At 44.5% G+C, this 72,089-nt stretch overlaps 1 protein-coding gene and 2 long non-coding RNA genes across 5 annotated transcripts in view; 1 reads left to right on the forward strand and 2 right to left on the reverse strand.

Annotated features, from left to right (window-relative positions):
• Window positions 1–13,230: 13,230 nt before the first annotated feature.
• LOC102549693 (uncharacterized) lies at window positions 13,231–45,804 on the reverse strand. Of its 2 annotated transcripts, none has more exons than XR_001836842.3 (5): window positions 45,632–45,804; window positions 14,886–14,991; window positions 14,507–14,667; window positions 14,086–14,202; window positions 13,231–13,461 (listed from the first exon to the last, which is right to left on the reverse strand). It is a non-coding gene; the product is annotated as an uncharacterized LOC102549693 (long non-coding RNA). The 2 variants fall into 2 exon arrangements; XR_005501163.2 differs by having other exon boundaries at window positions 14,525–14,667; window positions 45,632–45,775.
• Window positions 30,737–31,481, reverse strand: LOC134485940 (uncharacterized). The gene is made up of 2 exons (XR_010064369.1): window positions 31,335–31,481; window positions 30,737–30,822 (listed from the first exon to the last, which is right to left on the reverse strand). It is a non-coding gene; the product is annotated as an uncharacterized LOC134485940 (long non-coding RNA).
• Window positions 45,805–51,991: 6,187 nt separating the features above from the next.
• The window catches only part of Ngf (nerve growth factor), a 53,392-nt gene continuing 33,294 nt past the window's right edge, over window positions 51,992–72,089 (forward strand). The window contains exon 1 of one of the 2 annotated variants that reach the window (NM_001277055.1): window positions 51,992–52,024. The gene's annotated coding sequence lies outside the window, so the exon portion shown is untranslated. The remainder of the gene's footprint in view (window positions 52,025–72,089) is intronic. The other variant, XM_063281907.1, reaches the window with a different exon arrangement.

The following is a 72,089-nucleotide window of genomic DNA, read 5'->3' on the forward strand; positions in this document are numbered from 1 at the left end:
GAAATGAACTAAAAGCACTTATTTCTCCATGGGCTTGCCAACACTGCTTGTGTCAGACCTGAAATGTTGCCAATCTGATATTGTGGTTTAAATTTCTTTTCACTTATCATTCCTAGGATAGAGCATCTTTTCTTACACTTAAGAGTTATTTGCATTTTTTCAGGTCAAGAGTTTGTATCAGTTTTCTATAGAGTTATTAATTTTTTCTTTTATGTCACTACACATCCTTACTATGCTAAAAGTTTGCACCAAATATTTTTCTAGTTTGTCCTATTCGGTACTTTACCTATCACTGTAATTTTGACCCATATTGTCCCCCAAAGTCACATGTATGTAGGAATTCAGCCTGTGACAGCAATATGGTGGTGACACGATCTTTAGGAGATGGGGCCTAGTGGAAAGTGGTTGGTTTCTTAGGGTTTGTACCCTAAAGGGGATACAGAAACCCTAGTCTCTCCCCACTCCCCACTTCACTTCATAGACACCATGAGTGAACAGCTTCACCTGACACATGTTCCTACCATTATGTACTGCACTGTAACAAACTCTAATCAATGAGAACAGCCTATAAACTGAAACCGCAGTCCAAACCAATCCATTCTTCTTTTGAAGTTGTTCATCTTAGTTGTTTTTTCATGGCAACAGAATGTAAATTACTTCACATTATGTATTTTTATGCAGAATTTAAAATATCATACACATTAGTGAGGGTTCTCTAGAGAAACAGACCCAGTAGAATAAATACTTGTTACAAAGAGGAGTCATTAAAGTGGCTGGGTAGTGAAACAATGGCCATCCGAATGCTGGGGAGACTGAGGACTGTAGCTGCTTGGTCCCTGAGACTGGACGACTCAGAAGTCCCGCTCCTGTAGCGATGGTCTGGATCGACCCTGGAGAGCTTTAGTCTGTGATTCTTTAGGTCTTTGTGTGTTGTTGCATTTATTCTACTGTGCATTGTCAGGCACACACTCGAGTTCATAGCTTTCATGTGACAGTGCAATGATCTTAGCACCACATCTTAAAATGCTATTTCCTCACTGATTTGAGATGCTGCATTTATTACATAACAAACACCCACCTTTTATTAGATATTTTTGGGGGATTTTTCTCTGGTTCTATTGATCTATGCTTTAGTTTTGCTTCCTGTTGCTGTGGTAAAAATTCCCTGATAAAAGCGACTGAAGGGAGACAGGGTTTATTTGGTGCACAATTCCAGGTTGCGATACACCATTGAAGGGCGTCAGAGTGGTAGGAATTGGAAACAGCTCAACTTCTACACAGTTCAGAATGCCCTGATTAGGGGATAGTGTCACCCACAGTGGCTGAGTCTTCCTATGTTAACACAATCAAGATAATCCCCACACAGTCAGACCCAGAGGCCAACCTAATCTAGATAATATCTCACGAGAATCCCTTTCCAGATTATCTATACTGTCCAGTTGACAACTAAAACTGACAATCACTGTCTATCTATCCATGTACTAACATTGAAATATCAACAGAATTTTTAAGCTTTCCAAATATATAATCATGTCTCCTGAAAAAAAAGAAAAAGTGTTTCTAGTCTATATGCTTCTAATTATCTTCTCTTGTATAATTACTTGATTAATTTTTCCAATTCAACATGAAAGATAACTTAACAATTCAATATGAAACATAACAATTCAACATGAAATATACATTCCAATTCAACATGAAATAGCACAAAAACGCTTCCACTCTATACTTTATTAATTTCTTTATTTTTGTGTTATTGTGTGTGAGGTAACAATTTAGTGTGCAATTCCAAGTTACAGTCATTTGCTTCAGGGAAGCAAAGGCAGGAACTCAGTCATAGCACATCCATGGTCAAAAGCAAAGAGAGACTAAATTCAGGCTTACTCACAAATCTGTGAAAAATAAACTTCTGGCAGCAAGTAACCTCACGAGCACCTTGTGGTTTCAGATAGATAAGCCAGAAGGAGAGAGAGCAAACCAAAGCAGAGAGACGGCCAGCTGGCCTAGCCATAGGCCAGCAAACACTGAAGCCATTTGTGGGTTTCCTATTCAGTAGCTATCACTAACTTGGGAAACAAAAAAAGATCAAGGAAATAAACACTTTTAGTTACATCAATTTATATACGGTCAAATCACTTGAATAAATCAGGTTTTACACAAAACAAAGATGATATCACTTTTCTGATCAAACATTAAGTGACGCACATTGATAATGGAACAAGAAAACATTGTAATAAAATCTAAAGATACCAAAGTTTTTCACAACAGACAATCAGGAGAATAAACAGGCCTCCAGGACATTCTATGAAAACCCACTTATGCAACTATAGAGGCCCAGTTCCCCACAGTATGGTGTTTATAAGCTGAATAACTAGGATATCTAATATGATCTGGTCTGAGTCACAATGTTTGCTAATTAGGGAAAATATTGATGTAGACCAAGAACTTCAGGGCTCTCCCATATTAGAGGATGGGAAAATAAAGGCTGACAAAAGAGAGTGCATTTGACTTCCTCACCCTTTGCTCTATCCAGAGCCTCAGTAGATTAGCAAAGGCCTCTCCACCTCAATGACCTGTGATCTTTCCTCATTCTGAAAAATTGAAATGTTTGTTTCTTCTAGAAAATCTGCACAGGAACACCCAGAAACAATGCTTAACCTACTATCTGGGTATCCTGCAGTAAAGGCAAGCATTGGAAGTCAGCCTTTCTTCAATTGTACTGTACCTTCTGTATCTACTTAACCTGTCATTCGATATAAGATGCACTAACTTTATATTAACAAAAACAAAACAAAACAAACAAAAACTGCCTAAGATGCAGGATCTGTGACAGAAACAAAATAAAACCAGCAACAATAACAACAGTGCAGCAAAGACCATGAAGAAAGCATCTTTTTCTATTCAGATACAAACCTTGAAGTGAGCTAGATCCAGTAAAAACACGACATTGAATATCTATACCATGACAAATGCGCTCCTTTTCTGTCTGGGGAAAATTCCAAGCTTGCAGCACTCTGGTGGAGACCGTGCACAGGGACACACCGACTCTGCTCTGTTGCAGAGTTCAGGGAAAGCCAAGTTGGCCAGAACTAAAAAGCAAAACTTGACATCAAGAAAAGGCCCTGGAGATTTGCATAAAAACTGAATAATGGTCTGTGGCAAGGAGGGAGAATGACAGGAAAAAGCAAGAATGATGTCAGAGACAGAAGGCCACTGTGAGCTGTGAGACAGCAGCTCCTGCAAAGCCAGGAACCTACCAAGTCCCCTCTGTACAAAATGAAGAGAGCTTTATGGACAATGCATGGGACAGAAAATGCATATTGTACAAAGGTCACAAACTGAAATCAGGACTTAAAATATACAATAAAGGTAACCCCTAAGCTATTATAGAATGTCAGTAAATTTGAGATTTTAATACAGCTATTTGACCATAAAAGTCAGCACCCATTGTAATGCTGTCATACAAGTAAACAAACAGTAATTCATAACTGGGATAAGAGCCAGACAACAGTAATATAACCAGGGGAAAATATAGCATTGATTACGCAGGAAAGAAATTGAAATAGCTATTACATGTCCTTTGCAATGGACCAAAGAAATAAAGATTTATCATTTCAAAGATAATAGAGGATTTAAAGCAAAATTAATAATTTATTGCTTAGACAGCATTAAAGTGAAAGTACTACAGTAATATAAAAGAAAGATGTGGAGAGGGATAATATGATTGTAAGAGTTATATAAGTGCTTCAGGGGCTCTAAAGCAATCACTATAATATTGAAACACAAAGACATTTGTATTAGTTACTTTTCTGCCACTGCGATAGAATACCCTGACAAAACAGTAACTCTTTAAAAGGAAGTTTAGATCTTTTCCCAATCTGTTGGTTGCTATTTTGTCCAATTAATAGTATCCTTTGTCTTACAGAAGTTTTTCAATTTTATGAGATCCCATTTGTCGATTGTTGATCTTAGAGCATAAGCCATTGGTGTTCAGGAAGTTTTCCCCTGTGCTGATGTGTTTGAGGCTCTTCCCCACTTTCTCTTCTGTTATGTTTGAGTGTATCTGGTTTTATATGGAGGTCCTTGATCCACTTGGACTTGAGCTTTGTCCAAGGAGATAAGAATGGATCGATTTGCATTCTTTTATGTGCAGACCTCCAGTTGAAACAGCACCATTTGTTGAAAATGCTATCTTTCTTCCATTGGATGGTTTTAGCTCCTTTGTCAAAAATCAAGTGACCATAGGTGTGTGGGTTCATTCCTGGGTCTTCAATTCTATTCCACTGATCTATCTGCCTGTCTCTGTACCAGTACCATGCAGTTTTTATCACTATCGCTCTGTAATACTGCTTGAGGTCAAGGGTGGTGATTCTCCCAGAAGTTCTTTTATTGTTGAAAATAGTTTTTGCTATCCTGGGTTTTGGATTATTCCAAATGAACTTGCAAATTGCTCTTTCTAACTCTATGAAGAACTGGAATTTTGATGGGGATTGCATTAAGCAAGATGGCCATTTTTACTCTATTAATTCTGCCAATCCATGAGCATGGGAGATCTTTTCATCTTCTGAGATCTTCTTCAATTTCATCAGAGACTTAAAGTTCTTGTCATACAGATCATTCACTTGCTTGGTTAGAGTCACACCAAGATATTTTTATATTATTTGTGACAATTGTGAAGAGTGTCATTTCTCTAATTTCTTTCTCATCCTGTTTATCCTTTGAGTAAAGATCTTTACCAATCCTACATCTGATAGAAGGGTAATATCCAATAAATACAAAGAACTCAAGAAGTTAGACTCCAGAGAAACAATAACCTTTAAAAATGGAATACAAAGGTAAACAAAGAATTCTGAACTGAGGAATATTGAATGGCTGAGAAGCACCTAAAGAAATGTTCAACATCCTTAGTCATCAGCGAAATGCAAATCCAAACAACCCTGAAATTCTACCTCACACCAGTCAGAATGGCTAATATCAAAAACTCAGGTGACAGCAGATGCTGGCAAGGATGTCAAGAAAAAGGAACACTCCTCCATTGCTGGTTGAATTGCATGCTGGTACAACCACTGTGGAAATCAGCCTGGTGGTTCCTCAGAAAATTGGATATAGTACTACCTGAGGACCCAGATATACTATTCCTGGGCATACACCCAAAAGACGCTCCAACATATAACAAGGACACATGCTCTACTATGTTCATAGCAGCCTTATTTATAATAGCCAGAAGCTGGAAAGAACCTAAATGTCCTTTAATAGAGGAAACAAAAAATGTGGTACATCTACACAGTGGAGTACTACTCAGCTGTCAAAAACAATGACTTCATGAAATTCTTAGGCAAATGGATGGAACTAGAAAATATCATCCTGAGTGAGGTCACCCAGTCACAAAAGAACACACAAGATATGCACTAACTGATAAGTTGATATTAGCCCAAAAGCTCAGAATACCCAAGATACAATTCAGAGACCACATGAAGCTCAAGAAGAAGGATGACCAAAATGTAGCTACTTCAGCCCTTCTTAGAAGGAGGAACAAAATTCTTACAGGAGGTAGAGAGTGAGAGGTACTTGGGAGCAAGAGACGAGGGGGAGGGGAAAGGGGAGCAGGATCAGGTATGGGAGATGGGGGTGATATACATAGGGTCAGGAATTTGAACCGAGGTGTGTAGCAATGGGGAATGGGGAACTGGGGGTAACCACCAGAAAGTCCCAGATTCCAAGAAAGCAAAAGACTCCCAGGACCCAATAGGGATGACATTAGCTGAAGGACACAACAAAGGGGAGAGGGAACCTGTAGAGACCTTATCCAGAGTTTAGGTAATGCCCCCAGTTGGGGGATGGGACCACTCACTCATCTGCTAAATTTTAACTCAGAGTTGCTCCTGTCTAAAGGAAATATGGGGACAAAGTATGGAGCGGAGACTGAAGGAAAGGTCATGCAGAGACTGCCCCACCTGGGGATTTATCCCATATACAGACACCAAACCCACACACTCTTGTGAATGCCAAGAAGTGCTTGCTGACAGGAGCCTGATAAAGCTGTCTCCTGAGAGGCTCTGCCAGAGCATGACAAATACAGATGTGGATACTCACAGCCAAACCACTGGACTGAGCACGGGGACCCCAATGGAGGAGTTAGAGAAAGGACTGAAGGAGCTAAAGTGGTTTTCAATCTCATAGGAAGAGCAACAATATCTACCAACCAGACCCCCCAGAGCTTCCAGGGACTAAACCACCAACTAAAGAGTACACATGGAGGGACCCATGGTCGCAGCTGCATATGTAGCAGAGGATGGCCTTGTCTGGCATAAATGGGAGGAGAAGCCCTTGGTCCTGTGAAGGTTTGATGCCCCCGTGTAGGGGAAAGCCAGGGCGGTGAGGTGGGAGTGGGTGAATGGGTGGAGGAACACACTCATAGAGGTGAAGGGGAAGGGAAATAAGATGGGGGTTTTGTGGAGGGAAAACTGGGAAGGGGATTATCATTTGAAATGTTAACGAATAAAATGATTAGTAATAATTTAAAAAGTGATAACTTAAAACAGCAAAAGCTGGTCAAACTGAAAGTAGAAACAGACACCCACAGCCATAGCGGGAGGTTTCAGTATTCCTCCCTCAGTAACTGAAATAGCAAGGATCCAATGAGGCTATCTTAAACGACCCAAGCAAAGCTATCAGTCAATCACCTTAATCAGCGTTTCCAGAACACGGCTCCCGACTGGTACAGAATAAACATTTTCAAGTACACATAGCCATCCACTCGGGTCAGGTCCTGAGAGCTAAAACAGGCTTCAGTAAATGCAAGGAGACTGGAGTGACAAAAGCATATTCTTCCACTGCAACTCAATGAGACAGGAAATAAAAAGACAGAAGGATGGCTGGGAAATCCCCAACTATTGGGAAACTAAGCTATATAAGTAGAAATCAACCATGGGTCAAAAGAGAAATCACAAGGGAAGTTAGAAAATATTTTGAACTGAATGCAAATGGATACACAGCATACCAAAACTTGTGGGAATCTGCAGAAACAATGCTTATTTATTTTGGTGGCTCTGGCGATTGAACCTAGGGCCTCACACGGATGGGGCAAGCACCCACTCTGTCACTGAGTCGTGTCTAAAGCCCAAGAACGGAGTTTAGAGAAAAAGCTACAATCTTGCACAATGATACAAAGAGAAGAAGGATTTTAAATCAGTTGTCTAAACTTTTGTATTTTAAAAATTTGAAAAATAAATACAAAAGTAAGCTAGGAACATAATTATAGAGATATGTGTGGAAACCAGTAAAATTTAAAGTGGACATGAAATATAGAAGAACCCAAAAGGTAATTATTTAAATACATCAATATAATTGACAAGCCTCCTTTTGGGTTAACCCATTTATTCTGGTTGTTTGAACTTCCCCAGTGTTAGCATTAAATGCTTCACACATCACAAGCCCTCCCAGCAAAGCTGACCTTGGGGTCAAGAAAGCAGAGCCCTGCCCCTCACCTGCTGCAGCCCATGGGAGAGCAGGCCTGCACCTCTCCTGGGCAGCACAATAGAGCTGGCTCTGAATCTAAGGCTGTGGTGAGCCTGTCGAAGGGCATGGACACAAGACAGCCAACCTAGCTTCTTGTCTGCTGGGCAGTGGCATGGATAAAGAGAGACAGGACACCCTCTTCCTCTTCCTTCTCCCTCACTATCTATGGCAGGCAGGAGAGCTTGCTCTGGAGTTATGAGAATGGGAGAACTGGCCATGTCCCTTACTGGTTGCAGCACTGGGGAGAGGGGGCCCTGCATCTCACCTGGGCAGTAGTGTAGAGATGGCCCTGGTTGTGGAGTTGGTGATGAGCTGGCCCCAGGGGCCTGAGAGTGGGAAAGCTGGTGGGCCAGCTAGCTCAGATACCTCTCAGGCCCAGATCCAGGGCTCTGAGTTGGCCCATCCCAACATTTACCGCATGAACTGCTGGAGTTCATGAAGCGGCCAGTCCTACAGATCCAAAACCACAGGATCTCCATAACACATGGCAACAACAGGATATCCAAGAGGAGTCCCAGTGAGGTTCCAATATTGAGTAGAGTAGCAGAAGCCAGAGGCTTTGTACCAGACCAACAAATCATTGCAATGAACATTTGCAAGTAAAGAAGTGTGGACAAATAGAAATACTGTAGGACACACTATGGCCTCCACAATGAGGCTTTTTTTTAAAAATTGGGATGGAGGCTGCAAGGGAGGAGTGCAGGAATGAGGGGAGGGAGAGATGAATGAAATTGTGGTGCATGATGTAAAATTCTCTCTCTCTCTCTCTCTCTCTCTCTCTCTCTCTCACACACACACACACACACACACACACACACTAAAAAAAATAAAAGCACCCTCCCAGCACCAAGTTCCTGAACAAGTCAGTCACACTTTAAAATTTTATTTTTTTTATGTTTGTGTGCATAAAGCACATGCACACACTTCTGTGTATGTACCTCGCGTGCGCGCGCGCGTGTGTGTGTGTGTGTGTGTGAAAGAGACAGAGACAGAGAGACAGAGACAGAGACAGAGACAGAGGAGTGCAGGTGCCTGCAGAGACCAGAAGAGGGTGTTGGGTCCCCTGGAGCAGGAGTTGCAGGTGCATGTGAGCTGCCCGACATGGATGCTGGGCACTGAACTAATTCTCTGGAAGGACAGTAAGTGCTCTTAGCTGCTAAGCCATCTCTGAGGCTCTACTCCATTCCAGGAAAGCATGCTGCAGCAAACTTGACAGAGTACAGGGAGAGAAGGCAAAGATCTCGGATACCTAGAATGAAGAAACAATAGCTACTAATGAAAGGAAGAGAATATTACGTGCAACTTTACACAAGTGTGACAACTTACATGAGACACTCAAATTTACTCAAAGATCTCCCCACCCTGAGTAGTCAGAACTCCACCAATATTCAGTTCTGTAGATGTGATTATGGAAAAGAGAAAAAGAGGAAATATTTCTTCATTTACCTCATAAGGTCAGCACTGTCTTGATACCAAGCGGAAATAATGATATGAGAAAAGAATAAAACTTTAAAACTCTGAATATAGGTGAAGTTTTTCTTTCACTTTATTATTATTACTATTATTATTATTATTATTATTATTATCATCATCATCATTATTATTTTGGCAAATCCAATCTACACAATGGATGAGAAACCGTAGCCCAGGAAGTTTTTGTCCCGGGAGAGCCAGTCTGATTTACTGTTCAGGACTCCTTAACATCCTGCACACCATGAAAAGCAGAGAAGCCATGAGTAGATCCCTACCCAAGGGCCATCTGATGAAGCTCGTCATCATTTTTTATTTATGGTGAATTTCTACCAGAGTAGGATAAAACATTTCCTCTGCTTCATAAATGACACACTGGGAACATGTGGAATCAACATTCGGCAATGAAAACAGTGCCCTAGCATGTTCTCTTCTGACTCTGATAAAGGATACGATGTCTGTTTTCACCCCCCACGCCCAGCACTTCTGCTGGACAGTGTACCTGAGGCCCTCGCCTCTGCAATAAGGAAAGGGAAATTCACACACGTAAGAACAGAGACTCATAAACTGTGTATTTGAAGGTAACGCAAATCTGTGGAGAATGTTTTAAACAAGCTTCAGGAAAAACAGCAGACCACCCCCCCCCAAAAAAAACTTCAGGAACAATATAGGATAAAATGTATAAAAATATCAGTATAAAAGTCAGCTCAACATTTCTATTGATATTTACAACTAGAAAGTACAGATCAAGGATAGCATGAAACCCACAAAATGCTTAGAGAGAAAGCTGGGAGAATAGAATTCACACAGCAAACATCACAAAGCATCATTAAAAAGGGTGAAAATGTTTACATGAATGGCACAAAATAACTTATAGTAAATTATATATAAGGGGATTTCATAATATTAAAAAATCTAATTCTTCTTGTACTTTTGCTTGGACTACTATAACAAAATACCATAGTCTGTTTGGATTAAATAATAGAAAGTTATTTTCTCACAGTCCTGGAAGTTAAAAGTCTGAGGATTGAGGTATTGGCAGGTTTCCCGGCTACTCTTCTTGCTACAACAAAGGAAGTGCTAGGAGCAACTTTGGGGCTGGGAGCTGTCTTCACTGGTGGGTTCAGGAGGGATCATGGCAGCAAAGGGGAGACAGAGTGGCTATGCAGAATGGGAGCATGTGCCTCTGGCCCGGGAAGCAGAGGGTAGACTCTGACCGTCATATAAACAGTGTCATACCAGCCAGCTAACCTTTGAGAAATAAACCTCTCGCTATACTAAAAATCCAGCCTTAAATAGAGTACTTAACACAAAAGCTAAAATTTTACTTTATTTTTAATTCTTTTTGTCTAGAAGAAGCTGCAAGGAAAAAAAAATCTTTTGACCTTAGGATTAAGGAGTTTTCTTAGGTAAAATTAGGACTCTAGAGACTACAGAAAAATGCCAAGTTGGGAATCATCAAAATGGGGGCTTTGCTCTTCAAAGGCATTGTTCAGATAACTAAAAGTAAAAATTCTTGTAAAAAACGTGTATCTAACAAACAACATATCTAAAGTACATAAAGAATTTTTACAATGCAATTAAAGTCAAATTGCATAGTATACAAATATACAAATGTCAAATAAAACCCATTAACGGAAGTTTCCAACTTCTTTAGTCATGGGGGAAGTTCAAATCAAAACCAAAGCTTGCTCATTACAAAGCCTGAAAGTAGTTTTCCTTCTTTAAAAAACCCCAGGGGTTGGGGATTTAGCTCAGTGGTAGAGCGCTTGCCTAGGAAGCACAAGGCCCTGGGTTCGGTCCCCAGCTCCAGGAAAAAAAGAAAAAAAAAAAAAAAACCCAAAGACTGAGTTTTAGCACAGTGTAGAGCAGGTAGAGCCTCTCATTTGGATAACACCAGGAAGTCTCTTGCAAATTTAAATACAATTGGCCACGCAACCCAGCATTCCCACATCTGGGCTTACTTTGTTTTTGTTTTTGTTTTTGTTTTTGTTTTTGTTTTTGTTTTTGTTTTTGTTTTTAAAGAAATTGAAGTATGTTCACACAAATATTTAGAAGGAATTATTAATACTAGCTTTATCCATACCCACTAAATAATTAACCAATCTAAATGCTGCCTAACTGGCAAATGAATACGCGATTTGTAGAAGGGAATCACATGACATAGCGATATTAAGAAACAGCTATTGACACACCCGATGGCACAGATGAATCGCAAAGGCATTGTCCTATGGAACCTAGCAAGGACTGAGTACATTTTAGTCTCGTGTGAATTGCAGATTCACACTGGACACCTATGTCAGGTCAGTGGCTGAGGAGGGTTATGGGTGAGGAAAGACTGTGACATGGAGTGAGGGAACCTTCACGGAGATAGCACTGCTCTTTAAATCTGACTGTGCACAACTAGAGAGTCCTAAAAAAGACTGAAGTGATGGAGGTTCTATAGATTAGAGGTGAAAAGCACATGGTGATGGAAATGTGGCAGCAGCAGCATCGTAGTCATTGTCCTCATCGTCATCATCGTCAACAACAACAACAACAACAACAACAACAACAACAACAACAACAACAACATTGTCATCACCAGTCACAGCCGCAGCCACAGCAGTCTTGTATCAGACTGTGTACTGGACAATGTGATACATGCAGACTTCTGGGTCATTTTCTTTTTCCTCCCTCCCTCCTTCCTTCTTTCCTTCTTTCCTTCCTCCCTCCCTCCTCCCTTCCTTCCTTCCTTCCTTCCTTCCTTCCTTCCTTCCTTCCTTCTTTCCTTCCTTCCTTCCTCAAACAAAGATTTCTCTGGTCTTAACTTCAAGCCTTGTCCTCATGCTTGCTGCAGGACCATAGATTAATATATTTTTAATTTATGTTTTAGAATTATATATATTATCAATGTATTTTGATCATACTCGCTGCTACTCCTTCCCTAATTCCTTACAGATCCTCTTACCTCGACTGCTTTCCAATTTCATGTTCTTTTTTAACCCAGAGTCCAGCTAATGTGGCCAGAATGTACACCGTTGGAGCATGGTAAACTTCCAGGGGCCGCATCCTTGAAGAAAACAGACTTCCTTCCCCAGTAGTCATCAGTTGCTGATGGTTTTTTGACATCCCATCCCCAACACCATCCATGCTGGACCTATGACTGGCATCAATGCTGGACCTTTGAGGGCATCTATGCTGGCCCTACGACTGGCGTCCATTTTGGCCCTATGACTGGTGTCCATGTTGGCCCTATGACTGGTGTCCATGTTGGCCCTATGACTGGTGTCCATGTTGGATCTATGACTGGTGTCCATGCTGGACCTTTGACAGGCTTCAAATCCATCCCTCTATTCTTAGTCATCACTTCTACCTGAAGCTTCTAGCCCTTTGTTGCAGAGGATGGTTTTAGGTCACATCAGCAACAGCAAACTGGTGACCAGATGACAAGCTGCTGTGAGCCCTCCAGTAGAAGAGCCTTCACCTATGGAATACACACAGATTGCCCAGACCTCAGACACAGCCTCTTCTCCTGACCCCAGGCCTTGGGTCACATCCTTTCTTCCTGATTTATACTGAGAAGAAGCCATGGTACCACCCCAGGACTTTCTGCTCCTTTGAGTCCTGGTTTCCCCTTGCAACTTTCTGCTCCCTTGAAATAGTGACTTTTAAGAAGACTTGAAGCAAATATTTAATTTCAACATGATCCTCTAGGAATCAGGAAGAAATCTAACCAGTCTTCTTAATTCAATAATCAATTGTCAGAAAATGTGCCTCTGACTAACATAGCTGATTTACATATGGCAAGTCAAGAAGGAGTTAGCAAATATTTTCTGGGTTTGTAAAATGATTTTTAAGATACCCTCCTGAGCTGGTGTTTAGTCCCCTTTCCCATAACTAGGCTAAAAGATCTTTGCAGTATTTTCTCTTAAGTAAATAGGTTTTAGAACTGTGCCCCCAGAGTGTCCCCAGTTCTTTTCAGCTGTCTGTGAATGACCCCAGCAGCTGGAATGAAAGCTAGCACATCACGCCTCAATGTCCCACCTCCTTCCTGCCTTTTGTTTTCTTCAGTCACGGCCTCGATATTGTTTAAATAGTGCACTGTATGTTTAATTTCCTTCTTCTCTCCACAAAGACCCAACAGGTTTTTGGGGTTCTTGGTGTTGTTATTTTTAATCACTTTATGGCCACAGTGACCATAAAGACCTGAAGCTAAAACTGAACTCATGTCTTTATCTATACATGCAAATATATATTTAGACATTTCAGTGGATGGCCATTTATTTCATCAGCTGACTACGTGGGCAGAAATGTATTTGTGTACACGTCATCCACACCGTGGCTTTGCCCCGATGAGAGAGGTTGCTCATTGTATGCAGAGTGTACACAGATGCTTCAGTAGACAGTGTGTACCTTCCAAGGTACGTGGAGTGAGTCTGTTTCTTTCATTTTGCAAACTGCTCTGGTGGTGATGTCTCTCTTCATCTCAGATCCCTGTCCAGGAGCCAAAGACACAGAGTCAGAGGGACATTTAGACATCATTTGACTTGAATATCCAGAGTTGGGAAGCTCCCAATGTTCTGCAGCCTCAGGTGACAACTTTCAGTAATGAGACATTGACCTCTTCAAAGGGCTAAGAGGGCATTTCATTGTCATTCATTTCTACTGAAAATTCCCTTATATCGAACCAAAGATTTCTATTATGTAACTTCCATCTATTTGCCCTGCACTTTGGGCCCACATAGGAGAGACATAGGCTAGCCTTGGGAAGGCAATTCTGGTATCTTCTGAAATTTTTCCAATTTCCTTCAGCTCTTCCTCACTGTCCTAATATTTGTATCTAAGCTGCATCAACCTTTCACATAGCTGTGATCACTGAGCTGGGACACCGTCTGTGTGGCCCAGCTAGCGCAGTAACACGGAAGAGACCTCCCATCCTTTTTCTTCTCTCTGTCTCTAATATGGGCTAACTGGTGATTTGTCAGTTTCGGCAAACAGGCTACACACACACACACACACACACACACACACACACACACACACACACACACACACACATCAAGCCCATTCAAATATTGAGTTAAAAATGTAGAACTTTGCATTTAAATTCTGCCTTACTTCTTTCTTCATTGGCCCAAAATTGGTGTTTTACGGATGATAGACAAGAGTCTTAACACTCTCTTCAAGCTTGAATTTTAAGTACAAAGCTGAAAATTGAAGTTTTCATGTCGCCATCTAAGTCACAAATAAAAACATTGCATAGAATGAGGCTCTATGGGGAACATCTTGACATACCTTTGATAGCTCCTCCCCATAATTATGTCACTTGTTTAATGGTCTACACCCAGTTTCTACATTAAATGTGCACCCCAGCCTCTATATTAAGAAGTTAAGAACAACTTCTAAATTCATTCATTGATAGTATTTGGAGGTGGGGGATTATTGTTGAATGTGGCCAGAAAGGTGGGGGAGGGCCCCATGAGATTAACACCTTTACATGTATAGAAAAGACTGGAGGTTTCATGCTCTGCTCTCTTACCCTTTGCTGTGATCCCACCTGATGCTGTTATGGGAACCTTTCTGGAATAAGCACTCTGACACCCGGCAGAGGAGAAGAGAGGAGATGTTTCTGTAACTGATGCCAGGACAGCTCCCGAAAGGCTTAGATGCCTGGTCCAGCTTGGGTTCCCATTTTTTACTCTAAAACCACAAGGTAGGGCGGGTAAGCAAGAGAGATTTTACAGAAGTTTATGTGACAGTTAGCAGGTTGTTAGGGGCAACAACCCATTGTTTCAGCTATTCCTCTGGGTCATTCTGTTCCAGGTAGCAAGTGAAGTCATGCTTGGAAAATGGCAGAACAAACAGTGCTTTGAGTAGATCACTAATAAATCAGTATCCAATAGTCAAGTCTTTTCTACCTTATTCTACTTCAGGGTCAGTACCATGCTGCTGGCCTTCCCAGTCTCCAGACCCATAAGATGAATAGACTTCTATTGCTTATCATTCCACCAGTCCTCAGATATTCTGTTGCAGAGACAAGAAATAGAACAACATATGCTTTATTCCAAAAGATACAATGTGAAAATTTATCACATGCCTTACTCAAATCATGCTATGTCAAAGCAGAACTTTCAGGTCCTGAAATTTAATAACTCAATCAAAAGTGAATTAGATGTCCCACCTGAGCGTTCCAATAACAAAGTACACCCATTATTATAGCAATTAGCATGTTGCAGTATAATGATTTACATCTTTGACCCAATTAGGCTGTGGAGGATGGGAACTAACATGCTTACTCACTACTGTATGCTTTAATGCATGTGATAAGATCTAACATTTAATAGGTACTCGATAGATATGAATTTAATTAATAAAATCAGAGTGCATTAATAGAAGATAGCAGAACAAGAGTTTGGGTAGAATACAGAGCCAGAGAAGGGGGCAAGGTGAGACATGAGTGGGGTTAACCTTCCTGGCTTTGCCTGCAACTCTCCTTTTCAAGCGAGAGGTCATTACCAACTATGCCCGAGACTGTACAGTCACCCTCTGCTCTTCACCTACCAACAGAGCTTCCTACTCTATTTTCTTCCTTTCCTCTCCCTTAGAAAATTGTGTCAACACCCGCAAACCACTGATGGACAAAGATCAGTATCAGACTCCCCGTCTCCAAGACACTGGGAGATGATACTTATGGGGCTGAAATTTAAGAGAAAAGAGTTTACATGACAACATGGACTTTAGAATAGTCAGAGCAATGAAGGAAATTTATAGCAAGTAATGATTTTTTTTGGGAAACTGTGTTGAACAAGAAAAAGGAAGCAATATGGCATATGAAATAAAAACACAGAATGCTGCAGTCAAACTGACTGAACATAGTAACTCTGTCACTTTCTTAGGCAAATAAGAACTACATGGGCTTTATACAGAAAGTCACTTCTGTCAAGATGGCAACCAACCACCTTCTGATTGGATTGTAAGTCCCACTCCACAAGATGAAAGCCATACCTGGCATCACTGTCAGGCCAAGCACCTGTGCTCTAAACAGGCCATGGGCTAGTAGGCATAACATTTTTGTGCACTGTGTAATGATTACCCTTCTGTTGTTTTTTTATTTCTCTGCCCTCACATCTTGTTTCAATCTGGACACAGCATTGTAACGCTTATGTCAAGAATCTCCTGCCTTAAGTTTGTGTAAACAACATTTACCGTTTATTCTCCATCTTGTCCATAAAAGCTTATCAGTCAATGGCTAGATAGAAGAGAGAACGTGGCCAGAATTTCTGCCAGCCAGGGGTGGAGGAGGGCAGGAGAGAAGAGTAGAGAGAATTTTGCCGCAAGGAAAAGGTTCCAGAGATATATAATGCAAAAATACATATGAAGTCCAGAGAGTCAGACCAATACTAAAACACAAGTACCTCGGGGATTTGGCTGGGAAGAAGCAAGATTAGTTTAGAGAATTAAAATAGATCAATGGCTGCCCAGGTATTTTGGTAAAGCCTGATTAAATAAATCTTGGTCTCTCTGTGTCTTTATTGGGGAACTAGCTAGGATAAAGAAAAACAGCTACTGTATTAAATTACTATATACATTTATAATAAAAATATTGTTACATGGGTCCCAGGGAGGACCTACTACTATGACTCTGTGGAATGAGCATAGTATTAAACCAACTCCTAACAATATGACCATCGTCATCGATCAATTCATCTTTCAACCCTTATGAAGGAAACTTCATTTCAGTAGATGGTGATTAACATAGAGACTCAAGACTGATCAAGGTTCAGAGAATAAGAGACTGAGAACTGCTCAGTCTTAAATGGGACATCTATGCCACTTTCCCTCCTCCCAACACTCAAAGATCATTGTGGAAGAAGAGGCAGAAAGAGTGAAAAGTGATAGGTGACCACGATGAAACAGTGTCCTTCAGACACCACAGGGCAGATGCATTTATATCAACTCAAGCGACTGTGGCAACATGCACAAGCCCGGTGAGAGCTCAAGTCAAACCAAATCTCAGCATGGAGTAGGCAGGTAGAGCTGAAGTCCCTGCCCTAGCTGGTCTATTGCACTTGATAGATGGTGGAAAGGGACAGTCCATTTCTTTTAAGAATTCTTTCCCTAGTAAGCTGACCATCCTCTAGTAGAAGCCCACACATCTCAGAACAGAGAGCTAACACAAATTAGACTTGTGATGTGTCTGGGAGGAGTTGAGGAAGATAAATGTGACCAACAAACATTGAATAGAGTTCTCGAAGAACCAATAAAACAAAAATGTGGAGCAAAGTCATCCTAGGAAACCCTCTGCAACAGACCCTCTGCAACGTAAGTAGACTATATATGCTAAATGAGAAAAAAACTGAAAGCAATTCTTCTAAAATTAGGAATAAGACAAAGTTATTCACACTCACCTCTTTTATTCAGTATAGTACTTGAAGTCTTAGCCAAAGTAATAAGGCAAGGGAATAAAAAGGACAAAAAACAGGAAAGAAGGAGTTCAACTAAGCTATCCCTTTTGAAGTAATGCTTCCTTATACTTGAAATACTACTTAAAGACTCCACCAGCAAACTCTTAGGTCTGAGAAACCCCATAGGCAAATCCTCAGAATGTAAATCAATAAAAATTGTGTATTATCCATATGCACCAGTATGTTTGTGCTAAAATTCAAGAAAACAGCCCCACTAAAATTAACCTTGAAAATGCCTAGGAACAAATTTAACTGACAAGTGAGGGACATCTAAAAAGAAAATTCCAGAAGCCAGGAAAGAAGTCAAGGAAGACATGACAAAGTGGATCTCCTCTGCTGATTGGTAGCATGTTGTGGAAATTGCTACATTTCTGAAGGTGATCTACACATTCTACTCGATAGAAAAGGACATCATGAGACCTGATGGAAGTACAAAGCACACGGAACATGCACAGCAAAGTTGAGCTAAGAGGGATGTTGGGCATCACGTTGCTTCGAATTATAATACAAGACAAATAAATATAAAAACAGCATTGTCCTGGTTCCAAACCAGACACAAACACCAATGAATAGAGGATCCAGAGAGAAACTTTTTGATAAAGATGCCTAAAACATTTTATAGTGGACAGTCTTTTCAACAAATTGCACTGGGGTTTATCCATAGTTTAAAAAAATCCAGAAACAAAGACAAAAACAAAAAAAAAGCAACAACAAAAAATAACAAACTTTCCCTCACCCTAGAAAAACAATTCAACATGGATCATAGGCCTCAGTGTATGACCTGAAACTTTTAAAAGTAGAGATACAGAAATAGACAATTACTTCCTGAAGAGGATCTCAATAGCTTAGAAGATAGTGGCAAGAACTGAAAAATGGGATTGCATGGGACAGATGGGCCTCAAGGGAGAGTAATGGCAGAGGTGACTATGGTCAAATCCCATGATACATTTGTATAAAAATCTCAAACAGCATATTTTTTTTTGCAATTAGTGTAGTCTAGTTAAAAAAAAAGAAAAAGTAAAAAGGCTATCAAAATGGATGGAAGGGCAAATGTGGAGACAGTGTGCATGGATGGGCTTTCTCCATGGCTGACTATGGAGAGGACAGGGCAAAGCCTAGATGGCAAGGAATTGCTTGGCTTATTTTTTAGGCAAGGCTCCATGTGCACACATTCTGGACAGAGAAGATGGAACCCATTTGGGAAGAAACTATTTCAATATCACAGAAAGCAAAGAGGATGGTTAGGTAAGAACAAAATCCAAGAACAGACAAGAGGCAGAAGGGGGCTCAGAGGAAACAAAGTAAAGAGCTCTCCTGTCAGTGGTCTGTCCATTTTCTTGTTGAAAACAAACAAACAAACAAACTAACTAACTAACTAACTAACTAACCACTAACCTGTGTGCTATGATACTAACCCATGTGCTAATTTTTGTACAGGCTGAGGAGTGTTGAGTTAACCTTTTGTAAGACTGAGTTTGTAGTGTGATCAGGTTTCAGTAGTAAGGACAGCAGATTGATAAATTCTTCCTGTGGTATTGATCTGCTGACAACTTATGAAAAAGAAGACTCTGAGCTTGAGCAAGGAACTTGAAGGAACATTGACAACAAACCTGAAGGGACTGACCCAGTGGAAGGGCGACTGTGGGAATGGGACAGAGTCAATTGTGCAAAACTCAGCCTGCTCTCCTGAGCATCAAACAGTGTCAGACACCCTCCTTCCCTTTCTAGTGAACTGAACAACTACAAGTCCTTGTAGCACAGCAGTATTAAGAAAAATGGCAACTTAGGGTTGTACACAGGACAAAAGGTTGGGTAGGGGAATGGGGTGTCATTTGCATATAGAATAGTCAAAAAACTGTAATGAACATTTCAATTCAGTCCTGGAGCTGGGGGAAAGGCATGTGTTAACTCTATAGGGATTGTTTGCAATACACACTGAGAATATTCCAGACTTGAGGAGAACAGATGAACAGGCACTACAGCAGGAAACTTGGTGACTGAAAACAGGAAGAAGGCTATGAAACAGAGAATTGGGAGGGCCAGGGAGGATGACAAGGGAAGACTTGGATCTTATTTTATAAGAAACAGGGCGAGATCTGGTTCACATTGCGAGATGATTCTCATTGTTGTGGGGAGAATGAGCTGGAATAGAGCAAGAATAGAAACAGGCAGGCAGCGTAGAGTTATGAAAGTTGTCCAAGTAAGAATTACAATGACAGCAGTGAAAATGAAAAGGGGTGGATACATTTGGGAACTTATTTTGGAAGCAGAAAAAAGGACTTCCTGGTGGATGGGATATGCTGGTTCAGGAAGGAGACACTAAAGAATGATCCTAAGGTTTTATCTAGACTATCAGGAAGGTTTATGATGTAATTTACTGAGATGCTGAGGAGTGGAAGGAAAATAGAATTGGGTTTTAGAAATTAATTTGAGATGTATATTAGGCATTCAAGTAAAAATGTCAAGTAAGCATTTGGATATATGGAGACTGAGGAGAAAATGCACATTTGCATATCATTTGCATAAATGATGGCAGTTGAATGGTAGAACCAGTTGGAATTACTTAGAGAGTATTGATTGAGAAGAAATCTAGCATTCGCTAGTCAGCAGAAAAGAAGAAATCAGGATAGGAAGTAGACAGAGTGATCATGGGAAAGAAGCATTCAGGTCATGGTACTGCCTCAGAAGACTGGAGAAGTATGTCCAAAAGGAGGAAGCAGATGGTGTAGAGATGGCGCTCAAAGGCCAAGTTCTAGGTTAGTGAAAAAGATCCATAGGTGAAGTAACATAGGAAATCTTAAGAAGAGACTTTTGAGACCCCAGTGATGCAGAATGACTCAGGATTTATGGTGGTTTAAATAATAATGGTCCCCATAGCCTCACATTTTTTTTTTTTTGGTTCTTTTTTTCGGAGCTGAGGACCGAACCTAGGGCCTTGTGCTTCCTAGGCAAGCGCTCTACCACTGAGCTAAATCCCCAACCCCGCCTCACATATTTAAATGCTGAGTCATCAGGGAGTGATACTCTTTCATAGGATTAGAAGGGTTGGGAGGCATGACCTTGTTTGGAGGAAGTGTGTTACTTGGTGTCTTGGGATTTTATTGCTGTGATGGGATACCATGACCAAGGCAACTCTTATAAGAGTAAACATTTAATTGGGGCTGGTTTACAGTTTCAGAGGTTCAGTCAAGCACAGCACAGTGTAGGCAGACATAGTGCTGGAGGAGCCAAGAGTTCTAAATCTTGATCCACAGGCAGTGGACTGGACTACTTTCTGCAGGAGAATCTCTTCCACACTGGGCATAGAATCTCAAAGCCCACCTCCACAGTGACATGCGTCCTTTAACAAGGCCATTCCTCTTAATAGTACCATATCCTATGGGCCAAGCTTATTCAAACCACCACATTGGGGGTAGGCTTTAAGTTTCAAAGGCCCATGCTAGGCGCAGTCTAAATGCCGGGCCTCTCTGCTACAGACCAGGATGTGACTCTCAGCTACTGATTCAACACTATGAGTGTCACCATGTTCCTACCATGTCCCCACCATTCTCCACCATGATGAATTAATCCTTGGAAACTGTAAGCCAGCCCTCAATTTTTTATAGGATGTTCCTGGGTCATGGTGTCTCTTCAAGCAATAGAATGGTGACTAAGAGAAAGTGACACTACCACTCAGACATAGCACAGAGAGACTCAGCTTCTTCTCAGAGTTAAATCTTCTCAGCAGAAGCTAGTGTGGTGCATGAGGGAAAAAAGCAGGAGTCTTTTGGGCTTCTCTGTCCACATACTCAATAGTTTTGCAATTCTAACCGTTACCAAATAACTGCCCCAGACTTTCTTGTCATTTCTGGTAAAATGAGATCCTCTCAGCTTCTGTTTATTTATTTGCTCATTCAGCAAGTAAGCATCAAATTGATGTGCCCTTCTAGGTCCTGAGTCAGAAAAATCCACAACCCTGCCTCTGAAATCCCTGCCTCCAATTTACTGAACCTTCTATGTGTACTTGAGAGGATGCTCTCGGTGACATGTGTATCATGTGTTTATGACATCAGTGTCATAAACAGAATTTGGATTCAGAAGTGTATTACTTACAGTGTATGGTCAACATCTTATGTAAGAAAGGTCAAGAAAAGCGTCTGTGAGAAACAGAGACTGTACAGTGAGATGGGGTAGTGGGATTTTTAATACTTTCTCCTCCATAGTGTAGTGCTGGGCACAAGCTACATTTTATTTTGTGGTCATGAACACAAAGGGGTGTCATTAAAATCTGTATTGATTATTTTCTGATTTATGTACATATTCTGATTCTGCTATTCAGTGGTTAGAAGTTAATTAGATTTTCAGTGTCTTGTTTCCCTTAGCTGTAAAGTGGATGTGATGACATCATAATGTGCTGAGAGAAATATAAGATGGCATGTAGAGGGTTGTTATTCTTTTTTTTTTTTTTGGTTCTTTTTTTCGGAGCTGGGGATCGAACCCAGGGCCTTGCGCTTCCTAGGCAAGCGCTCTACCACTGAGCTAAATCCCCAACCCCGAGGGTTGTTATTCTTAATCATGCATGATGATGGTAAAAAAAATTCAGAAAAAATATTAGTGTTTATGAGGGGAGAATTAAATGCACTTAAGACTACACAGCTAGAGGTAATGACTGCCAACATTTGGATGAATATTTTCCTTCTCTCCACATCTTGCAAAAAATCACATCCTGAAGTCAAGGTGCTCTAGTGGCTTTTGTAAATGATGGGCCTTTTATTGGAACTAATGTGTGGAGCTCCTTATGTTATACCCTTTCCTTTGTTTTCCTTTCCTTTGCTTTGCTTTCCTTTCCTTTCATGCAACATGCTGTAGAGTTGGATTGCTACATGCTAATAATATATAATGTCACAGGTAATAAAAACCATGTTTGTCAGATGTTTTGTTATTCTAGGCATTCTGTAGATAGTGTTTCACTGACTTGTCCTTGTGGTAGATGTTCTTTCCATTTTATTCTTGAGAAAAATGAGGATCAGAGAAGTGTCATTGCCACTGTGTACTAGTAGCCCCCCCCCCTCTCTCTCTCCATATTTATACTCTGACAGATTGATATTTAGCCAACTATACAAATTGAGGTCATAGAAACATGAGCAGAAGAAACACAGGCTACTCAGGCTTGGCACTATCGGTCCTGTTCCTTAACTCTCTACTTAACCCTCTTCCCTATGCCATAATAACCCTAGAAAGCAAAGACTGGACCAATTCTGCTACCCCACTCCCCCAACCCCATGAGCAGAACTGCTGAACCGGCAAGTCTCCATATCAGTATTAGACAACATTTGAATGGGTTGAAGTCACTGAAGGGTTGGGATTACCTGTTGCTGCAGTATAGCCTGTCCTATATAGACTGAAGCAATATACTTTAAAAGATCCCCAAAAGGCGCATGCCCATGAGTGTCACAAACAGGGTCTGGATCTAGAGGTGCATGGCCCACAGTGCATGATCAATAGCTTACATAAGAAAGGTCACCACAACATCTGCTATCGTGTCACTGGCTTTCTTAATCCGTCTTGAATATGGCCCCCATCACATTATCTTTGAGGTTGTATGGCATTTTTCCAAATCTGCATGTTAGTGGAAAGACAATCAAAAGAGGATCATTTTGTACGTGAATATGTATGCTGTTCATATGAGAATTTAAAAAGAAATCCCAATAAACACAGGAGGTAAGAGAAGGACAGGTAGAAAGGCTTGAAAAAAGAAAGCATTAAATAGAATGAGTTCAAACATCTTCTCATAGAAAAGATGTTTAGTAATGAATACTTCAAGTAACTTGTGGGAGGCAAATCCTTGGACTATCAAGACATGAAGGTGATAAAATATATAAGTCAAGTGACTGAATGAAAGGCTTTAAGCACACTGGCTATGGACACCCAAACATGCTGAGCAGGTAAGGAGGGTGACAAACAGAACACAGAAAGCATGGTCTACAGATTACAATGGACAAATCTGCAATCTGCATAAAATCCCAAACTTCAGGAAGAGGCACAGGAGTAACCCATTACTGTTGGAAAGTCTGGGCCACCTGTCCCTCCCCTCTGTGTGTGTGTGTGTGTGTGTGTGTGTGTGTGTGCGTGTGTGTGTGTCTGTCTGTCTGTCTGTCTGTCTGTCTGTCTGTCTGTTCTACTTTGATCCCTATCACTGTGATAAAGACAATGACCAGCAGTAGCGTGGGGAGAATTTATTTCATTTTATAGCTTATGGTTCATTCCAAAGGGAAGTTGGGGCAACAACTCAAGGCAGGAACACGGAAGCAGCAGCTGAAACAGCCGCTGTGGAGGAACACCGCCTACTGGTGTACCCCCATGGCTTGCTCATCATGCTTTCTTATGTACCCAGAACTACCTGATTATGGATCGTACTACCCACAATGAGCCAGGCCCTCCCACATCAACCATTAACCAAGAAAATGCCCCACAGATTTGCCTACAGACCAATCTGATAGGTACATATTCTCAGTGCAAGTTCCTTTTTCCTAGATGGCCTAAGCTTGTGTCACATTGGCAAAAAAACTAAACAACATATATCTAATCTCAGATACTAATGTTTGCATAGCAAGTACTTTATTGACCAAGGCATCTCCATAACCCTTTTGGGGTGACTATTTTTTTTAAAAACTGTAATTGAAACTTAATGTTATTTCTACTGATTTCTCCCTTTGAGAAACAGGATCTATTGATATTGACTATGACTCCCAAATTACCTAGAGAAGTCAGAGACAGCGTCTTCTAAACCATTGCTAACCCATCACCACAATTTCATCAGCTTAGGGATTTCTTAAAACCAAATCATGAGTAAGAAGGAAAAGCCTGTCTTAGGTCAACAAAGACAGAAATGGCTACAATGGCCTACTTCCTCCATCCCATGCACTCTCCCCTTAGGGATAGATGTGATAGATGACAAATGAGGTGTTAATGGGTCCCACTAGACCGGAGTTTATATGCATGTAGGACTCAGCTAAGGTTCTTGTCCAGAGAGAACTGTAGGGAAAGGCTCTGGCCTTGGAGCATCATCTAAACAGAGTTGTAGAGTGTCAACCATGGGCCCTGTAACCATGGGCTCCAGCATCTTCTAGGGATGTCTCTAGGCTCCGGTCCTGAGAATTGGGCTCCTCCTCCTAAGGTCACCTTCACCATGGCTACTTCAAACCATCTTAATTCTTTAAAATATTTGTAATTAACAAACCATTTACATGGTCCAGTTGTACAGAGCAGTATAAAAATTTCTTTTATTTACTGATATTTCAAAATCAATTCCCAAGTGCTAAAGCTTAGCACACCCAAAAAAATTGTACTGTACCTTTTCCTTTGGAAAAATAATCATATTAGATGGGGCTTTCTTTACAATATGTGCATGTTGTTTTGTTATTTTGGTACTGTTGCTTGGAAAAGTATTTTTCTTTTATCACCCTCAGACAGATATAATAAAGACCTGTGTATACAGAAGTCTGGTTATGATTCTATCTTGATGACAGCCTTAGTTTCCAGGGACATGACATAGGCTGCTAAGCAGAAGCTTAATGACATCAGGTATTCCCAGTTAAAAGTCAAGATTTGTCTTCAAAGTTCTTGTGCTTCCCACAGATCTCAGTACTTCCCTGACTTTCTTACAAAAGAAAAACATCTACTTCTGTGCAGGGAGGAAGTAAATAGAGTTCATGATCATGCATCTAACACTTGCCAAATGCAAAATGTTGGCCTGGTGCTAAATAGTAAAAACTCAAATTCAAGGTATACTTCCTCTTGAGGAGGACCGTGAATGTGGACTTAGACAAAATATACTTAGAATTTCGGTTCAGAATGCTATTATAAACTTAACCTCCCTACATTTGTGTTCTCTTATCTCTAAACTGTGGACAACAAGAGCACCCATCTAATGAGGTGCACATAAATATTTAATGAGTTGACATAAGGAATTAAAGCGGTGATTGGTACTCACAAAGATCTTTAAACCAGTCTATATGAAACCCCATTGTATTCTGCTTTCTCCTAAGAGGCATCAACATCTCAGAAGATCTACCTGTTTTGTCCATTTTACCATTCACAGTGACTACTTCTTCCTAAACATGGCAATATCATGGTGGCAAGATGGCTGCTGTGGAAGTCAGGTTCTCATGTTTCTTGACTCTTGTCTACTTAGAGAAAGAGACCAACCCATTTCTTAAAAAGAAATTTTCTCAGAAAACCTGCTTTCTTTTTGGTCAAAGCTGGGTCACACACTTACTGAACTAGTCAGCTGTAAAGATATGGAAATATTCTTGAAGTTGGGGGCCATGGAAAGTTCTCAGCTGCCCACCTCCCTATGTCCTTTCTCCCTACCTCTCCTCTCTCCCTTATTCCCTCTCTGTCTTCCTCCCTTTTCCCCCTCTCTCCCGTCTTCCTGTTCATTAAAACCTTCAAGATTGAAGAGAATCAAATCTATTTAACATTTTATGGTTCCAAGAGATTCATTGTTATAAGAGAAAATGATGGTAGATATGAATGTTTAACATTCTCTCAGGAAGGAGCTAGGAAGCAGAGCTTGGGTAAGAGAGCTATCCTCATGAAAAGGATACAAGAAGAAGAAAGTGGGATCCAGTCTCTTTCAGAAGCCAGAGCCAGGCCAGTCCCTGCCCATTGTTAACCACCTAGATGTCCAAAGAGACAGTTTTCTGCCTTCTAGGCTCTGTCAGAGGAAACCATTGAAGAATTAATTCACCCTTACATACAGAAGCTGGGTGATTTAACATTCCTAGCTGGGTGATTGCAGAAAACAGGTAAGGGTTGACATTGTAGAATGTGTGAGAATCATAGTTTCCTCTTAAGCAATGACTTCTCGCTGTCCCTTCAGGACAGGCTCCTGCTATGCTTTACTGAAGTGGCCTGGAGATTTAACTAGTGAAGAAAACATTCCATAACTATAAACATTCATTGAAAGCAGCTTCCCCTCCCATGGGTTTGATGCAAATGGGGAAATAATATCTCCATAACAGAAAGGGGGGAAAGTCCTAGCAAACACCAACTGTGATGTCTAGTGTTGACTGTCAACCAGACAGGATCTGAAAGCATCTGGGAGACAAGCATGTACCTCAAGGTACACCTGTGAGGGAACCAGCCTCCAGGCATGCCTACAACACACACAGATACACAGGGGCCCATGGGAACTGGCAAAATCTGAGCAAGGTCCTTGTGTTGCTGTCTCACCAATTTTTTGGTTATGGCAAGCTGTAGTTTTGGATGGTGCTACCACTAGGGGCTATTAGAGGAAGAGCATGGGGTCGTTCTGTATTACTTTACAACTGTGTATAAACCTATAGTTATCTCAAAGTACAAAGTTTTAAAAATATAATGAGGGGGCCGAGGAGGTGGCTCAGTTGATAAGGTACCTGTGGTATGTGCATGAGGACCTACCTGAGCTCAGAGCTCTACTATCCCTGTGAAAAACCCAGTTGCACAACACACATCTGTAACTCAGGACTGGGGAGCAGAGACAAGAAGACTCTTGACATTGTTCACTGGCCAATATGCTTAGTCAACTGATGGATGCCAGGTTTAGTTAGAGATTCTGTCTAGAAATAAATGAATGAATAAATAGACAAACAAACAAACAAATGACATGGACAACTACTGAGGAAGACCATGATATCAACATCCACCCTTTATGTGCATGTATACATGTTATGTGATATTTCTAGGGAGACTTGAACAAATGTCTGCTCACTCCATAGAGGGAACTGAGGACACAACAAGAACAGATACCATCAAAGTCTAATTTGATGAACCAGAGTTTTATTGGGGTTAGTTACAGGAATACAGTTGGAGGTGGTTACTTGGAGGAAATGGAAATGTCTCAAAGACAGCTGTATCACCAAAGCCCACCAAAGCATGGGTGACAGCTCACAAAGCTGGGAACCTAGAGCACACTGCACAGCCTGTGGGCAGCTCAACAGGTTGGATAGGGTCTTTCCCAGATATGTGGCTCTATTGTTCTGAACCTCTTCCAAGGAGCTCAGCTGGTCTTTGCTTCTTCTAGATGACTGGGCTTGTCTGAGAGTCTTTTCTTAGTGGGCTTTGCTATTTATATACTCTTGGGAAGTAAGGGACTTAATGAATCTGATTAGTTTCAGGAACTTCCTGAACCTAGTTTGAGTTGTTTATTTTCCATCTTAATGAGCTTCCCTGCAGTACTTTACTCTCTGCCTCCAACTTAGCACATTTTGTTGTTCTACCTCCCTGTAAACATCTGTTGTAAGAACACCTCGTCCATGATGGGATGTTTTCATCTCAAGAGAAAGCACTACACAATAACACACGTGCATGCATTTCACAGGAACACATGTACACCATGTGTACACACTAAAGTAAAAATGCATGTTGAGGTTGCAAAAGTCAATTAGGAACAATGAAGAGAGACTGAGGTGCTGTAATAACTCAGTGTAACTTGGGATCCTTGACTTAGTAGGATGGAGTCTGTAATTTGCTTCACAATAGTGCACCAAATGTACATTTCTTGGTTTTGATTAAATGTATAACTATTGCTGCGGTTTTTAGTAGAAATGGGCCTCAAGGCCCATGTGTGAACACCTGGTCCCCAGCTGGTAGTGCTTTTGGAAGGTTGTGAATCACTGGGTGTTGGCCTTGGCTTTTATAGGCCTGTTCCACTTCCTGCCTGCTCTTTGCTTTCTAAGTAGGGATGCCATGTGACCATCTACTCCACATTATCTCTGCCACTCATTCCCTAATGTGCTAGATTAAATGCCTTTTTAAATTGTGAGCTCAAATAAACCCTTCCTCCCTGAAGCCACTTTTTGTCAGACTTTGAGGAAAAGAGCTGATATAGTTATGCCTGACAGTAACACTGGGGGGAGAGGGGGACAGGGAACAGCAGAAGGGAAGACAGGACTTCCAATACTGTTTCTGAGATACCATTTTTCAAAACTTTTCTGTCTAAAACAATTGAAAACAAAAATATCAAAAAAAAAGAATTTTCTGTAAAGTAAGGTTTCCTTTATGCCAATTACTTTAAAATATCTTTTAAACCTAAATTAGAAAGTTAGAAAATCAGCCAGCAGAATTTAAAGCAGAGGGGGGAAAAAATAAAGGCCATACACAATTTCTTACTACCTTTACGTTCAGGACCATCCACAGAGCTGGAAGACGAAGCCCTTGAGTTTGAAATTACCATTAATGCTCTTCTGTACAGGAGCCTCTCCAGGCCACTGTCCAAATTTCCCGTCTGGTACTTGTTTTTGTTTTTCGTTTGTTTTGTTTTGTTGGGGGGGGGGGTGTTGGTTGGTTGATTTTGTGTGTGTGTGTGTGTGTGTGTGTGTGTGTGTGTGTGTTTCTTGTTTGTTTTGTTTTTGGTTTTGTTTTCAGCAACACCCCTTCCTCCTAACTGAACTGTGAGCAACTCATCTCCTGCCCTGGCCTGCCCTTCAGAGAGAAAGCCAGCTGGGTGTGGTGGGGCAAATCTACAGTCCCAGCCATTGAAAGGCTGAGGCAGAAGGATTATGATTTCACAGTCAACTTGGGCTCTACAGTGAGTCTGAAGCTGAAGTTTGGGTTACATAGGAAGATCTGGTCTCAAAAGTAAAATATTAAATGTGATTTCTTTTGAGGGGAAGAGAGGAAACCAAGTTGGCTTGTAGCCGACAGAGCTAGTCTCCGTGGACAATTCCATCTTCTAGCCTAGGTGGATGAGTGGGCATGACTCAAAATACCTTTAAAGTATTGGCTGAAATCTTGTTAATATAATTCTTCTCGCACCATGCATATGAAATGGATTTCTTCACACACATGGTGTAGATGTCACACTCAGGTCCAGGAAGCTCAGAAGTGGCAATGGACTCCCACCTGGCAGAGGCTACTCTGCAGGCATATTCTTGGGCTCTGTTTCTGTCATGTAGATAGGCCAACTCCTTCTGAAGAAGCCAGATTTTGCTATGTAGACTTTCCCCCTTCCTTTAAATAAGTATTTTTCCAAGCATGGAATTCAGAGGAGAGGTCACTTTTCTCCCTGGGAATCTATCTGCTTTCTTTTTATGGTCATTTCTATATTGAGAAGGTCCCAGGTCCAGTCAGTCATGAAGTATCCTGGTAAAGCTTCCCTGAGCAATTGCCCCCATAGTCACTTGCTAGTTATCACCTCAACTGTCCTTCAGTGACTACACTCTTCCAGCTCTCTTCAACTCCTGATAATTCTGTTGGAGTGGAAAAAATATCTAATGATAAACTATTTGTTTCTTCTTCGAGTTCTTATCTATGCAACTCTGGTCCAAGGCTGGACTGATCTGGTTTTCATCCATCTATCTGGAGAGGTTACAGCAGGATGGACAGAAATTTGGACATAACAGTCTGGGAAAACTTCTCTCATAAACCTGACTTGACACATCTGTCCTGCTGGCAGCTGGAGGCCACCAGGGTTCCAGCTGGCTCCTTGCCTTCTAAGAGTCTCAGTCAGACAAAGAGTTCCCTAAAGCCTTTCACTCAGACTGACAAAGGCATTGTGCCCACGACAGCTACAGGGAAGTTGGCATATAGTATGCCCAATGCAATATCTCAGGTGCGCAAGGAAGACCCAGGCATCCAGCAATGAGAACAAGATTGGAGAGGCCCGATTACCCAAGCCTTAGCTGTTCAGAGCAACCACAAACCACAGAGCATTCACTTTCATCTCGGTCTGGTTCTGCAAGCTGAACTGATACAACATAAATCTAAGTTGCCGATGTCCAGATTCCAGAGTAAATACATTCATTTTTTTCCGCATGGTAGACAGAGCCTAGAACATCCTGTACGTCACTGTGGAGCTGAAGCACTCTATCATTACAAACTTTAAAAGGAACACCACCAGTGTCTAGAATGAACCCTTTCCCCTCTTCTCACACCCTTTATGTGGTTCAGACTGATCACCATGTGGAAGAAGTTCAAGCCACCACTGGGTAAGATCTCAGGCATCTTCAAGGGTTTTTGTGATGTGGCTGATGCTACTGTGCTGAAGGAGTTTCCAGGGCTGACAGGTGCAGTGTATTCTCTTGGTGGACTTTTTGCCCTCAGTGGAGTTGGTTAATGACTAGTGCATGACTGTTACTTCAGTTCCTTGGTTCTGCAGCTAACAGAACATATCACCCACTGGTGGTGGGACAAAACAGCCCCCAAAAGGGCTGAGAGTCTTAACTTGCCTTTCTCATACTTTGTCTGGAAGGTTCCAGAAGATGCTAGAAGGGGGGCTGCAGCACCCTGGCTGTTATAGTACTGGCCTTCACTTGATGAGGGGAATAATCCATGGAACTCGGTGATATTTTATTTCTGTTTATTCTTTATATTTTAATGGAATTCTGTGGTCCAGACTTGGTTTCAGGCTCCATGCTCTCAGAGTTAGCTAAAGTACAAGGGGGAAAGAAAGTAGTGGGGGAAATTAGATTCTTGATTTGTGTCCAGATGGTCCTAGCCGAAAATAGACTCAGAGATTCTCACTGCAGACTTGCCTCTGGTATGAAACTCCCCACCCCCTTCATCTGAGGTCTTCTTGGTAAGAGAGGGAATGGGAAAAGCACTGGGAACATTCATTTCTCTTTTTCCCAGCCATGTATTAAAAGGCCGGTGCAGGTTCCAGTCCAGGGCTTCTGTGGAACACCAAGAGTTACAGCATACACAGTGGGGGTGATGTGATTTTAACCAACTTGGCCTGAAGGCCATCCCAGGCGTGTGTGGCAGCAGGGGAGCACAGCAGTAGCTGGCCATGTAGTGAAGTTTCATTCAGGCCTTGCCACCAGCACAGTGGCCTGCTCACACTCCCCTGGGCATCATGTTCTAGAAGCTTAACGCCAAGGAGAGAAGGTATATTCCAACTGGCACTTTCCATGTAGAGCAATGTCTCATAGAACTACTTACTCAGAAGAGGTGTACAGCCTTCCTTGTCCCCTGCCAGAATGTCAGCTTAGAGGTGAACAGATCAGGGTCATCTGTGAGGGCAGCACAGAGAGTCTTGAGGGCATTTACCCACTAGAAAAACTGGAAGTTCATGGCTCATCTCAGATTCTACAAGATATGAGCATGTTTACAAAAATCAAGCTGACCTAGAGTCTAGCATCAGCCACTTGAAAGCCACACACCTCTTTGGACAAATGCTTGAAAGACTATCACAGAATTCCTGTCATTTCTTGATATTTATTCACTAGCCACATCCATGCTAAATACCACACAAGGGCATCTGCCCTAAAGTCCAAGACACCCTCCTCTGACAGACAACATAGTGATTGATCTTTGGATACCAGTAAAATGAAGAGTAGTCAGGTAGAAAGAGCCTTTTTTTAAAAAAGAAACAAATTCCCATAAGTCTTTCACAGTTGGATTTCCTTCCTAATGTGTGAACAGCCTTGGAAGATGTCTTAGTCATTACTCTATATCTGTGGAGAGATACCATGGCCGTGGCTACTCTTATAAAAGAAAGCATTTAATTGGGGCTGGCTTACAGTTACAGAGGGTTAATCCATTATCATCATGGCAGGGATGGTGGTAGCATATGGTGTTACATCTGGAATCTAAAGGCACCGGGAAGAGAGAGGCACTGGGTCTGGCTTGAGCTTTTGAAACCTCAAAGCCTATCTCCAGTGACATACTTCCTCCAATGGGGCCACGCCTTCTCCAATAAGGCCACCTCAATTAGTGCTACTCCCTGATGACTAAGAATTCAAATGTATGAACTTATGTGGGCCATTCTCATTCAAACCAGCCCAGATGATAAAAGAAACCACCAAAGCAGGACTGGATTCTTGAGTCAAGGCTAGGAGGACAACTGAAGTGACCTGAGAGACAAGATCCAGGAAAATGTCAAAGGACAGAACTAGCAAATATTCTTAAGAAAGCAAACCCATGAAGATCAGACCCAGGACAACAGGGCTGTTTTCAGATCCAGGACAGATTGGGAGACAAGCCTAGTCTAATCATCTCAGCCCAGAGACTCTGTGTCTACCTGTGGCCACAACTGGGGTCTGAATCTGGTGACTTCCTTTAGAACTTGAAGATTAAAACTGACACTTTTAATATTCTAATATTTGGTGTTTGCTCAGTTTTAAATCATTGTGTGAGTAAAGCCATCAGTATGTTTGAATAGAGGATAATAATTTATTGCATTTTACATTCAACAGATCACTTTCATATTCTTACTTCTTCATTTCAATCTTGGATTGACCTGTGAGGGAGAAAGGAGATGACAGGATTTTACAGGTCATTAAGCTCCATGATGGTGGGGACACAGTAGCTTGCCACACACTGACAAGATACTTATGCAAATATCTGTTGATGAAAGGGATGAATGAGTTAGTGGGAGGAGGGACGGGCATGTGGGTGGATGGATGACTAGAATTTGTCCCAATTTTTAAAATGGATTCAAAGACTGGGGAACTAGTTCAATGGGTAAGGTAGCTGTTGAAAGCATAAAGAGTTGAGTTTGGGTCCCAAGCATCCTCATAAAAGCTGGGTACAGTAGTGTCTTTGTAACACCAGCAGCATGACGGGAGACATGTATGATGGCCACCACTAGCTGAAACTGTGAGCTCCAGGTTGGCAGAGAGTCCCTGTCTCAATAACACGGGAGAGAAGGGTCAGAGAGTTCTGTGAGACTGTGTCGCCTTGAGACATCAGAAGCTACACCTGTCAACCCTTACCAGGATCATTGCCCAAATGTAAGCTGAATAATGATGACGCTGACAAACATGTTAACCGAGGCCTTAACCTTGCCCAACAGACATCTAAGTAAATCTATGAGTAGGGGAAGCAGTCCTCTCAGGGAAGAGTATACCGACTGGTTGTCCAGTGCCAAATGATCAGCCTTGAAGGCACAAATGTCTACAAGTAATATAGTATGAACTCAGCACGCTATATTTATGAATATATGCATATACATACATACATACATATATACATACATACACACATATATACATACATACATATATACATGCAATAATAATGAATGAGAAAAGAGCCATGAATTTGAAGGAGTAGGGAAGGATACATGGGAGGGTTTGCAGGGAGGAAAAGGAAGGGAGAAACTTTGCAAATACATTATAATCTCAAAATAAAATAAAATAATAAGGGAGAAAATGTTAGAATGGGATATCTAATGTTTACCTCTGACTTCTACATGCACGTATACATATGAATATACCACACATACACACACATATGCATACATACACAGAAATAAATCAAGAGAGAGAATAGTAAAAGTATACACCTTAGAAAACAGATAATTTCCCAATTCTACTGCTAATGAGTGGTTTTGTCCAAGTTTCTGAACTTTATTCTTGTCAGCTACAAAACAAGGATAACAATGTTGCCTCTATTTCCATGTTGGAAAAAAACCAACCAAACAAACAAAAACCCAGATTTGTTCAACATCATAGATGTCAGGGAAGGAGCCATGCTTTGAATTGGCACTGCTGATTTCTGGGCCGTTGATTATCCTAATGTGTGGTGGGAGAAGGAAAAAGTGAAGTATTTCCAAGCGTTTCTGCTGGACGCTGCTTAGAAAGGATGAAGACATAGGGCATTTGCTACAGAAGTGTCATTATTCTCACATGACAGACACAGAAAAGAAAACTCTGAGAAGCAAAGTCACTTGCCCTAAGCTTCCTCAGGTGAGTTGGAACCCGAACTCAGGTTTGACTTCACCACCTGTTACATCATCATTTGGCTCATGTCAAGTCCAAGGTCAGAAGCTTCCCATGTTCTCCATCTGCCCTGAAACAAGACTGGCAGTGCCTGCCAAAGGGTCTGGCCCTGCACTGAAGTGGTTGGCACAATTTGATCTCTTGACTGATACACACAAACCGCTCTGCAAAGTTGGACTATCTGGACAAAAAGCATGGCTTCCCAGAACCACATTCTAGACATTCAAACTGCTCTTGAGTTGCCCAAGTTTTTCTTCTTTCTCTTCCTTCCTTCCTTCCTTCCTTCCTTCCTTCCTTCCTTCCTAATTTAGACAGTCTGAAAACCAGCAACTAATAGCAACCTTAGCAAAACAAACCCCACTTAAGACCCAGAATAAACTTGAAGTATATGGAGATCTGTTATGAAAGACACTATAGGAAGATGTGGGAAATGAAAACATGGTGAGTCTTCTCCCAGCTTTCCTGTAGAGGAATTGGTGGAGTTACCGTCTAGCAAAGAAGCAAGTGTACAAAGCAATTTAAGACTCTGATTCAGAATGTTCCAGTGTGGGGCACACCTGCACTCGAGAGGGAGGGATGAAGAGGGGGTGGAGGAGAAAGAAATGGCTTTAATGCTGGAACAAATGGAAACTCTTCATGGGTGGGGCTCAAACATGCTCATCTCCAAGATAGATATCATGTTAGTTAAGACTCAGTTACAAGCAAACAAAGGACCCAGCCTAAATTACTATGAAGCAAAATATTAATTCATGAACCCTGAAACTCATAAGCCTAAAGAGGAGTTGTTATTACTTGATTATTTGTGTCTTCTTCAAATTACCATTGAAAATCTACCCCCAGCCATGTAACGATGGTGCTGGGGAGATACTAGGAGGAGCGCAAGGGGACAAGAGTCCCCTAGTGGCATTAGTGTGCTTTGCCCCTTATAGGAAGCAGCCAGAAATTCCTCTCCACCTCCATTTCCTGTACCCCCTTACCCCCACCGTGTCTTGTTTTTTTCCTTTAGCCACTTTTCCATCTGAGGATGTGGTGAGAAGCCAGCTATTCATCACACAAGAAGGTGGTCCTCTCTGGAACCCATCTCAATGGCACACTGATCTTAGACTTATAGACTTCAGAACCGTGAGAAAGAGCTTTCTGTGGATGAAGATACAAGTTCATGTGATATTTTGTTATAGAAGCCAGAGCAGATAAAACTTTATTTTAGGCACAACTGGTTCAAAGCTCACCTTACTCTCCCAGGGCTCCACTGTGCCCTAGCAAACCAAATAGCTCTGGGGCAAATTGTCTCAAGTTCGGGCCAGAAGAACCTAGGCAGAGGTGCTTCCTTGCAGAATTCCTAGAGACATCCGAATGGCCTTGTGGGTCATTGCCACTCATAAGCTAACCAGTGACCATAGAACGTGATGTATTGATTGTCCATAGGATGATTGTCCTATGCCCAGACCCAAGACTTCACCTCATGTGGATGAAGCGCAGGCATAAAGTCACCAGAGCTTGTACCAGGGTCAGGCTACATCTCAGTTATAGTCCCCAGAGCTAAAAAAAGAGTAATACAGGATAAACAGAGGACTGCTGGCAAGTAGCAGACTGATGTGTCTCAATAGCTGGTGCCCTGGGTTTGTGACCAAGGCTGCAAATATTTGACACTAAATCATAAGTTAAAAGGAAGAGTTTAAGAAGAAAATCCTTCCTTCTGTCTCTTAGTTCTGAGTTCCGTGCCTGGGGATCTGCAGAGGATTGCGTTATCCCATAGACCTTTTTCCTAATTAAATATCCTGCAGGTGGGCCGGCCTCTTTACAGTGCATTCAGTCCTGAAATACTGGGTGGGAACTGAACTTTGGAGGTTTTTCATTTTGTTTTTGTTTTCATATTTTTCAAATTTGTAGCATAGAAAGGCATTCTAAAATCCATGTGTGATATGAAAACGAGCCTTATATTTTTCCTTCAGTTTGGGTTATGGCTACACACACACAAACACACACACACACACACACACACACACACACACACACACACACACACACACATCTGCCACCACCACCATCAAAACAACACACAAGCTGCATGAGAGTACCTGTGAAGCCAAAGAAGCTTATATCTTCAGTGATGGTTTTCCCCCTGCCTCAACCCACCCTCGTGGGAGGAAACCTCCTTAAGTTCACTTCTCCAGACTGTTCTTTCTGAAAACAAATTCCATAAACAAGTGGCCCCTTCCAGCAACCCAACAGCAGAAAGAGATGCCAGAGGCCAATGGTCTCTAAAAAAACAAACAGAATTCTTTTCCAATAATGTCTGTTTTCATCGAATCAAAGTTTGGCTTCCTGACCATAACAGTGGCAACAAGTCCTGCTAAGTGAGGCAGATTTCAGCTTGGAGGCTAAAGTATTTTGGACAAGTGAATCACTTCCTGTGGCTGTTCTGAAGTATTAATTGGGAGTAGTTTTGAATCTGTTGATTAGAGCTGATATTCAGCTCCTAAGAGCAGAGAGAAAGTGTCCAGTCTTCAGTCCCTACCTTTTCCTCTCTGTCTAGTTATAGCTGGGTCTTCCAAGTGTACGGGAGAGCCATGCAGTCTTACTCTTGCTTCATGACCTGGAAGCCATAACCCAGTGTGTAGGCAGGAGCCACTTACTTCCCTTCTTTACCACCATTCAAGTAATTGTTGCTTTGGAAATAGCCGCTGTGGGTCACACCCAAAGGGAAGCACATGGGTTATCGCCTGGACAGTGTCTAGAGCCAACTGAAACATAAGCTACCAGAGCATTTCTGTGAGGCATTTCCTTGAACAGATTATTTGAAGCAGGTAGACCCACCTCAAATATGTCAGCAACCCAGATTAAGAAAGAAACTTGAATTTTGTCTGTTTGTCTTCACTCTTGCTGGCAAGTTGGTGTAACCTGTTACTATGTTCCCTTTTTCAATATTATTACCATCTTAAGGGTTCCAACGTAGACTGAAGACCAGCATGCCTTCGTGAGACCGCCAAGACAGATAACCTTGTGGTCTGAGCACCTACTGAATTCTTAGCCTCTCTAGTGTTGAGGCAGCCATGTTGGACTACCTGGGCTGCATCCTGTAAGCCTGTCTAATGAATCCCTTTTTGAAACCCTGATGTACAATCAGGGTAGACTTGAAGTTGTGCTTATTAGGAATAGAGCAAGAGGCTGGGAGCTCAGAGTGTCTGTCAGCCAGGTAGATGCAAGCAACCGCACCATTCTTCTACCTGAACTCCTGTGACTTTTGACTGTGTACCTGACATTGACTTCTCAAAGTAGGATAAGATTGGATTTTCAGTCTATGTGGAATGGGAGAAGGCATGTGGTAAAGGACATGCTAATCTTTATTTTACTTCCCTAGTCATTCCTTTGTGAAATGGATGGAGTATCCTGCAAGGAACAGGACATACAACTTGATGTACTTCAAGGGCACTTAAGTCTCAATTCCAACATATTGCCCCAACTGCCTACCCGATGACAAAGTTCTTCCCACAGAATCACGTCATTGACCCTAAGAAAAGTCAGCATGGATGCCAAACACTTTCCTGAAAGACAATATTAGGGCACTGGGGCACTCATTACAGAACTCTCTCATCTCATGGTCCAAGAGCTTCATGGGAATAAATGAAGTCTGTGTTATTAGCACATACTCATCACACCCACTAACAGGCCTTGTACCCATCCTAGCACCTAGCAACCACTGCTCTTCTCAGGTTACCACTCAACCCCTCTCTTCCCACATTCGACAGGTGAATGGATGTAGAAGGTATGACCTATATGTCTATATTCATATTTGCAGACATAGGGATGTGTGAAATCCTTCCACTTGCAGCAAGATGCATAGAACCTAGACATCGTGTTAAGGAAAATAAGCCAGACACAATCTCATACTCTGTGACATTGGTGAAACTGTTTTCAAGGCCTGGACTCAATCATTTTCCCACTGGGAGTGCACCCTGGTTCCTTTCCCTTCATACACACACACACACACACACACACACACACACACACACACACACACACACACACACACAGACAGACACACACACACACAGACACACACACAGACACACACACACGTATTCTTTTAAACAAGCACTTGATTTCTTGTTTTGTTTCATTAATTATGGCCACTGGTAATTGGAGTGAGACGCTATCTCACTGGGATTTAGATTTTCATTTCCTGATGGGTTCATGCTGTCAGGTACCGCCCTCATTCGGAGAAAGGGCTAGCTGGATTACTTGCCTGCTTTTGGTTGGACTGTCCATCTTTATTAAGCTTTTTGAGATATTCTGGAGAGTCACCCTCTGTCCAGTGAGAGGCTGGCAACGCTTTGCTCTCCTTCTGGGGCCATGTCTTCACTCTGTTCACTGGCTCCTGGGCTGTAGGAGATGTTTGCCGTAATCCTGTTTTTCAAGTTTTGCTTTCCTATGCATTTGGCATTCTGTCCACAGAGTCACTGCTCGTAATAATCTCTCAAAGAACCTTCCCCCATCTTCCTCTAGTTTCTTTTGAAAATCTGAGCTTCACATAGTACCATCCATGTAGTAGTACTTCAAAGACGAGGGAACTGGCAAACAGATATTGCCTGGGTCAAATGGGGTTAGAAGATGCAGAGGTGGGGAAAGGGACAGAAAAGCATGTGACTAGGTAGGCCTTACCCACTTCACAATTGTTCTGTGAGCTCCAGAACAAGTTGCAAACATAACCATCTGTGTGCGAGTATTTTTTTAAGGAGAAAGAGGGGACTCAAATTGGCCAGGGGCGGGGTGAGGTGGAGGGTTCCCAACTAGTGAGCTACCAGCTCTACACTCCTGTGAGTAAGCAGGACAAGGAGGATTTTCCCACGCCAGGTTCCAAGGAGAAAAGGGAAGCAACTGTAGGATCCTCCCTTCTTACCTTCTGTCACTCATGGCTCTGAATGAGCAGACAAAATCAAATCCAGAGCTGAGAGTTCTGGTACCCGATACTCTCGCTGGCTCTCCTCTCACTGTTGCTCACCTGAGGGATTGCTGGGTGCAGTATATTGAAGAACGTGAAACACCACACAGCCTTACTGCCAGGAATTTCCTGTAATATCTGTGCTCGCTTTGTACTCTTAAGCCCATTCCACCGTTGGAAGCTCCAGTCGGCTTAGATGAGACCAATCAAGAAGTTGCTGAAGTCATTGAGATCCGTCTGGCATCTGACCTACCTGTGAAGGTCTCATCTACTGCAGAGTACCACAAGGCCCCGGGATTGTGGATGCCCTTATGAACACATTCCATGGCTGTGCTGTTCAATGAATTTGTCCAAGTGCAAGGGGGAGGGAAACGGTCTCTGGTAGCTCTCTTTGCCGTTTCCCACACTGCAGGAGGTCAAAATTCTTTTCTATGCACTAGCAAGGAGCTGTGCTATTTGACTTCTATTTGATGGGTTTCTAAAACCCATCAGTTCAGGCATTTGACAGAAGCTGCTATGTGCCTGAGCCAGGGAAGGCTGCTGGGCTCTCACGTTCCCCACAGGGACAGGTCCCAGACAAATCCCAACATTAGTAAGCATCCCAATTTGCAGTGGGAACAGACATACCTATACCCCAGGAGCAGATCCCAGACCCAAGGCTGAAATGGAGGCTGACCAGCCAAGGAGGCGCTGGTCACTCCAGAGCACTCTGGTTTCATCTGGAGTCCAGTATATGCTCAGATTCAAAGTGCAGCAGGATGCTGTCTGATTAGGTAAAGCCGTGCCATCCTGTGACATCAGGGGATGTCCCCTAGCAAAGGTTTCATGGACTCTGTAGAGTCTGGCCTGATAGATGAGCTGACTAATTTGCAGTCCTCACCATGCTAAGACCTCGGGAACAGGAGGAACCAGAGGAGAGTAAGTACTGGCCACTTTGTCCACACGCCTGTTACTCCATCAGCCACTCACTCGCTCATGCAATAAGGACCTGTGCAGTCTGCCGTGCACGAGACGCCACTCTGGGGATTAGTATTGAAATGGACCTCATGTCCCAGTGCAGTGATTCAGACCACAAAGCAGAATAGCAAACATGACTGTCATGAGGAGCTTCCTGTCCTACAGGCTGCTACATAGTTCATCTCCCCCACCATGCCGGAAGGTGGGCACCATTATTAACCCCACCTTACAGACAAGGAAGCTGAGGTATAGAGAAAGTCAATGGCTTTCCCAAGGTTGCTGGCTAGGAAGCAGAGCTGCAGACTTGAACCTAAGCAAGGCAAAACCTAGGCTTCTGAACTACACTCTGCCCACTTAGGTCAAACAGAGATGACGTAACCCCAGATGTTGGAGGTGCAGTGGAAAACAAAGGGAAGAAGTAGGAGGCAGGGCTCCGTGTCTATAGGGGAGAGGGTAGCTTCCATTCTGATTGTGGTGGTAAGGAAAGTCCTCACAAAGAGACCCTGAACAAGGATTCCAGTACAAAAGGACAGAGCTATGCAGACACTTAGAGGAAGAGCATCCTCATGGCTGGAAAGCAAGGACACATGTCCTGAGGAGTGTTTAGTAGGATACAGTGAGTTCTAAGAGGTACTGGGACTGAAAGGCCTTATTGCACCAGATCCTAGAGCATCCTCAGCCCATGGACTACCTTCTAAGGGAGACAAAAAATTGGAGCTCAACCTCCTGCTTCTTGTGAGGTATTTCCAATCCCCATGTCACATGATTGGATTGTCCTTCTTGATCTCCATGGAAAAACATGTGACTTGTTCTCCCAACAGGACAGACGCACAGGCAGTTGTCTTCCTTCTGACCAGAGTTTTAGAACCATTGTACGTGAGTTGGCCTGTCTTCATCCTTGCTTAGGTGACTGAGGGGTGACCCTCCCCACCCCACCCAGCGACCACCAGGAATAGAGCCCCTTCAGTGAGCCCCACTGGACAATGCGGTTTGAATGAAAAGTAGGTCTTGCTGGGCTGCGCTGCTGTGACTGGTGTTGCTCGCTTACTCCGCATGACCTAACCCTAGCTGACTGACATGGAGTCTAAGAAAAGGCAAAGGCTGGGGAAATGGGGAGCTTTAGAAGCATTGTCCTGGAAGCAGAGAATGTTAAGAATTAGCCAAGAAGGTCAAGCTTGGACAAGCACCGACATAATCTAGGAAGAGGCAAAGGTCTGTGCCACGACAGCATGGAGGCAGCCAGCATGGAGCACATTTTATATGTGAGATGGAATGACAAGGGTTTGATAACAATTTACAGAGTCGGGGGAGAAGAAGGGAGACAAAGATGACTCCGAGAGCTTTCCCTGAAGATGAAAAGCCCTCAGCTTTCCAAACCATGCCCCCGTCATGTCTGCCCTCCATTAAAATAAAAAAGACAGTCTTTGATGTGGCCAGCAAAACGACCCAAATTCCACCACTAAAGAGCCATTCATCTTGGCTCAGCATTGCCCTTCTGAGGCTTATTTTGAGGCTAGGAGGACAGCCATCATAGTGACCAATACTAGCCCCTTACAACTCCAAGGAATCCTGGTTCATTCGCATCACCTTTAGTTTGGAGAAGCCAAGGTAGGTCCAGAGAAGCCAGGGATCCTGTGCAAGGCCAAGGTGGAGACAAAGCCAAACTGAGATCCAGAGAGGAGGCCCCTGACTCCACACTGCTTTCCTTCCTAGACCACGCTCAGCCTGGATGAAGATGCTCTGGGCTGGGTTTGGGCCTCCTCAGGAGTGCGGGGGATGGGGGGTGCTGCCTTTACTATATGTAGATTAGTCTAAAGCAGAACTTGGGGAGCACCTTCAGTTACCCTACCTTTGATTTCACTGGTTCTGATTCAATGACCAAACTAGAGAAGAAAAATTACTATAAAAGGAACTGGGGGGAAAAACCCTGCCTTTTTGGTGTTTGTGACATCAGAAAGCATGGGACACATTCAAGTCCCTTCTTCATTCTGTCCTGGCGGTGTTTCCTGCCTGCCAGCTTTGTGCTATTCTTCATGCAAAGCATTCTTTGCACTGTTCCCCATGGGTCGGGCACAGCTAAAAACAGACAGTGGCAGTCTGCCTCTCCGCCTCCTAGCATACTGTCTCCTAGCACGCCGGCTAGAATCATTTGGATTATGCATCCCTGTGTCATACTTCAAACCTGAAAAGTGCCCAACTGTGATTTTTATTGGATTTTTATTATTCGTTGTACCTTTTAAAACATCAATTTGAAATCATTACGTTGGAAACCTTCTCTGATGGTTTCCCAACCTTGGCCAATGTCTGTGTTCAGTCACTTTTTTTTTTTTTTTTTTTTTTTTTTTTTTTTTTGGTCCTAGACCTGTTCTGGAGTCCTGGGGAGCCAAACTACCATTTTAGGTAGATTGGCAATATCCCAGAATGGCAGAGTGGTAAACAGGAGGCTCAGATCAGAATCTCCTCTTCTGAGACGCCCGGCAAAAGAAGTCACTTGAAGAGAAAAACACTGCTGCAGAGATTCACAGCGCTGGAGGCCAAGTAGCCATCGCCAGAGCCATCAGCAGCTGGAGGGACAGCTTGCACACTGCACTGGCCCTCGGCATTTGAAAAAAAAACTATAGGATAAACTAAAAGTGTGCTAACTTTCCCTTCTGAAGTTTAAGCAAATATCTGCATTACATAAAAGTGCCGAAAGTGCAGAGAAGTCTATAAAAATGTTAACCATGGCAGGGTGTTGCCAGTGAATTGGCTTTCATTGGAAAAGAGATGTCCCCATAAAAAGGCATGCTCTGTGCTCCATTCCTCTGCAAATACTGAACTCGATGTGCTGGGTAAGCTTCCCTCTCTTCCAGTGCAAACCAATTTCCCTGCACACGTGCAAGGAGTGTGGAAAGATCACTAAAGCCATGCTTGGAACCACGCGACCGTGGGCTGTTCCTGGACACACAGCCTGTTTCATATATTAACTGCATGCTCAACTCCATTAATGGCAAAGCCATATGTGCCGTCTTCAGATCCCCCCATTTGTACCTTTATTCTAGCCTAACTGATCCCAGCTGCTATTAAAGAACACAGTTTAAGCCCCCATTACAACAAAGACTTCTCTGCAATGAATGATCTAAACAATGGCCCTTTTCTTCGAATAATTTTACTCAGTTCAAGTTTAATGACTATTTTTGAAGACAATTCTTCCAACTCCTGTATTCGGTTCTGCTGATGCAGACATGAAAAGAGCGGAGTCCTCAATCTCAGAGGGCTTGGTATTTGAAATGACAAAAATTCCAACACAACAAAGAACTGTGGTTATCCCTTGAACTTTGTTCACATGGGACCTAATGTAGGGTGGCCAGTGGGAATGGCGGTTTTACTGTAGGAATTTAAGAACATTTTTTTCTCTTACTTTTGCAGCTCTTCATTGGGGCCAATGGCTCCTAAACTTCTAGCAGCAAGATAGAGGTCCACTACTTCCTGTCACCCTTTTGTATTGCAGTAGGCTAAGTTTCAAGAGCAGAAGGAGTTTTCTGGTCACTTCAAGCTGCCAGGCAGGTCTCACCATATGACACTGGCACTGACTTCACGCGAGTGAACTAGGATTGATCTGCACAGAGGTGTATTTGACAAGCAGGTTTTAATCTGGGTCTCTGCCTCATTTGGGTCACAGAATAACCACTTCATCTCTGTCCAGTGAAAGCACACTGCACATGGGAGCTTTCCTTCTTTGGGCCTCTTGTGCAAGCATAGTTTCCCTCACCACAACATTTTTTTTTCTTTTTAAAAAATGAACTTGTTGCTCCAACCACTTGGTATCTGGCTCTGGGTCCAGAGCTTGAGGGTAAATGGTGAAGTCCTAATGTGTTTCTGGATTCTGTGGTTTCAAAGCGGTTACTCTTTCCAGACCAAGGTGGGCCCTCTGCAAAATGTGGCTTAGCTGGGCCTGTTCCTGTCGTGGGCTGCTCTCTGGCCACCTCTGGCTTGTCTGAGCAGAAGGGAACACATTGAGTTGGAACTGAATAAGGACTCCTCCACCGAACACTCACTATGTGTCAAGAACCATCCCTAAGTGACTTACACACATGGTCTTGGTTAAACCTTTCAACATCCTATGTGTACTTATAACGGCCGGAAGATGGCGATGCTCAAAGACGTGCAATAGTTTGTCTAAAGTCACAAAGCAAGCGAGCGGCTGGGGCTGGGTGGATTCAGGACTTAGTTAAAGCAGAAGATCATAGCTCAATCTGTGTCCCCTACTAATCCCCGCAAAACTCCAGCCATTTTTTTTTAAACCACAAAAGCATGCTATTTGTTTTAAAGACAAAGGAGAAATGTTGTTGGGAAAGTGCACGAGTCAATTGCAACGAGTGATTCATAGCTATTCGCATTCAGAAGGCATCTCAGAACCCCAGGACTCACTTCCTCCCTGGTGCTGGGCCTCATGATCCTTGCTGGAGATGATGCTATTGCAAGCAGCGAGCACACACCTGCTTGGTAGGCCCAGAGAAGCCTGTCTGTCAGGAAAATGCCTTCCCCCAATGCACTTCCTTCTTAATTAAAATAACATTTTGAAAGTAAAATTATACAGTGTGTCAAATAAACAGCAAAACAATAGCTGTGATTAATCTGTCAGGGATTGTATAATGGGATGCTAATAGGGAGAAATAAACTCCTGATGCAGATCAGAGTCATCTCTGCACATGGGGAACTTTTAAAATTAGAACGACGATAAACGAATCTCCATCCTGAACCAAAAAATACCCCCCCGCCCCTTTCAGGCTTGCAAAATGAGGGCAGAAAGAAGCCTGAGGACATAGACAGCCCGGGAGCTGTGAGCTATGAAGAGGACTTCCAGCTGGAACGCACTCCTGCTCTCCACAAGCACCTCGGTCGCATCTGGTCTAACTTGGGATGCTCACTCAAGTCCATCTCCATCTGCCCATGTCCTGCTATAGCCCACTAGGCCTAGCCTACAGGGGCCATGTATGCCTCGGAGTCCAAGAGGAGAGGGTATGCACCCACCTCTCTCAGAGAAAGTTGCACGGTATGCAGAAAAGTCTGGCTGTGAATTTTTTCATACAGCCACCAACAATTCAAGATATGACCAAAGAGTATACATGTCAGCAGAGAGTTCTGCAGCCATTAAGAGCGCAGCACCTACCGAGCACAGGAATGTACCTACTGTGCGCTCCTCTGTATAGGCATGGTGTTGGATAGCATGGCCTCTGCCACTGCACAGGGGAGCTTGCTGGGGTTTGGGAAGGAGCAGAGAAAAGCACATGGCTGGAACACTGTGGAGGTCCCATCTAAGGAATGTTGGTCTACAAAGGAAGAGGACCTCTAACAGACCAAGGCAGTCGGGCTGCCTCTCGAGGTTGTGTCTGCCTAAGGCTGAGGCATGGCTAAAGAACACCCAGAAAAGAATTAGTGTCCCACAAGGAGAGGGAGCATGCGTACTGAAGCACAGGAGAGAGAGAGAGAGAGAGAGAGAGAGAGAGAGAGAGAGAGAGAGAGAGAGAATATGAATCAATGCAGTTTTTCCCCATGAGAAAATTTCAACCTTATACAGATTTAGTGCTCTACTCCTTAACCTTGTGATGCCCAAATAGCTCCACTCAACTTACATGTTAGTTCTCAAACCTTTCTTAGTCAGCTCTGTCACCAGTTCCCTGAGAAACCAGCAGGCAGTCCAACACTGTTTTCTGAGAGTAGAAGTAACTAACAGATCCTATGGTGTAGCATGCTGAGGTTTTCTGCCCTGGGGAGCTTCTTCAAGACTCAGAATCTGGCAGAAGGTGAAATTCTATTGAACAAAGCCTCTTGTTACCAGCAGGGATAACTGCCAGTAGGTGTTTACAGCAGCTAACCTCCCAACTCCAGGTGTTATGCTGCCTACCTCCAGTTTAGCATTCTTAAGGGTTTTAGTTTCATGGGGAAAGTACTCCATTGCTGGGCATGTGGCTGCTCTTGTGATCTTGGGACTTGGGAGATTTCAGAAACAGGACTGATATGAGTTCAAAGCCACCCCGGTTACAGTATGAATGTAAAAAAAAAAGAGAGAGGGGGAAAGAAAGGAAGATGGGGAGGGAGGAGAAGGACAAGAGGAAATGAGGAAAGGAGACAGAGAGAGAGAGAGAGACAGACAGACAGAGTCAACCTGCTCCTACTGTGTGGACATTAGCAGATGCATGTACATTCTCTCCTACTTTTCCCAGTGTGAGGTCTGCCAGCATCCTTCCAGAAGCACGTGGTTTTCACAGACCACTTCTAGGTTTGCTGCAGTTGGAACACAGAGAAAGAGCCAATATTCATCTTTCCACATCAAGAATAGAATTTCTGAGTCCACAGCAAGACAATGCTTTTGAAAGCCAAGCGTTCACAAGTAAAAAAAACAAAACAAGTTTTCTGAATTCCATTAGCTCCCATAAAGCCTGGAGGATTTGATCATAGAGTCTTACTATAAACCTGGGGTAGAGAGAGCTCAAGACATACCTTAGGAAGTTCTGGTGGCAAAGAACAGTAGAAAGAACTTCCAGTGCGCTGCAGAGAGGAGACTAGGAAAGAAGGGATGGATGGGTCAGGTACTTACCTCCCAGGGTAATCATTTTCTATCTTTGGCATGCACCCCTTCATGGGGTCTGAGTGTTATAGGAATAAACAGGTAGGAGAGATGCAGAGAATACTTGAGCAAGTTTCCCTGAGCTCTGACCTCTGACCTCTGACCTCTGGGAGATGCCCACAGTTGACTTGGCACTAGCAGAGGATGGTGTAACTTTGTTGGGGAGGCGAACCTTCAGCACAGACTTGGAGACAATGTTTACTTCAGCCTATGTGCCCTGTGCCAGGTCTGCTAGCCTTGGCACTGCTCATAAATCTCTTACACTTTAATGTCACACATGCCCCCACAAAACCCTAAACTAAAGACCTTTGCCTCCCGGATCACCACCACACGAGCTCCCGTTGACAGCTCTTCTCCATAGCTGGTACTCTCTCATCTACCTGGTCAGACAAACTAGGAATACAGAGGCATCCATGAGCCCTGTCCCTCTCCCTCACTGCCCCTTACCCTGCCATTCTCTACTGCTTAAATTAATTTGCACACTACATTTATACTGAATGAGTCACTGCATGATCATGTCTCGGTGCCTGGCTCAGGGAGTCATCACTGTTGATTTAAACTGGCACAACAAGACCCAGGTAGTTTGCCCATATTTGTTCTTACTCACTGTATCCCAGCCCCCCCTGAACCTCACACTTACACTTCACCCGCAGCCACCTCAAACGCCAGCATTCCAGACTAGCTCTGACCCACTCTTGTTCCAAGCCATTCTTTCTGTCTCAGACCATGCCTCTTCCCAGCAGGCTTCTTGTAGTTCTTACTCATGCACTGAGGCAAAGACAATACCTCACTCACTAAAGTGTATTAGGTGTGTGCACTAAGGCATGTAGCTTGTTCATAGAGACATCTAGAAAGGGTGCCAGGCTTGACTCGGGAGTTCAGAGAAATCTCCTAATCATAAGTGTGGCTGAAGGGTCTAAGAAATATGTCTCAGAATAGTAGAGATGGACAAGAAGAAGGGATCAGAGCTATGGTCTTTGGGGCCAGAGTTGTTGCTATTGCTTAAGAAATGAGCTGACAGGGAAACCCCAAGGCTAGAGGCAGAGCAAAGCAAACAAGTAGCAAGGAGAATGGAGGCACAGGTGACACACATTAAAGAATGTGGAATTTAGGCTAAGGACAGCTAGGACAATAATGGAGGCTCCTTGAAACTTGAAGTGGATCAGACTCTGTATCCCTTGAATGGCCACATCTTTCCCTACAAGTTTCCCATTCATTTGCAGGCCTGTGTTTGTAGTGGGCATTGGGTGCTTACATGGTAAGAACGTTCATTCTTGATCTCTGTTTTCTTTTCTATAACTCCTGTCCTAGAACCGAATTTTATGAAATATATTGAGCTGGATTTCTAAGGTGGTGGCATTAGGTCCTGTCCCAGATGCACCTCTGTGGTGGCCCCACAGGAATTTCCCCACTCAGGACCTGGATAGAGGCATACTTGTTTGAATCACAGGCTTCTAAGAGACCCTAGGGAGCTGCTGCCAAGGCGAGACCTCTGAAGACAGGGACATTGGCACCTGATCTAGGTGGTCCACATGGTAACCAAGAGCACCAGGGATCTTTGATGGGTCAGAGTCTGGCATGACTGAGAAGGTAGAGCCTCACAGTGGTCAGGGACAAAATTTGATACCCAGGACACACTCCACTCTCCTTGTGCCTAAGGAGTATTACCTCTAACATCTTGCCTGCTGTCCCTTGTGATAACTTATAATGTATATTCAATAATTTACATTTATCATATATTAAATTAGTGATGGGAATTTTTAGAACTTAAATCCTGTGCGTCCAGAGGCAACTTTATTTCCAGCCAAATCCTCAGTGTCCTCAATGGGACTGGGCAGAACAGGTGCTCGAAATTATTTATTTAATATATTTAATCAATATAATTATAGTTTTATAGTGATTATAACTATTATGGCCCTAACGGGTTAGTTCTTTCTCCCAAGGTCACATCAATGGGCCAAAGCTTCCGGGTTCTCAAGGTGATTGCTTTTCTGAGCCACACTGCCTCCACAGGACAAGAGTGGAACTGCTATGTTCCCAGCTCAGGAGACTCTCATGAGACTGCAGGGAATGAAGGACCAGAAGAGTCATGAGGCCCTGGAGCATTTGATCTCCAGAATTGAATAAACTGGGTGTGGTGCACAGACCTGCAAGCGCACAGGGAGGTGGAGGCAGGAGGAGCAGAAATTTAAAGTCATCCTCAGCTATATGGTGAATGGGGAGGGGCCACAGCCTGGGTGACAGGAGACCGTATCTTTTTTTTTTTAAAGAATCAAATTAAACAATAGAAGGAGGAGGAGGAGGAGGAGGAGGAGGAGGAGGAGGAGAAGGAGGAGGAGGAGGAGGAGGAGAAAGGGAGGGAGGGAGGGAGGAAGAAAGAGAGAGAGAAAGTAAGAAAGAGAGAAAGAGAGAAATAAAGAGAGAAATAAAGAGAGAAAGAGAGAAGTAAAGAGAGAAGTAAAGAGAGAAAGAGAGAGAGAGAGAGAGAGAGAGAGAGAGAAAAGGGAAAAGCAAGAAGAAGTGTGAGTGGGGGTGGGGTTGAGGGCCAGAGCTGAGATGAAGTAGTCCTTGCTGGTGTCCCTGAAAGTGACTAAAACAAGAAACTATGGAGCACTGTGCATTTGATAGACGCTGCTGACCGAGAGAGTGTGTCTGAGCAGTCAGCGATGAAGACATGACTGGTGTCTAGAAATTAGGCCAGAACACCTGGAGGAAGGAGTGCGGCAGAGGCAGGCCAGGAGGTCGGTGCTGCTGTGCTGCTGTTGATGAGGCTCTCAATGGCTGCAGGCTTCTGCGTCCTCAGAAATAACAACAATTACTATACACACCACAAGCTGTCCTGCGGCTCCAAGTCAGCACATGCATCAGCTGCTGGTTATTTTGATGCCCTGGATAAAAAGCTCTTTCGAGAAAATCTAGTACATCAAAACATTCTTATTCTCTGCTTGTCGGCACCGAGCCTCCTGGCCACTGCCCTCTCAGCTGGTTTTCATTCCTATAAATGTAACTGAGCCAGGCCTTACCGTCCTTTGCTCAGTGACCCAGGAGGACATCTCCATTGGAGTCCTTGAAAGGGGAAAAGCAAAAAGAGTAGGCAGGCACCTGACTGCAGTCACCGGAAGCCAGGCTGACCCTTACGGAAACCAACCCAGGATGGATGGATTATTTGACACGCAGAAGTGGCTACCACCATGACAGGTCCCTGTGCCGGGTCCTGGAGAGACTAAGAATCAAGCCATCCTGGGAAAAACGGTGGCAGCAGGTGACAGCCATCTCCCAGGACATGGCACAGAGTACACTCAGTAAACAGTGAGTGCTGTTTACCTATTCTTCCTTGCTCACGACCCTTTAAATTCAGGGACAGAAACAGATCTAGTTAGAGCTAGCAAAGAACTCCTACTAAGCCGTGAGAATATAATCAACAATTTGGGGGCAGGACAGCTGGGCTTAGATTTTACTCACTTTTTTAAAAATTCTTTTGAAAAGAACCACAAGCGACAGGAATCTTCTGTCCTTCGAGGTGATGCCACGAGGACACATCCGAACGCTCTGCTTCTGTAGTTTGTAGTCTACCCCCAGTGCATAGGCAGCTACTATTTGGACTTGTGCTTAAACACAAAATACAGTCTTATGGGTGAAATGGTTAATGGAGAAATTTATCATGTTGTCTGGCAACTGTTCATTGTTTAATTAACAATGATGAGTTTTCTGATAGACCATCATGGGGATGATGGTCTGCTTTCCGCCATTCTGGTGCCCCGGCCTCTCACCTTCCCTCCTGAAATGTGCTTATCTACCAGCCCAGGTCTGGACACACAGAGCATGTAGCAAACAAAACAAAACAAAACAAAACAAAACAACAACAACAACAACAAAAAAAAAAAAAACCTCACTTTTTTCTTCCTTCATCCTCCTCAGAGTGCCTGGAAATGGAATGATGGTAGGCATGGGGACAAAGTCAAAGTCAGAGAGAAGATGAAATCCAGAGGGCTGCAAATACATCAATAGATCCTCTCCTTCCCCAGTGACCTTCAATAGGGAAAAAGGACACCTGGGCCTCACTCCATCCCAACTTCAGGGAACATGATCTTGCCTGTACTACTGGTGTCACCGGCAGTAGGGAGACTTAGTACCTCACCCTCCCTCTGTCACTCACTCTCCTGTATCCATTCCTTCCTGTGGCATTCACCGGGGTAGGGGTGGGGCATATAACATGTCATTCCAAAGGAAGAAAATCATTTTACACAGGGGTGTGTGTGTGCGTGTGTGTGTGTGTGTGTGTGTCAAAAGTCCATAGAACTTGATTACAATTGTTCCTGTACATTTGGTGAAAAATCTGCCTTGAGTTTTATTTCTGCCTTGTTGGTTTGAGGCTGAGGTGGAAACACCCTAGGGAAACAGGCAATGGCCCCATCCGCTCCTGAATCTATCAGGTCCAAGAAATTCTGGAGGTCCAGCTGGGGACCCCACAGCAAGTAAGTAAGTAGACAAAAGGGATGAAAGGGAATTGAGGAGCAGCCTATGGTGGGACAGAAGGCTTGGCCTTCTACTGGGTGTGACTTAAAAACTGACAGAAACCCTGGGACTCCAGATCCTGACAAATGTAGGAAGGGCACACAGACACAGCTCCATCTTCAACATCCAAGGGGCCGGATCTCCTGGGAGGCTCCTGCAGTCCCAAGCCTTAAGACTGGCGGCAGGAGTGGGAGTTGGGGGTACTCTGGACACCAAAGACCCTGTTCCTTAGATCCCAGGCAGATCCACTGTCTGGACATTTTAGTTAATTTTGCCTTTGCCTGGTTTCAGAGCAACCCCTGGCACTGGCCAATCCAGGAGCTTCCTGGGTGTGTTCCTTCAGCTCTCAGATTTACAGGGATAGTAACACCTGATGTCCTGGCCACCAAAGGAGAATAAGTCACCCCTAGGAAGCTAGCAAGGCAGTAAGACAGGGCAGGAGGTAAAGGGACACAGCCAATCAACTCCTGCTTGGCCAGTCTGTCCATTGGTATCTGGAGCCAGCTACCTTGCCTGCTGCCCTAGAAGTCCTCTCTAGATCTGGGACCCCCCACCCCCCACCACATGTATTTCCATCTAAACCTGGGGTTTTGAGTTCTTCTCTGATTAGCTTTTCCTGGCTAGGTTCCACAGGCTCTCCTGGAGCTATCCATCCCGTGTCCCAGGACCCCTACAACCCGGACCCCCTGGGTCCAGTCACAGCAGGTGCCCGGCTGGGATGAGGATTGACCAGAGAGGGAGGGGTCGGGTGGGTGGGGGGCAGGATTTGAAGAGGGTGTGACTCGAGCCTGGAGGAGGGGCTAAATACATCCAGGAAGCCTGTTAAAGAAGCTCTGTGCTCCAGCGCGGCAGAGAGCGCCTGGAGCCGAAGGGGAGCGCATCGGTGAGTCAGGCTGCTCTGAGCCGAGCCCCATAAGGGTGCAGCGCGGTGCGGCGGACTGGGGTTGCTGGGCTCCCAGGGACGGTGTGCTTGGTTCTCTGTCTGGCGAGATTTTTGTAGGTCGAAACGCACCCTTGAAAGAAGTGTCCCGAGTAGATGAAGGAACACGAGATCGCGGGCACGCAAGGGAGGAAAAGGGAGTGAGGGTCTCTCTGGTCGTGAAATTCCCTGTCCCAGGATGACCAGGAGTCCCAAAGTCAACACTGGCGCCTGCAGAAGCTGCACTGCCCAGCCTGAGCTCTCGGGCTAGAAGGGGACAGCGCTCAAGAGAGCCTGGAGTGAGGGATGCGCGCGCGCTGCGAGCGCGCTAGGGTGGCGGAGCAGTAGCCCGCGCGGTGGAGGGCGAGTGCACAGCACGTCGGCTGGGGAGTGCTCAGAGTCCCGAGAGTGCCACGCTGCCCCTAGGTAAGAGGACCAGTCGCCGCGGTCACACTGGGCTCAGTGTTTGTAGCAGGGCCCAGAGTGGGTGCCAAGGGTTGATTCTGGAAGGTTGGGTTCCAAGTGACGAGCACAGAGGCCCTCGGTGGGGCCTGCTGGGCATCTCAACGTATAGCCTTACTGCTTGGGTCAGCCAGTACATTCAGCTGTCTGCTGCCAGGTGTGGCAGAGGCTGGCACCCGGGACTGGGAAGGGCAGCGGGCGCTCTTGGGTTCAGGCAGAGAAGCTGAAGGGAAGGGAGAGAGGACTCTGGGGTCAGGGTGTTGCAACTTGAAGCCAACATAAACATAGGGCTTAGTTAGCCCCGTTTGATTACAATGCTCTTGCTTTTCTAAAACTTTCTGAGATTCATAAGGAAGGTGGTTTTTGGCTTGACCTTTCTCATCAGGTTTACTTCAGAGATTTAAGAAGAGCCTGCTTGTTAGGCTGGTTTTTCCAAGTTGTTCCAGGCTGGAAGTTGTAGCAGTTTGAAGGATAATTTATGGGTGTTTCATGCGTTAAAGTGTATTACAGCAAAGTCTTTTGGGTGCTGTGGGTATTAAGGAAAACTCAGTGCACGTTCCCAGCTGCAGACCAAAAATACTGCTCTCCTGGGTGCCTCTGCCCCAGCTATCACAGGAGGCCAGTGGAAACCCTGGAGAAAAGGCACTTGATGTGTTGCCGTCCATTCTCCCTGAGTACTCTCTCTGGCAGTACCAGTCCACTCTCCCCATAGGCAGGGTCAGCTGAACTTTGAAAGCTCAGAACCAGCCATAGAGGTCCCATCAATAACTTCTCTTCAGGGTCTCGAACTCCTGAAACTGTCAGTTATAACTGATGAGAATGGCTGTCTCTCCTTCTCCCAGCAGTACAGAGGGCAGTACGGTCAGCCCCTACCACCCTTCTTGACCAGTGTTACAGTTCCCTACCCAATGAAACTTTCCCTCTCTGCAGAGTCGCGGGCCACATTCGGTCGGATTGTTTTCATCTGTTGAGTAAGCCATGTGTCAGCCTGGCAACCTGAATACTAAGTCATCATAGATGGTATTCCCAGAGGTTGACAGGGGACAAGCAGCTGGAGGAAAGCATGGTCTGGGGGATGAGGCCAGCATGGTCTGGTACTGACATGCAGAAGACTTGACTGTCCTTGTGCTGGGTTGTTGAAGGAGGATGGGGTTATTGTCCCATCTCTGTACTCTCCCTCATCAAGAGAAAACGTTAAGGGTGCCATGTATAGGAGGTCAGGGTCTGTGGCATGAGGCACATGCTTTGACAGACTGTAGCAGTGACTCAGAAGGTTTTACAGTCAGCCAAAATCACTGTCATGCCTGGATAGCCACCTGAAGCAGCCCAGGCCTATGAGAAAGTTTGGAGAACTGAGTTTCTTTAGGACAGCCATCCCGATGCTGGTGGCTCTGAATTCTTTCCTTTTAAACTTTAGCAAGGAATGGGCTCTCACTTTCCCCTCTCAGCTACCTTACAGCCCCCGCCCCCTGAGGGCAGTGGGAGGAACGGATGAGGCACCACACTTCATTCTCCTCCAGGGAGAATTCTGTGCTGGGACCAGAAAGGGGGCCCCAGCTGCCAACATCAGCCTGGAGACTAGGGCAGGGCAGGGCAGGGCTGGAGCCCCAGGGAAGTTTCTCATCGTTACTGAGATTCAGCTGATGAGAAAATCACACACTTCTAAATGAGTGCTGTGCATGACAGCTGCTCACTTGTGGAGCACAGGGCCTCAGAACTGCAGAAAACACAGCCTAGGCATGCCACCAAGCTGTGCCTAGACCCCACACAGCAGGAACAGACTGAGCAGAGAGCTGGCCATTTGCCTTCTCCTAACAAGAACTTCCAGACACCTCAGTAGCTGAGCAGGCCTCCCAGTGTCAGGAAGTAGGTTTGCTGAGGATGTATACAAAGGCTCTGGTTGTCTGAGGGGCAAAGGACCCATGTGTTCAGAAAGCGTCTCTTTTCTCCATTTGACTGGCATGTCTGACCTTGTGTACTGTTGCTCTCAAGCTTAGCCAGTTCTAAGATTAACTCTGAGGGAATTAGTGTTGTGTCAGAGTGACGTCAGTCAGATAAATAAAGAGGAAAGAAGGACCCTTCCTAACCCTTTCCTGGGATGTTTGCATCTTGACAGTGGGGCTATGGCTGTGATTCCTGATTCTAAATAGTGAGACTAAGGTGACCCTGAGACCATTTACAAAATAGGGAAACTGAGGCTTTGGGATCACTGGCTCTCCTGCAGGTGTGCATAACATGGAGATGCTCCTATTTGACCTTCAGTCACAAAGTTTAGATAGGACTAGAAAAGTGAGATCCCATCACAGAAGGCACTGCTTGAGGTCATGTTTTCTTTGCTCCTCTATGAACTCTATAACATGTTTGAGGAATCTCTGTAGACCCACTGGCCTTGGAGTGTGACAGAGGGAGAATCAAATAGAAAAGTGGAGACTACCTCTTAGTTACTTTCTCCTGTATTTTGAGTAATCTTCCGATGGTGGTTTCTCAGTTCTAAGAAAGGAACAGCATCAGTCTGTGGCTGGGAACTAGTCATTAACCTCCTGGAATCCGAGTAGTGTATTGCATGGTAGCATTTGTGAATGGAGCCATCGACACATCAGGGCAATTCTTGGTTACGTGGGACCACTCTAGTCACACAGGAAGTCCAGTGTCCCAGCCTTACCTACTAAATGTCGGAGGTCAAGGTGGCAACTGAGGTTGGCTCCGTGCGTAAATGGTTCTTCCAGTTAAGAATTCGCTCGGCAACCATCAATAAAGGTCATTCTTCGTTCTGTTGCGTCATCTGTGATACAGCCATAGAGCTGGGACCTTAGGAGCTCTAGTCTTTGTCCTAAGAGCATCAGCATAGCAGACTCAGTGTTTCCATCAAGGGAACCTCAGTGCTGTGATCCTGCCAGGTGTCACCCTCTGTCTTCCATGACTGGAATTTCATTGCAAATGACTCGCAGGAAAAGAAGAGCAGAAAGAGTGGAGGAGGGAGAGAGGGGAGCAGAACGTGGCAACTTCTTCCTCAGCCATATGCTGTTGAAAGCACAGGCAGACTGACTGACTGCTGGGGAGTTCCCAGGAAAATCCTCCTCTTACTTGTTGAAGGGATTATCTTTGGCAATAGGAGGTGCCCTCCCTAAAGCAGGAAGCCTCATCCCTTCACCCCTGGCACCGACAACACTTGATTCAGCATGAGCACATGTTGATATCAAATTAATACAACTAGGCATTTGAAAGAATAAACCAGCCATGCTGCCTGAGGCACCAGTGACCATTCCTAAATGGAAGAGCTCATATTATCCTCACCAAGGCTTCATCATGGCACAAAAAAAAAAAAGTGGACTAAAAATAATATTCTTGTAGATTGTATTGGAACACACATTTTCTATTTATCCTCAGTTTAGTAGAAATAGAAGAAAAAATAATGGAGGGTGCTTAGATTTCAGAGTTGATTCTTAATGAAATCAAAGGAAAAAGGAGAAGAACCAGGAAGGAGATGGGTGGTTCAGGTGATAAAATGCTTGCTGTGCAAGTATGAAGACCAAAGTTCAAATCTCAAGCACCTATAAAGCACCTGGCATCTAAAAAGCCAGGGGTGATAACATGAGCCTGGAGTTCTAGCACCAGGGAGGCAGAAACAAGAGGCTCCTTGGAACTTGCTGGCTGGTTTGGTCTAGCCAAAAATAGTGACCTCCAAGTTCAGTGAGACACCCTGTTTCAAAAAAAAAAAAAAGGTAAAGAGGGAAGAGGAAAATGCCCAACATTACACATGTACAAGCACCTGTGTGTGTGCCCACACATGTACACACACACACACACACACACACACACACACACACACACACACACACACACAGTGGGGAGAAGGATAAGGGAGATTTAAAGGGATTACAAATGAGACGGATCTGTTGATAAAATCTGTCAGGTAGGGTTGGCTACAATGCTTTCTGCATTGCCCAAGACCTTGGCAAACCTTTTGCACGTGCAGCAAGTCTTTTTATTGGTAGGGGTGTGAGTCAGAGGTAGACAGTCAGGGCTTCCGTGAAAGCTCATCAGTAATCTAGCAGCTTGAGAAGCTCTGGCACAGCCTGGGTGGCTTTTGCAGGTGGAATCCTGATGAGTGGCTGAGTCTGGCTATGAAGTTGACTGGAATGCACAGCCCAAGTTTGGCACAGAAGCTAGCCCATACTGTGCAGTTACAACCCACTGATACTGGAATCGTTTCCAAGTAACCACAAGGTATTTGTTCTCTTGGACGATATTATAGGAGCACATAGTCGCTGCTCACCTCTAAGTCATTGAAATGGGAGAGGATATTAATGCATGGCCACGGATGGTTTTTCCTGTTTCCTTTGGCTGTTCCTTCCATAGTAAAGGTTGGCTTTCTACATGCTATTCCTAAGGACAACAGTCCCTCCTGGTGGAGGCAAGAACTCAGTCATTGCCCATGAGAGAGAAGGGGAAAGTGTCGCATCAGTCCTGTGGTTTACAGCCAGTTCTGTGGTTTACAGCCATCATTACTCATGATGGTGACTTGCAGCTCTTCCCTGTTCAGTCTGGTGAAATGGTACCCCATTTTTGGATCTGAGTCGACCTGAGTGAGAGGTCAGCAGACAGAAGAACTGCCTCATCGTTATGAATAACCATGCGTTAAATCCTCTGTGGCAAGTGGGAGTTGCCAGGAGAGACAGGTTCCATCTGCATCCTGATTGTGAGTTTAAAAACTTTTAAAGTATGTATATACAATGCATGTAACATACATAATATATAATATATAATACAGTGTATACACACACATGAGCGTGCGCGCGCACACACTCACACACACACACACACACACACACACACACACACACACAAAGAAGAGAGAAGTCAGGTCATATTGGTTTCTCATTGCCTAAAGGATGCACAGCTAATAAATTGGGGAAGAAGGAGGCAGCACGCTGTGGAGAGCAGAGACCCAAAGAACCAGTTTTCTCCTCTGTGTACAAAGTACACATCACTGTGCTGTGGCTCTTGTGCCCCAGTGGGATGGAGTGGAGAACGCACCAAAGAGCCTGGCATAAAACAGGCATGAAGCCAATGGGAGCTTCCTTCCCTGAAGCTCTTTCTCCATGCGGGTATGGAAGGGAGGCTGGGCTTTGGGGAACTGACCACCTGTGGTGGTGCCTTCATTTTTAATAGAATAGCAATGGTTTTGTACTTCTTGTGTCTCTGTATATATAACACTTCTGCTTTGTTGGGGGCAAGAAATCTTCTGATGACCCTGAAGTCTTCTCTAGGAATGTACTCATCTGTCTTCCTCATCATATCTTGGTATTTGTCTGGTGTTTTCTTTTGGAGCCTCAGTTCTCAGATTTTGCTGTCAGAAAATGTTAGGTAGTTCTCTCGAAATAAGGCCTTCCTCGAGAATCACCATGCTTGCTGGCAGTCTTGGGAGCATTTTGGTTCCCTTTACTGAATAACAATTCCTCTGCACACCTGAGATCCAGTATCTTGTCACATTTCCGAGGGGAAGAGGATGTGGCAGCTCAGTGCTCCCAGATCTAGGCCAGGGTAGGCAGCTACCACCTCCACAGTTAGCCACTGATTTCGTTCTCTCAATGGCCTCTTTGCTGACATGCTCCTTCCTGGCAGCCGGGCACTGTGGGGGACACAGAGCAAATACAATCATAATTCTGTAACAAGGGGCTTGCTTGAAAATCAAGAGAGCATGTGTTCACAAGGTCATACACAGGAGTCAGGACACAAAGGACTAGGAAACACAGAAAGTTAAAAAGAAAAACGGCCTACTGCGAGGGGACAGGCCATCTACTATTTGACAAGACTGTAGGTCCAATGGAGCCAACATATACAACTGTTCAAGAGTAATCAAAACTTTGAGTGTGAATGTCTTATTTCCTCTTTTTCAAATGTCTCCCTGAAGCCAGCTATATTAGTTACTTTTTGTTGCTGTGATAAACACCATGACCAAGGTAACATCTAGAAAGAAGGGTTGGTTTAGTTCACGGTTTCAGAGGGATAAATGTCCCTCACAATCTGGAGGTATGGCATCCGGGAACAGCTGAGAGATCGTATCTCCAAGAGCGAACAGGAAGCAGAGTGAACTGGGATGGCCATGTGACTCTTAAACCTCAAAACTATCCCCAGTGACATATTTCTTCCAACAAGGCCTACAGTGATCCAAACAGCGCCACCAACTGGAGACCAAGTAAACAAACAGCTGAGCCTATTGGAGTACATTCCCATTTAAGGCTTGGGCAACTTAGTAAGACAGTGACTCAAAATGAAGTGTAATGGGAAGGTTAGAGGTGAGAGACGGGCTGGAATAAGGCTCTAGTTCAGTCTCCAGCTGTATAAGTTACAGCTTTATTGCTATGAATAGACACCATGACCACGACAACTCTTATAAAGGGAAACATTTATTTGGGGCTAACTTGCAATTTTAGAAGCTTAGTCCATTATTGTCATGGCAGGAAACATGGCAGCATGCAGGCAAACATGGTGCTAGAGAAGGAGCTAAGAGTTCTACATCTTGATCCACAGGCAGCAGAAGGAGACTGTGTACCACACTGGGTGTAGTTTGAGGAGACCTCAAAGCCCATGCCCACAGAGATACACTTCCTCCAAGAAGGCCACACCTCCAAATAGTGCCACTCCCTATGGGCCAAGCATTCAAACACATGAGTCTATGAAAGTCGTTCCTGTTCAAATGACCACATTATACTTCCTAACTCCCTTAGGCTTACAGCCATAACATAATGTAAAAGTGCATTCAGTCTAACTTCAAAGTCCCCATAGTCTTTAACACTCTCGAACTTGCTTAAAAGACTAAGGATTCTAACACAGGAGTCTATGGGGACCCTTCCTATTCAATCTACCACACCAGTGTTAGGGGGTAAAATAAATCCCAATGACTCAAACTAAATCTGTGAGAAGGCTCTTTTGTCTTTTGATCTAAACTCTCACCTTTGGGGTAGTTGCCATCACCTAAAGAAGTACAAATTGTGTCCTCATAAGCTCTAAAGGGACGAGGAGTGAAGGGTCAGGAGGTCCCAGGAAAGCTCTGTGGGATCTGTAGGGTTTTATAGAAGCTCAGGCATAAAATACACCAGAATGGGCTTTGTAGTGTTCCAGCTCTGCAACCACATTACTTAAATCCAGTTAAGGCATCAGAGTACTAGCCACAGCGAGCAGTCAAGCCGGTGAGGAGAAATGGCTGGGGAACACCTTCTGAAGAAGCCTAGGAAGTCAGTGCTTTGCTGCTGTCTGTGTGGATTGGAAGCTGAGGGCTGGGCGAAAATAGGGCTGGCTTGGCTCTGAATGCCCCCTCTCAGGACACAGCTAGATGCTTTACAGGGACCCATGCTGCCTTGCCTTGTCTACCCACCCCCAAAGCATAAGAGGTACAGGCTCTCTTCCCCTTTCCTGCTCCTCTCCAGGGCTTGTGGGTGCTTGCCCAAGGTCCCCCATCAGAATCCTACCCTTTAAGCTAGGCCACCACAGGGAAAAAATAGTGTACTAAGTTAGAAGTTGCTCGGAGTCTGTACAGACATGCACAGAAAATATTCAAGGAATTCTTAGGAATAAAAAAAATTCACAAATCTGGATTTTTGCATGAGGACATCACAGGAACATGCTTTCTCAATTACTGAGCACATTTCTGAAGTGAAGTCACCAGTCCTCAGATCATCAGGATTGGATCGTGCTCGGCCACACCTGACCTGGACTGTGTTTTCCATTACCAAATCTGATTCAGCCAAGCCAAGGCACTGCCCCTCAGTATCAGACAGACTCATCCCCAAATCCTAAGCAGAATGGGAAGCACACCCCCTAATAACAGCCCAATTTCAGACCCAAGAATTAAGAGGGACAATTTTATTCTTGCTGTGAGGGGCAGAGTCCCACCAGCCCTGGCATTTGCTTGTCCTTAGCATTTATTGTTAAATGGTGACCATGCGTGGCCTGAAAGAGCAGATGAGTGCTTTAGTTTCTGAAAGAAGAGGAAATAGTCTCTTTTGCAGAAAAGCATGCACCAACTGCCTAAAATATCACCCGCTGGAGCCCGCGATCAGCAGTTATGTCCTCTGGATGGATTCCTGGGCTGACTCGTTTCCAAGCAGTGGCTCTTTGTTAGATATTTCTAATTTCTGAGATATTTTATTAATGATGTCCCTTTGGCAGAGGGATGCTCGGAGTACACAATTAGTAGTGTGCCTCAGTGCAAGACACTGCCCACACCCTCCCAGAGCAGCAGAAGGCCGAGAAACAGTTCAGATCACCTGCCTAGAGGAAGAAGAATGTCTTTCAAAATACAGGGTGAGACCCATTAGCAGGCTGGGAGATAAATTTAGTACTGCCATTCTCATTAATGTGATGGGAGGGAGAAAAAAGGAGCTGGTGGGGGAAGAAAGGGGAAGAGAGAGGAAGGCAGTCAGGGAGGAAGAATAGATAGATTTGAGTAAAGGATTTAAAACCCAATACACATTGGGAGTAACAGTGAAATCTTGTTATTGGTTATATACCTGTACGTATGGAAGTGTTCAGACTGGCTAGCAGTGGAAAATGTTTTCTATTTAAACTATGAGGTATAGTTCATTTAAGAATCTATTATTTGAAAGCCGCTGGTATGGAAGACGGGGTGCTAAAGGGTAATAGAAAAGGGTAGAACTCTAAAACCAGATAGCTTTGGGTTCCAGTCTCAGCTCTGTGGTTCCTATTGTATGGTCTTAGGTACCTCGTTGCATAAGTGTTGGTGTCTTCGATGAGGTAGACTAGTTGCCCCATCACAGAGATGTTACATAGATTAGATGCCAGCTGTAAATGAAGTAAGTCCTTGGTGCTGAGCCTGCCCCTCATAAGTCAGGGCTTCTGTAGCTCAGCGTCCATCTCCTCTTTCCATCCATCCTCCCTGACTCCTCCTCTCTCCATCCATCCTCCCTGACTCCTCCTCTCTCCATCCATCCTCCCTGACTCCTCCTCTTCCCATCCATCCTCCCTGACTCCTCCTCTCTCCATCCATCCTCCCTGACTCCTCCTCTCTCCATCCATCCTCCCTGACTCCTCCTCTCTCCATCCATCCTCCCTGACTCCTCCTCTTCCCATCCATCCTCCCTGACTCCTCCTCTCTCCATCCATCCTCCCTGACTCCTCCTCTCTCCATCCATCCTCCCTGACTCCTCCTCTTCCCATCCATCCTCCCTGACTCCTCCTCTCTCCATCCATCCTCCCTGACTCCTCCTTTCTCCATCCATCCTCCCTGACTCCTCCTCTTCCCATCCATCCTCCCTGACTCCTCCTCTCTCCATCCATCCTCCCTGACTCCTCCTTTCTCCATCCATCCTCCCTGACTCCTCCTCTCTCCATCCATCCTCCCTGACTCCTACTCTCTCCATCCATCCTCCCTGACTCCTCCTCTTCCCATCCATCCTCCCTGTCTCCTCCTCTCTCCATCCATCCTCCCTGACTCCTCCTCTTCCCATCCATCCTCCCTGACTCCTCCTCTCTCCATCCATCCTCCCCTGACTCCTCCTCTTCCCATCCATCCTCCCTGACTCCTCCTCTCTCCATCCATCCTCCCTGACTCCTCCTCTCTCCATCCATCCTCCCTGACTCCTCCTCTCTCCATCCATCCTCCCTGACTCCTCCTCTTCCCATCCATCCTCCCTGACTCCTCCTCTCTCCATCCATCCTCCCTGACTCCTCCTCTTTCCATCCATCCTCCCCTGACTCCTCCTCTTCCCATCCATCCTCTCCCCATCTCCCCATCATCCTTTCCTCTATCTCCTGCCACACCTTCCTACATCCCTCTCTTTGTCTTCTGCTTCGTGATGACTTACCTTCATCAAAGCTGTGATGTTTTTATCCCTGAGGTTTACATTTTCTGGCAGAGAGGCACTAATGATCATACATAGTCTCTGGCCTTGCTTCCTCCCTCTCTACCCCATTTCACATGTGCAGAGTCATCTTACTTGGACTTTGTGCCCCTAAATGTGACCATGACAGTGATCATATAAGACACACAAGGCACCTGTCTCTGTCACTGGAGGTCAGAAAGATTCTGTGGCTTCTCTCAGTTCTGTCACTGGGATAGACGCTTTGGTCCTGGTGTGGGTGCAGTGACTTTGGATAGAACTGCTATTCTTAAAAAAATCATCTTTTACACTTCTCTCTGTCTTTGTCTCTGTCTGTCTGTCTGTCTGTCTCTCTCTCTACATATATATATACATACATACAAACATACATACATATATACATACAATTATAGATAAAGATATTAAAAAACAGCAGGCCTGAAACACCATTGCAATGTTGGCAGAAGTATTCTCTGCCCAGAGCAGAGGGCTGAAGATTTACTCATGACCACTTGGAGGGTTTACATTTCTCTCCCAATAGAAACAGCTGGAAGGTCAGTGTGGACACTGGAGGTTAACACTTTCAGGTAAGACTAAGGCCAGCCCTCAGCCGGAGCAGCAGTTGGTCCTTGACCTTGGTTGCTCAGGTTCTCCGTGTAGGGCACAGGAGAAAGTGACCCCCACTGTGATTGGACTCTTGAGCCAGGAAGGCGACTGTCTCAATTTCCTTGAGAGCCTGGCAGATGTGGCCCTGAGGGCTGATCAGCCGTAACAGACTGCTTTGCTCTTTGTTTGTAGAAGCCTTGCTCCCCCGGGGCTCATTCCAGCTCCTCTAGTAAAATGTCCCTCCTCTAGGCACAGCTTTCACCACAGAGCCTCAAAGAGGATTATTTGTGACATCTCAAAGGTTGAATTCCCGCCCAGACCAGACACTGACTCCTTCCAAACCGTTTGAGGTTGCAGGATGAGATTTCAGCCAGCAGAAAGGAAACGGACCGGTCTTAGGGGTACTCAACACTCACATCAGTCTCCACAAAACTAATGGCACCAGCCTGGGAAGGACGCATTTAAAGTGACACTCACAGCAGAAGAGTCACTTGTCCCCTCAGACAGAGATCCACCCCCAGCAGGTGGATGAGACGGAGCCAAGCACCTGGGAGCTGGAGTGGACGGAACAACAGGCTGCTGCACCTGGGTTTTAGGAAAAAGCAAACACGGAATAACTTTTTCTGTGCCCATGGGGGTTGGAGGAGTGTATTTCTGCCTTTTCTAAAACTCGCAATGACAAATGGGATCACTTGTCCCCAAAGTGACACACCACAGAGAAGGAAACAAATTACCTTTCTTTTTGATCTGTATTCAAGGGTGTTGTTTCCGAGCATCCTCGGGGAACGTGCGAACACTTGACAAGGCTTTGCCTTTCTCCTTTGAAGAGTTCAGAAGCCAGAGCTCCAGCTCTGGATGGCATGCCCATGTGTCAGCATCCCTGGATCTTGGAAATGAAAGAAAATATATTAGGGGTGGGTTATTTTTTAAAGTGTCCTTGATTTTGAGTTTTTCCAAAAAGAGAACTTGTGTCAGGATGCTTGGAGCCTATAAAGCAGCAAATACGTCTCCAAAAGGTTCTTTACACAATATCTTTATCAAAGGGAGGAAAGTAATTTTAAATTACCACAGCGTGCAGAATGCTCACTTTCTGGTCATTTCTATTCTGTTGATAGTTTTCTATTGTAGGATTATATATTTCAGTAGAGTTTTTGACCTGCAATGTTTGTGATGGGGAAGCTTCCACAAATCTGCCTGTAGCATTTTCTTTTGTGAGTTGGGAAATATTTTACATAAGAAAGAAAAACTCAGATGTAATCTGAGCTTAGTAACACATTTAAGAGATGGAGATTACCATGCATTCAGAAAAGCCTCCCGTTCTTATCAGACAGCATCTAAGTTGGGCAAACCACAGAACTTATCTACGCTTGTTTCCTAGCCCACAGAATAAGGATAACAGTATTTCCCAGCACTCCCAGGGCTCCATCTCGGACCAGTGACTGGCAATGCCTCTCGCCCACCACGAACAAAGTCAATGTGTACTGGAGTCTTACCCTTGCCCCATCCAGGCCTTCACTTCTGTCCTCTGGGTCTGTAGCTCGAATGTACAAAAGAACTGCCCTAAAGACACATGGTGGGGTGAGAGGCATCGGCAGTCACTGGTCCCAGATGAGTATCTGTCCATCTTGAGAGCAGGAGCAAATGTGGAAGCACCCTCAGAAGCCTGGGAGTAGTGAGATGTTCCGGCCATGACTGGATGGACTGTGTGGTAGTCATTAAGCAGACACTTAGGAGGCAGAGTTCAGGGACTCTGAGGGAAAGGCCCAGAAGAAGGAAGCAGGGTCTCCAGGTTCTAATCCCAGTGGTGGGGCTTGAGATGACCGGACCGTGGTATACATTGCTGTCGCTGCCTGCTTGTCTATTGCACGGAGCCGTATTGGATTTGGGCCTAGCGGCTTTTTGACTGCATGGCTCAAAGTGGCTAGGTGACTTTGGGCTGTTTGGCCACAGATATTCACCCCTAAGATGACTGCCATAAATCTTAAGATTGTTGAATGAAAGCCTCTCCCATGAATTTACGGCACAGGAAGATAACATTCAAGGGATGCCTCAGCTCCCTTAGCAGATACCTGTTACCTCCTGAATCAACACCCGGTGTCTCCACCGCCTGACCTCATTGTCTACTGCCTGACCTCTTGGCCTCCAGCTATCACTGCCTGTATCCTCACCTCCCCCTCCTCTGTGTTTCACAAAGGTCACTCCCCCTACCTGAAAGCCTTAAAAGCTGTAACATTCACCCCAATAAACGAGACCTTGACAACAGAATCTTGCTTGGTCTCCTTCTTCTCTTCACCCCCATTTTGGCCCACAGGTAGAAAGCCTCTTCGGGACCCTGAATAACTGGGTCCCCGCTGGCGGGGACAGTCTATGCCCCCACTTATTAAGGCCACCAGCACACACTTCTTCACATAAGGATTACATCATCTGCTGGCCTGCAGCATGGGCACTGTGCAGTGACATGTGCTATGGCATGGTGCAGAGTAAAGATGAGTGTGAGCAATTCCTGGCATACCCAGTGGCCTGGCTGAGGACATCTCAAGGCAGATGACAGCATGGCGTCAGCAAGACAGGAAACACTCCTCTAGTCCTTATCCTTCACTGGCTCCTACTGTGTCTCCTTTTCTGACAACTCTGTCTCCTCCTGACCTCTAAATGAGAGTCCCTAGAGCTTGGTTTGGGATCCTCTTTATTTTCCAGATCATTCACTTCCAGGATGATGTCATCCTGCCTATCATTAAGCACGACCTAAGATCCTGGATGTCTGTTTCCGTTCTGGACCGCTCCCCTGGGTCTCAGGCTCTTCTGTTCTACAGCAGGGTCACTTGGAGAGCTAGGGACAGTTCAGATTTAGAATTTTTGACCCCCCCGAAGCCACTCTCCTAGTCTTACTTTATTCCCACAGAATAATGTAGAGGTTGACCTCAAATTTTGCTTTCCTCCTCACTGCTCCTATCCAATTAACCAGTAAGTCTTGCTGGCATCACCCTCATAGTCTAGCCACTTCTTGCCAGTGTTGCTGCAAGTTGAGTCTGAGTCACAATTGCTGCTCGATCCTGGCAGTCCCCTCGATTGATTTTGTTCCCCTGAGAACAGCATTTCATCCAGAAGCAGCCAACACAACCCCTGCAGGTGGAAATCATGCTGTGGCCTTTCTCAGCCTCTAATTGCTCCCCATGTAAATAGAATAAAATCCATGTTCTTGGTGCACACCTGTAATTCTGGAACTTGCGAGGTGGAGGCAGGAGGATTGGGAATTCAAGGGAGCCACCTGGGTCCATATGACCTTGTCTCAAAGTCATCTCTTTGCCATGACCTTGCAGGGTTTCTTCACCAAAGCTCATTTTCCTTCCATGGGGACATTTGAAAAATACTTGGAACAGTCTGGGTTTCCACAAAGTAGGATTACTACTGGCATCCAGGGGGAAAGACCAGAGATGCTGCTAAGACAGTGGCCCAAATAAAGAAGGGTCTGGTTCCAAATGCTGCTGGGGAGAAATGGTGTCTTAACGAAGCCAGACTGGCTGTTCCCAGCTTCTCCCTTCATTCCCTCCTTTAACCCAGTGAGCGGACATTGACTTAATAACCGTGTGTAGCCGACTCAGGACCAGTCAGGTGCTGTTTCTGTTCATGAGGTCACTGCCTACTCATCTGTCTATGGTTAGCTTTGCTCGCCATTTAGGTTTGCCAGGATGCTAACCATTCTAATCTGGACTCTGTCTTCACTCCACCAAATCCGGTCATTCCCTTCTGCTGTCTACTTTGCTTATTCCATAGTGGTCTGTACAATCCTTCCTTCCTTTTACTGCCTCTTCCAAAAGAGCAGAGAATGAGGGATTTGTTATACTCATCAGAGAGTTCTCCACACAGTAGGATCTCAAAAAGTGTTTGCCAGATGAGTGATTTAACAAATAGCCAATACATGTGGTAGCGTGCTAGCTTTCTGTAGAAGGTCAGAAGAGGAGGCAGTCAGTGAGCTTCAGTACATTGAGGTGGCCATGGTCTGCAGTCCAAGCTCTTCGGCCACCACCTTCTCCTCTAGGTGCAATGTCCTAAAATGGAACAGGATTTGACACACATACCCCGCAGAGACCTATATGTCTGCAGGTGGCTGTCTTTTAAGTTAGAGACAGCTGTTAACTTGAATCTTTAAAAGGATGAAGGGCTAAGCTGAAGGCTGAGGGTTCAAGACACCATTGGAGAGTGGACTCTGGAAAGAGTGGATGGGGGCAAATCAGAACCAACAGGGACATTCTGAGTGGTTGGGGTAGACAGAAGGGAGAGCCAGACAGTCTCTGGTCCACCGTCCCAGGATTACAGAAGGGATGGAGGTGCTTCTGGTAACTGTCTTCAAGGAGTCAAAGGGGATGGGTGTTGGTCCTGGGACACTAGGAAGGCAAATGAGAAGAGGATGTCCAGACACAGAACTTCTCTGTACAGTCATGCTGGCCTCCTCAGAGTTGGTAGCGCTGGGTATAATAAGTATTTGAGAAACAGTTCCAAATGCTTAAACCCATTGTCCAACACCTGTGCTTCAGTCCTGAGAGTAACACCATGTTAGAGAGGTGGTCCTTGCCACTGACAGGTAGGGAGACCCCCCATATCAGCTCCTTGTACTCTCTCGCAATGATAACACTTGATAAAGATGAAGCCATAAAAGAATAACTGAAGCTCACATATCCTAGACTCCAAACTCTAGGGGATACACATTCTGGGATTGGCAGATAGTAAGGCCCCCATTGCGGAAGGATGCTTGCCACAGTCACATAGCACCAGCCATTCCAAAACTTTATTCAAGAAATTGTGTGGTCAGGGTCTGTGCTTGCAGGGCCACCTTAGGACATGTACTCGTGACTGGCTGGTTTTGCTGCCTGGATACTTCTGAGGAGATGACTGTATGGGATTAGCTGGCCAACACCTCATTTTATTGGTCTGTTAATGTAGATTTAAAGTAACACACCTCAGATGGAGACAGCTTACTCCAACCTACCCAAAATATTATTATGAAAATTTACAAGGTCTAACGAGTGATATAATGGTGATGGAATTCAGATGTGTTGGGAGACTCATGTCTAATTTAGTCCTGACTCAGTCCACTGAAACATGGATTTTTCCTGCAGACATACCCTCATAGTTGCCTGGGTACTTGTGCCTTGTAGAACTGGGGCAATGAGGTTGTCTGTCACCCAGGCTCAGAAGTTACGAGCCCCACCCCCACAGGACAACTATCCATCACTGACTTCTCAGTCCCAAGAACCCATCTGCCAGCTTGTCATGTTGAGCCTTCTCCTCGGTGCACACAGGTTTGATGCTCTTAAACTTTTCTATCATCACACAACCTCTGAGCCTTCATTCATACTAGGAACTAATGTGGCTGACAACAGCTCAGAGCCTGCCTCGGGGGCAAATGCTGTGAGAAGTCATCAGGTTCTCACCATTAGAAAAGGCAACAAGCTATTCCCCTACAGGGCATCCAGCAAGCCAAAATCAGTCTCCTTTTTTTTTCCTGTGTAACATTAAATGAATTATATAAACTCCTTGAATCTCATTTCCTGAGCTGTGGAAGCAGATTAATCACAATATTTCCCTTATAAAATGATTAGAGGGGAGAGGTCATGTAGCGCTCAGCTCAGTACTTAGCCCATAAAGCTGTTCAAGAAGTAGACACTATCCTCATCACATTGGCAAAGTCTTGGAAACTGAATGAGTCCTTAAAACATTGTGGGGATGGAGGTATTTTTTTAAGGTACAGGAAGTGAATGGGAGAGGAAGAAATCCCCAAATAAGGACTGTAGAAGGTTCATGTCCACATCTCAACACGGGACTCGATGTTCCTTTGTGGGGTAAGCCACAGTTACGCCATCTGGAAGATGGGGATCATGATACCACTGTGATGATCGAGGACAACAATGCTTATAAAATGATTAACACTGCACCCTAGCCTAACAGTGTCTGTTGTTCTTGCTGTTGTTATTACACCCAGGCCCTCAGCCACCTCTTTGCCCAGACCCAGCATGTAGGTAGAGAATACACAGCTGCTATAGCAAGGGGCTCTTTCCTAAGGCTTTTTTTTTCTTGGTTCTTTTTTTTGGAGCTGGGGACCGAACCCAGGGCCTTGCGCTTCCTAGGCAAGCACTTTCCTAAGGCTTTTTAAGCAACTGAAATCCTCATGGAGTTGTAGGGACCCCTTGCCTCCAGGTGGAGTCGTCACACAGACTGACAATGCCTTGCCCTGCAGCCCTTTCTTTTCTTTCCACATCTTGTAAGTTGATCTCCTAGCTATCATTTCTCATTCCTACGTGAGCATGAAGAGCATGGAGGCCAGGTCTGCTGAAGGAAGTTTAATTCAGCAGCCAGTTCACGGCAAGGAGCCAGGTCATATCTTTCACTCCTGAACCTGCACGAGAGTGCTGGACCAGGATAGAGAAGCTATTGTAGTGGTCTATCTTCCTTAGACACTGAAATAAGACATAGAGGTTCCCATTTTGGATGAAAACTTCCAAAACAGAAGTGTGAGAGTGTTTTTTTTTGTCTGTGTTCCTAAGCAAACACTAAAATGGAGGCACTTTTGGGTCCTACCAAAATTAGTAATTATAAATAATTTCTACTGCAAGTGAATTGTCTGTCTTAAGCCCAATTATCCATCAGGAATCTCTGTGTCCTAACAGTGCACACACTGTTCTGCTCTTTAAACATCAGAAGGACATTTAAGATTTGCCCCTGCCTGAAGAGGGCTAAAGGGTTTGCCATTCTGATTGGCACTTCTTATTTTAACTTTAAGTCCAATGGAGATGTTATCCTTTGAGGGAGAGAACCACCAAGACAAACAATACCACAGAGCTGGCCATTAGGGGAAAATGGCCATGAAGAAGAAGAAGAAAAGGAACTTTATTAGAAACCTTCTGTCCTTATCACATGCCTCTGGGTTATCTGGCCCTGTATCTATCTGGCTGTCTGTTATGGATGAGAAACCTGCAAACGCTAAAGAACTGCAATACGTTCAAGGCAAAGGTCAATGGAATCGTAGTGTTGAAAGAGTCATGAGAAACCACAAGTCTTTTTGCTTATAAGTAGGGAAAAATAGTGTCACCCACCAGCTGTCTGAAAGTTCTTGTGCTCTAGCCATAAAGAAAGAAGGGAGATGCTCTTTCAGAGCTGGTGTCAGGCGACGTTTTCCTTCTTTTCCTGGTAACTGGCAACAACAAGAAGCAGCAAGTGGCACCCCCTAGTGTTGCAGTTCCCGTACAGCCTTGGGTGCAGAGAAGCAGCCAGTGTTAAAGAGCTAAGCCAGTGGTCTCAGACTCTTGGCTTTGAGGACTGGACAGCTCCTGCAGCTGCTTGCTTGATTTCCACAACTCAGCTGTGGTTGGGACTTCCTCCACCAGGACTGTCTGGAATATCTGCTGGGGCCACTAACTTAGAAGGTGAGTCTACTTAGGAATTGGGATGCCTGGTAGGTCACTGGAAAGTCAGACGCCGGGGTTCTCACCATAGTCCTCAGGGGTCAAGGTGCTTGAGAGCTGAGGGAATAAATTAGTGGAGTGCTGCTACTTCCTGGAGCACTACGGAAGGACAGGTTCTGCCATGAAGCAGGAGTCAGCCTTGCTGCTTTGACAGCTGACCCACAGTAGGGAGCCGTCGAGGCCATTCCTCTGCCATCGCTACCCCTCTATGGTGTCCCTCATGCTTCTTTGTTACCCACTCAACACACGCGCTGAAAAGACATGAGAAGACACGTGAGAGAAATCTAATTGTGCCTAATGCTGCCACATCAGAAGTTCGGGAGAGTGAGCCAGCCAACTCACTGAGTGAGCCTGAAAAGCTTGTTTATATAAACTACCCATGGGTGTGTGGACCAATCACAGCCATTTACTGGACCACTCATAGCCTTGCCTTTCACCATCCTCACAGCAGTCTCTCTGTTAGGCAACTAGGGAAAGTGCTCTTTCCTCTGGCCAAGGTGGAAATAGTTACAGAGACATCTACGGTGAAGGCTTGCTGTAACAAACGGTCTGATACAAAATATTGCAAACAGCCCTGGCTGAGGCTTCCCCATCAGGAGCCTAGGTGATCCATGCATTGTTGTCTGGAGATGTTCTAGATTGCCGGTGCTGGAATAGGGTAGTCCAGTTGACACACTGGTGGTTCTTTTGCAGCACAAGGGCAGCAAGGGCAGGTCCAGCGGCTACTAATAAGGAGTCAGATTGTCCCATCCCAAGTGTCTCTGTTTATGTACAGGGAAACAAACTGCCAAAGGAGTGCTCACAATAAGAACCTGTCATCAACGGAGTAGCAATCGTAACCCTGTTTAAACTCTGCCCAGTGCCCTAGAGCAAGGCGGGTCCTCTTTATTGGTCTCAAAAGGAAAAGAAAAGCCAAGTTAAAGTAAAAGTGCCTTGCCTAAAACCAGTGGCAGAGCCTCACTAGGGCTTTGCACACTCCCTCCCTTCGTCTTTTCACCAGCATTTTGTGCTGAGAGCTTAGCCCAGCACTCACGATGTTGGTGAACAAACTACTGTAGTTCCCACCTTCCTGATGGGACTTGCAGACCTGTCTAGAAGGCAGTGCGTGATGAGTAATGCCACAAAGAAACTAAAAGTTTCCTCTCAGGTGGCACAGATTTCCTGAAAGACCGCATGATTCATCTAATATCTGAAAGGCAGGCAGAAGGAGGTGGAAGACGGCTGCTCCGGTGATGAAGGGAAATCCTCCTTCCTCATCCAGGAAAATGTTTTCTTGTGGAGTGCTGTCCCACCACCACAAACTTCTCTACCATCTCCAGGCTTTGTGAGGTCACATGGTAACTTGGAATTGGCCACGGTGGAAGTACTTAACACCCCAGAAAGCTGCAGATGCCACGAATTAGGGCTCCCCCTCGAAGTTTGGAAAGGCACTTCACCAATACTCTGTAGGTTTCACACGTACCACCTGCTTCCTGGCTGTAAGCAGCACAAACACTGCCCTTTAAGCCAAGGGCCTGATCTCTCTCCTGCTGAAACCAAGCGTTTGTTCTAGTCAACAAGTGCCATTGGCCTTGGAGCTGTTTATTTCAGACCCTGGGCCATCTGGCATCCCCTAGGCTCCAGGACATCCTAACAAGTTAGTACCGAGCTTCTAAGAAA

Source organism: Rattus norvegicus, chromosome 2 (genome assembly GCF_036323735.1).
Source record: "Rattus norvegicus strain BN/NHsdMcwi chromosome 2, GRCr8, whole genome shotgun sequence".
NCBI lineage: Eukaryota > Metazoa > Chordata > Mammalia > Rodentia > Muridae > Rattus > Rattus norvegicus.